This window comes from Cherax quadricarinatus, chromosome 81 (genome assembly GCF_038502225.1).
Source record: "Cherax quadricarinatus isolate ZL_2023a chromosome 81, ASM3850222v1, whole genome shotgun sequence".
In the NCBI taxonomy this organism is placed as follows: domain Eukaryota; kingdom Metazoa; phylum Arthropoda; class Malacostraca; order Decapoda; family Parastacidae; genus Cherax; species Cherax quadricarinatus.
In genome coordinates, this window is record NC_091372.1 from 15,810,970 (window position 1) to 15,883,058 (window position 72,089).

Genomic DNA, 72,089 nt, shown 5'->3' on the forward strand with positions numbered 1-72,089 from the left:
TCTGCACAGCAGACTTTAGGCGAGAACACAGGTATCGTCTGCACAGCAGACTTTCGGCGAGAACACAGGTATCGTCTGCACAGCAGACTTTAGGCGAGAACACAGGTATCGTCTGCACAGCAGACTTTAGGCGAGGACACAGGTATCGTCTGCACAGCAGACTTTAGGAGAGAACACAGGTATCGTCTGCACAGCAGACTTTAGGCGAGAACACAGGTATCGTCTGCACAGCAGACTTTAGGCGAGAACACAGGTATCGTCTGCACAGCAGACTTTAGGCGAGGACACAGGTATCGTCTGCACAGCAGACTTTAGGAGAGAACACAGGTATCGTCTGCACAGCAGACTTTAGGCGAGAACACAGGTATCGTCTGCACAGCAGACTTTAGGCGAGGACACAGGTATCGTCTGCACAGCAGACTTTAGGAGAGAACACAGGTATAGTCTGCACAGCAGACTTTAGGCGAGAACACAGGTATCGTCTGCACAGCAGACTTTAGGCGAGAACACAGGTATCGTCTGCACAGCAGACTTTAGGCGAGAAAACAGGTATCGTCTGCACAGCAGACTTTAGGCGAGGACACAGGTATCGTCTGCACAGCAGACTTTAGGAGAGAACACAGGTATAGTCTGCACAGCAGACTTTAGGCGAGAACACAGGTATCGTCTGCACAGCAGACTTTAGGCGAGAACACAGGTATCGTCTGCACAGCAGACTTTAGGCGAGAACACAGGTATCGTCTGCACAGCAGACTTTAGGCGAGAACACAGGTATCGTCTGCACAGCAGACTTTAGGCGAGAACACAGGTATCGTCTGCACAGCAGACTTTAGGCGAGAACACATGTATCGTCTGCACAGCAGACTTTAGGCGAGGACACAGGTATCGTCTGCACAGCAGACTTTAGGAGAGAACACAGGTATCGTCTGCACAGCAGACTTTAGGCGAGGACACAGGTATCGTTGGCACAGCAGACTTTAGGCGAGGACACAGGTATCGTCTGCACAGCAGACTTTAGGCGAGGACACAGGTATCGTCTGCACAGCAGACTTTAGGCGAGGACACAGGTATCGTCTGCACAGCAGACTTTAGGAGAGAACACAGGTATCGTCTGCACAGCAGACTTTAGGCGATAACACAGGTATCGTCTGCACAGCAGACTTTAGGCGAGGACACAGGTATCGTCTGCACAGCAGACTTTAGGAGAGAACACAGGTATCGTCTGCACAGCAGACTTTAGGCGAGAACACAGGTATCGTCTGCACAGCAGACTTTAGGCGAGAACACAGGTATCGTCTGCACAGCAGACTTTAGGCGAGGACACAGGTATCGTCTGCACAGCAGACTTTAGGAGAGAACACAGGTATCGTCTGCACAGCAGACTTTAGGCGAGAACACAGGTATCGTCTGCACAGCAGACTTTAGGCGAGAACACAGGTATCGTCTGCACAGCAGACTTTAGGCGAGGACACAGGTATCGTTTGCACAGCAGACTTTAGGAGAGAACACAGGTATCGTCTGCACAGCAGACTTTAGGCGAGAACACAGGTACCGTCTGCACAGCAGACTTTAGGCGAGGACACAGGTATCGTCTGCACAGCAGACTTTAGGAGAGAACACAGGTATAGTCTGCACAGCAGACTTTAGGCGAGAACACAGGTATCGTCTGCACAGCAGACTTTAGGCGAGAACACAGGTATCGTCTGCACAGCAGACTTTAGGCGAGAACACAGGTATCGTCTGCACAGCAGACTTTAGGCGAGGACACAGGTATCGTCTGCACAGCAGACTTTAGGAGAGAACACAGGTATCGTCTGCACAGCAGACTTTAGGCGAGAACACAGGTATCGTCTGCACAGCAGACTTTAGGCGAGAACACAGGTATCGTCTGCACAGCAGACTTTAGGCGAGGACACAGGTATCGTCTGCACAGCAGACTTTAGGAGAGAACACAGGTATCGTCTGCACAGCAGACTTTAGGCGAGAACACAGGTATCGTCTGCACAGCAGACTTTAGGCGAGGACACAGGTATCGTCTGCACAGCAGACTTTAGGAGAGAACACAGGTATAGTCTGCACAGCAGACTTTAGGCGAGAACACAGGTATCGTCTGCACAGCAGACTTTCGGCGAGAACACAGGTATCGTCTGCACAGCAGACTTTAGGCGAGAACACAGGTATCGTCTGCACAGCAGACTTTAGGCGAGGACACAGGTATCGTCTGCACAGCAGACTTTAGGAGAGAACACAGGTATCGTCTGCACAGCAGACTTTAGGCGAGAACACAGGTATCGTCTGCACAGCAGACTTTAGGCGAGAACACAGGTATCGTCTGCACAGCAGACTTTAGGCGAGGACACAGGTATCGTCTGCACAGCAGACTTTAGGAGAGAACACAGGTATCGTCTGCACAGCAGACTTTAGGCGAGAACACAGGTATCGTCTGCACAGCAGACTTTAGGCGAGGACACAGGTATCGTCTGCACAGCAGACTTTAGGAGAGAACACAGGTATAGTCTGCACAGCAGACTTTAGGCGAGAACACAGGTATCGTCTGCACAGCAGACTTTAGGCGAGAACACAGGTATCGTCTGCACAGCAGACTTTAGGCGAGAACACAGCAGAACCAGTCGAGATGTGAAGACAATGTGATCAGTGGTTCTGGAAGTGGGTTGTGGTGGTCGAGGTGGGTTGTGGAGGTGGGTTGTGGTGGTGGAGATGGGTTGTAGAGGTGGGATGTGGTGGTACAGGTGGGTTGGGGTGGTGGAGGTGGGTTGTAGAGGTGGGTTGTGGTGGTGTAGGTTGGTTGTGGAGGTGGGTTGTGGTGGTGGAGGTGGGTTGTAGAGGTGGGTTGTAGTGGTGGAGGTGTGTTGTGGAGGTGGGTTGTGGTGGTGGAGGTGGGTTGTAGAGGTGGGTTGTGGTGGTGGAGGTGGGTTGTAGAGGTGGGTTGTGGTGTTGTAGGTGGGTTGTAGAGGTGGGTTGTAGTGGTGGAGGTGGGTTGTGGAGGTGGGTTGTGGTGGTGGAGGTGGGTTGTGGAGGTGGGTTGTGGTGGTGTAGGTTGGTTGTAGAGGTGGGTTGTGGTGGTGGAGGTGGGTTGTAGAGGTGGGTTGTGGTGGTACAGGTGGGTTGTGGAGGTGGGTTGTGGTGGTGGAGGTGGATTGTGGAGGTGAGTTGTGGTGGTGGAGGTGGGTTGTGGTGGTACAGGTGGGTTGTGGTGGTACAGGTGGGTTGTAGTGGTGGAGGTGGGTTGTGGAGGTGGGTTGTAGAGGTGGTGGGTTGTGGTGGCAAAGGTGGGTTGTGGTGGTGGAGGTGGGTTGTAGAGGTGGGTTGTGGTGGTGGAGGTGGGTTGTGGAGGTGGGTTGTGGTGGTGGAGGTGGGTTGTGGAGGTGGGTTGTGGTGGTGGAGGTGGGTTGTGGTGGTAAAGGTGGGTTGTAGAGGTGGGTTGTGGTGGTACAGGTGGGTTGTGGTGGTGGAGGTGGGTTGTAGAGGTGGGATGTGGTGCTACAGGTGGGTTGTGGTGGGTTGTAGAGGTGGGATGCAGAGGCGGTGGGTTGTGGTGGTACAGGTGGGTTGTAGAGGTGGGTTGTGGTGGTACAGGTGAGTTGTGGTGGTGGAGGAGGGTTGTAGAAGTGGGTTGTGGTGGTACAGGTGGGTTGTGGTGGTGGAGGTGGGTTGTAGAAGTGGGTTGTGGTGGTACAGGTGGGTTGTGGAGGTGGGTTGTAGAGGTGGTGGGTTGTGGTGGTAAAGGTGGGTTGTGGTGGTGGAGGTGGGTTGTAGAGGTGGGTTGTGGTGGAGGAGATGGGTTGTAGAGGTGGGATGTGGTGGTACAGGTGGGTTGTGGAGGTGAGTTGTAGAGGTGGTGGGTTGTGGTGGTAAAGGTGGGTTGTGGTGGTGGAGGTGGGTTGTAGAGGTGGGTTGTGGTGGAGGAGATGGGTTGTAGAGGTGGGATGTGGTGGTACAGGTGGGTTGTGGTGGTGGAGGTGGGTTGTAGAGGTGGGATGTAGTGGTACAGGTGGGTTGTGGTGGGTTGTGGAGGTGGGATGTAGAGGCGATGGGTTGTGGTGGTACAGGTGGGTTGTGGTGGTGGGTTGTAGAGGTGGTGGGTTGTAGAGGTGGTGGGTTGTGGTGGTACAGGTGGGTTGTTGTGGTGGAGGTGGGTTGTAGAGGTGGTAGGTTGTAGTGGTGGGTTGTGGTGGTGGAGGTGGGTTGTAGAGGTGGGTTGTGGTGGTGCAGGTGGATTGTGGAGGTGGTGGGTTGTGGTGGTACAGGTGGGTTGTGGTGGTGGAGGTGGGTTGTAGAGGTGTGATGTGATGGTACAGGTGTGTTGTGGAGGTAGGTTGTAGAGGTGGGATGTGGTGGTACAGGTGGTTTGTGATGGTGGAGATGGGTTGTAGAGGTGGGATGTGGTGGTACAGGTGGGTTGTGGTGGTGGAGGTGGGTTGTAGAGGTGGGATGTGGTGGTACATGTGGGTTGTGGTGGGTTGTGGAGGTGGGATGTAGAGGCGGTGGGTTGTGGTGGTACAGGTGGGTTGTGGTGGCACAGGTGGGTTGTGGTGGCACAGGTGGGTTGTGGAGGTGGGTTGTTGAGGTGAGCTGTGGAGGTTGGTTGTGGAGGTGGGATGTGGTGGCACAGGTGGGTTGTGGAGGTGGGTTGTAGAGGTGGTGGGTTGTGGTGGTAAAGGTGGGTTGTGGTGGTGGAGGTGGGTTGTAGAGGTGGGTTGTGGTAGCAGAGGTGGGTTGTGGTGGGGGAGGTGGGTTGTGGTGGCGGAGGTGGGTTGTGGTGGGGGGTTGTGGTGGGGGAGGTTTGTTGTGGTAGCAGAGGTGGGTTGTGGTGGCAGAGGTGGGTTGTGGTGGGGAGGTGGGTTGTGGTGGCGGAGGTGGGTTGTAGAGGTGGGTTGTGGTGGTACAGGTGGGTTGTGGTGGTGGAGGTGGGTTGTAGAGGTGGGATGTGGTGGTACAGGTGGGTTGTGGTGGGTTGTAGAGGTGGGATGCAGAGGCGGTGGGTTGTGGTGGTACAGGTGGGTTGTAGAGGTGGGTTGTGGTGGTACAGGTGAGTTGTGGTGGTGGAGGTGGGTTGTAGAAGTGGGTTGTGGTGGTACAGGTGGGTTGTGGAGGTGGGTTGTAGAGGTGGTGGGTTGTGGTGGTACAGATGGGTTGTGGTGGTGGAGGTGGATTGTGGTGGTGGAGGTGGGTTGTAGAGGTGGGTTGTGGTGGAGGAGATGGGTTGTAGAGGTGGGATGTGGTGGTACAGGTGGGTTGTGGAGGTGAGTTGTAGAGGTTGTGGGTTGTGGTGGTAAAGGTGGGTTGTGGTGGTGGAGGTGGGTTGTAGAGGTGGGTTGTGGTGGAGGAGATGGGTTGTAGAGGTGGGATGTGGTGGTACAGGTGGGTTGTGGTGGTGGAGGTGGGTTGTAGAGGTGGGATGTGGTGGTACAGGTGGGTTGTGGTGGGTTGTGGAGGTGGGATGTAGAGGCGATGGGTTGTGGTGGTACAGGTGGGTTGTGGTGGTGGGTTGTAGAGGTGGTGGGTTGTGGTGGTACAGGTGGGTTGTGGTGGTGGAGGTGGGTTGTAGAGGTGGTAGGTTGTAGTGGTGGGTTGTGGTGGTGGAGGTGGGTTGTAGAGGTGGGTTGTGGTGGTGCAGGTGGATTGTGGATGTGGTGGGTTGTGGTGGTACAGGTGGGTTGTGGTGGTGGAGGTGGGTTGTAGAGGTTTGATGTGATGGTACAGGTGGGTTGTGGAGGTGGGTTGTAGAGGTGGGATGTGGTGGTACAGGTGGGTTGTGATGGTGGAGATGGGTTGTAGAGGTGGGATGTGGTGGTACAGGTGGGTTGTGGTGGTGGAGGTGGGTTGTAGAGGTGGGATGTGGTGGTACATGTGGGTTGTGGTGGGTTGTGGAGGTGGGATGTAGAGGCGGTGGGTTGTGGTGGTACAAGTGGGTTGTGGTTGCACAGGTGGGTTGTGGTGGCACAGGTGGGTTGTGGAGGTGGGTTGTTGAGGTGAGATGTGGAGGTTGGTTGTGGAGGTGGGATGTGGTGGCACAGGTGGGTTGTGGAGGTGGGTTGTAGAGGTGGTGGGTTGTGGTGATAAAGGTGGGTTGTGGTGGTGGAGGTGGGTTGTAGTGGTGGGTTGTGGTAGCAGAGGTGGGTTGTGGTGGGGGAGGTGGGTTGTGGTGGCGGAGGTGGGTTGTGGTGGGGGGTTGTGTTGGTGGAGGTGGGTTGTGGTAGCAGAGGTGGGTTGTGGTGGCAGAGGTGGGTTGTGGTGGGGAGGTGGGTTGTGGTGGCGGAGGTGGGTTGTGGTGGCGGTGGTGGGTTGTGGCCGGGGAGGTGGTGTAGGTGGGTTGTGGTAGCATGGGTGGGATGTGGTGGCGGAGGTGGGTTGTGGTGGCGGTGGTGGGTTGTGGTGGGGGAGGTAGGTTGTGGTGGCAGAGGTGGGTTGTGGTGGCAGAGGTGGGTTGTTGTGGGGGAGGTGGATTGTGGTGGTGGAGGTGGGTTGTGGTAGCAGAGGTGGGTTGTGGTGGCAGAGGTGGGTTGTGGTGGGGGAGGTGGGTTGTGGTGGCGGAGGTGGATTGTGGTGGGGGGGTTGTGGTGGCAGAGGTGGGTTGTGGTGGCAGAGGTGGGTTGTGGTGGCAGATTTGGGTTGTGGTGGCGGTGGTGGGTTGTGGTGGGGGAGGTGGGTTGTGGTGGCGGTGGTGGGTTGTGGTGGGGGAGGTGGGTGTGGTGGGGGAGGTGGGTTGTGGTGGGGGAGGTGGGTTGTGGTGGCGGAGGTGGGTTGTGGTGGCGGTGGTGGGTTGTGGTGGCGGTGGTGGGTTGTGGTGGCGGAGGTGGGTTGTGGTGGTGGTGGTGGGTTGTGGTGGCGGAGGTGGGTTGTGGTGGCAGAGGTGGGTTGTGGTGGGGGAGGTGGATTGTGGTGGCGGAGGTGGATTGTGGTGGGGGGGTTGTGGTGGCAGAGGTGGGTTGTGGTGGCAGAGGTGGGTTGTGGTGACAGAGGTGGGTTGTGGTGGCAGTGGTGGGTTGTGGGGGGGGAGGTGGGTTGTGGTGGCGGTGGTGGGTTGTGGTGGGGGAGGTGGGTGTGGTGGGGGAGGTGGGTTGTGGTGGGGGAGGTGGGTTGTGGTGGCGGAGGTGGGTTGTGGTGGCGGTGGCGGGTTGTGGTGGCTGTGGTGGGTTGTGGTGGGTGAGGTGGGTTGAGGTGGGGGAGGTGGGTTGTGGTGGCGGAGGTGGATTGTGGTGGCAGAGGTGGGTTGTGGTGGTGGTGGTGGGTTGTGGTGGCGGAGGTGGGTTGTGGTGGCTGTGGTGGGTTGTGGTGGGGGAGGTGGCGGAGGTGGGTTGTGGTAGCAGGGGTGGGTTTTGGTGGGGGAGGTGGGTTGTGGTGGCGGAGGTGGGTTGTGGTGGCAGAGGTGGGTTGTGGTGGCAGAGGTGGGTTGTGGTGGGGGTGGTGGGTTGTGGTGGCGGAGGTGGGTTGTGGTGGGGGTGGTGGGTTGTGGTGGGGGAGGTGGGTTGTGGTGGGGGAGGTGGGTTGTGGTGGGGGAGGTGGGTTGTGCTGGGGGAGGTGGGTTGTGGTGGCGGAGGTGGGTTGTGGTGGCGGTGGTGGGTTGTGGTGGGGGAGGTGGGTTGTGGAGATAGTGGTAGCAGAGGCTGGTAGAGCAGTTCAGTCTGGCAGGAGGGAGAGTCAAGAGAGGATGCTGTGGCACTGCTCTCCCTGGCACTGCTCTCCCTGGCACTGTGCATCCCTCACTACCACCATCCTTGTGACTCAGTAACCATCGACAAGTCACTCTGCCTCCACAACATCCTGATACACACACCAACTTAATCTAAATTAAATTATCAAGAAAAGAACTTAGGTATAACTTCTAAACTGAACAGATCCTTAAAAACTGTTAGTGCGACATTGACAGTGTTGATGGTGGTACAGTGTCCTCGGGATAGTGTTCACAGGCCGCGTAATGACTCACGGTAATAGCGCACATAACAACACGATTGTAACCAAACCACGGAACGGATGGGGTTTGAACCCATGAGTCGTAAAACTTCCTGACTTTGGTTAATGAACTACAACAGCTAATGGGAATTGTAACAGGGAAGTGAATGTTTTTTTTTTTTTATGATTCTGGTCTCTCTTGTCAGGTGAAGACGGTATATGCAAATGAGCCATTGAACTCCATGCAACTGAGTCAAGTTGTTGTTGCTATGATCCCAGACACTGTTGCATGACCCTACCTCCTTCACTCTCCACATTTCTCCAACACTTGCGCCACCAGCAACATGGACAACCAGAGGTTAGCAGACTTCAGCAGCAATGTGTCTGAGAGCAATTTCCTGCTGGTGAACAAGACTTGTGGGAGCGGCAACGCTACTGACTTCCTCAATGTTAGTAATCTGTATCCTCTGGACCTGGCTATGCCACTCTATGGGTACGCTATGCCAGTGTTGCTACTGGTGACTACTGTGGCCAACACTATCATCGTGGCTGTTTTATGGCAGCATCACATGCGATCTCCAACAAATGCGGTGCTCATGGCTATGGCGCTCTCAGACATGCTCACTGTGCTCTTCCCAGAGCCCGTGTTCTTCTACATGTACACTCTGAACAACCACGCTAAGCCCCTCTATCCCCAGGCTGCTTGCTACGCCTGGGGCTTCTTGCACGAGGACATCCCTAACTTGTTCCACACGGCTTCCATCTGGCTGACGGTGGCCCTGGCGGTACAGCGGTACATCTACGTGTGTCACCCTCCTGTGGCTCGCACCTGGTGCACGCTACCCCGTGTTATCAAGGCTATCATCTGGATCTTCATCTTTGCCACCATCCACCAGGCGCCAAAATTCTTCGACACAGTGTACGATTCCACAGAAGTTGAATGGCAGGGCGAGTGTGTGTGTGTTTGTAGCGAGAGATTCAGTGACTGGGTGACGCAGATCACTCCAAACATCTACTTTCCGATCTACTTCTGGTTCCGGGTGGTGTTTGTGCACCTTGGTCCGTGTACACTGCTCGTAGTGCTTAACCTTCTCCTTTTTAGCGCTTTAAAAGAGGCGCAGAAGCGCAGGAAGAAACTTCTACACGACAAGAACTCAAAGAGGGAGTGCAAGAAACTGAGCGACTCCAACTGTACCACACTGATGTTGATAGCTGTGGTGTCAGTGTTCCTGGTGACAGAGATTCCCCTGGCAGTAATCACACTCCTTCACATCATCTCCAACATGGGCATCGTTATATTCTCCAACGATTCCTACTACATGCTCATGTATTTCTTCATCATCTCCAATTCCTTCATCATATTCTCCTACCCCATCAACTTTGCCATCTACTGCGGCATGTCGCGACAGTTCAGAGAAACGTTCCACGATCTCTTCTTTCACGGACGCGGTACACCGCGAAGGAGAGATTCAACGCGCTACTCGACTATCAACAGTCGCCCACGAACCAACCGTTCATGTGCCTCGGAAACTGTCATATGAGGCACAGCAATACCAGCTGAAGGCACTGAATCAGCCCGACCTTCATCTGGTTGCCATCTGTTACCCAAGGTATCTAATACAACTCTTCTCCACAACGACACCTCTGTGGGTAGCGTCTTAGCTCCGGCAGCCGAGAAGCCGCCACAGGAGCACCAGAAAGACATATCCAAGAAGATGGAACTCATGGGCGACTCCACGGAAGATAATTATCCTCTTGAGACCTTAGTGACTGGAAAACCAACGGAGAAAATATTACATAATACCGAACTCAAGAACGAAGACAAGAGCACAACGAAGGTAGACGGTGGTCGCAGCTTGGCCTCCGGCCTCAGAGTTCACTTCGAGAGTCCACCGCTCAGTAGCAGCCACAACAACAGCGCTCCAATGTTCAACGAGACAGTGTTGTAAACATCAGCCATCGCTTAATACAACACTCCAGATAACCGAACACTTGTAATGGTGAGGAAGCCTGTTTGTTTTTTAGTGATTTATGAAGGACAATGCTGACAAGTTACATTATTAAATAACTCATAAAGTCGTAATAACACCACTGCAAGCAAACCAGGGAACGAGTGTGGGTTTGAAACCATGGCAAGTGAGTCGTAACACTCACAGGCCAGTGCGTTAACCACTGGACCAGCTGGCTCTTATTAAAGCCAGCTGGCCAAGTGGTTAACGCACTGGCCTGTGAGTTTCACGACTCATCATGGTTTCGAACCCCACTCGTTCCAAGATTTATTGTATAGAAGATTTTGGAAAGCAGTAACGCAGCTACGTAACAACAATTCCATCCGCAGTAAACTACAACACTACAAGATCTGGACAGGAACTGAGTTAAAAGCCTTCACTACTTGGCTAGTGACTGCCAGTGAAGGATTGTAGAAAATGGCAGATATTACACATACTATATTACACAGGTGTTTTAATGGAACAAACCATAAGACAAGCAGGTGTTTATATTGCATGATATTACAACCCAGGGACAATAAACCCTGTTATCCTGGGTGTAAAGGGGAGCAGAACACACAGCTAAATAACTTTCAAATATATTTTCCTTCACAAATAGCAATGTGGATATTTACAGGTATGTACACTATATACAGCTGGAAATGTGTATAACACGGTTTAGGCCAAGACAGTCTGGAGACAGAATGGACAAGCGTGCTCAACCAGCTCTAGTATGGAAATGACAAGGGTAGACAGGCGGGTGGTGACCACAACACTTCTACGATTGCCAGAACCATCTTGTCACTGGCTGAACCTGAGTACTGATCAAACGATGGGGCCCCATCGATCGACCCTTAGTACTGGTTTGCTGGTTGGGGGAGATTACCTTTCAATGAGGATGTGTACTTGCGCCGAATAAAGGTTACGTACTCTCTGCATGCCACACATGACAAATATCTGCAGGATTTCTAAGATTTTATGAAGTAATCAAAAATATCCGAGAGCTGCAGATATTTCAGTGGAAGGAACAGGTGTTTGGAGTGACGGAGATACAGTGGGATGTTACTACTAGTAGTACTACTCTTCTACGACTGCTACTATTGTAACTAGTAGTGCAGCGACTACTACAACTGCTACTACAACTATTTAACTACTGCTACTACTACTACTACTACTGCTACTGCTACTACAACTACTACTACTGGTACCACTATTCCTACCACCACTTCTACTATTACTTATAATACTGTTGCTGCTATTACTATTACAACTACTACTACTGCTACTACTACTACTACTACTACTACTGCTACTACTACTACTACTACTACTACTGCTACTACTACTACTACTACTACTACTGCTACTACTACTACTACTACTACTGCTACTACTACTACTATTACAACTACTACTACAACTACTACTGCTACTACTACTACAACTACTACTACTACAACTACTACTACTACAATTACTACTACTACTACTACTACTGCTACTGCTACTACTACTACTACTACTGCTACTACTACAACTGCTACTACTACTGCTACTGCTACTACTACTACTGCTACTGCTACTACTACTACTACTACTACTGCTACTACTACTACTACTGCTACTGCTTTTACTACTACTAAATAATTAACAGAAATAATCAAATAACGATTCGTATATTTCTATCTTACTTTTATCATTAATTATAATTTTTATTAATTATAATTATCATTAATTACAATTATCAATAACTATAATTATCATTAATTACAATTATCAATAACTATAATTATCATTAATTACAATTATCAATAACTATAATTATCATTAATTACTATTATCAATAACTATAATTATCATTAATTACAATTATCAATAACTATAATTATCATTAATTACTATTATCAATAACTATAATTATCATTAATTACAATTATCAATAAGTATAATTATCATTAAGCAGAAATTTCACAGTTTCTCTTATCCATCATAATGGGTAGACCAGCTGCATCGTGTGTACTCACCTAATTGTGGTTGGAGGGGTCGATTCACAGCTCCTGGCCCCGCCTCATCACTGGTCGCTACAAGGTTTACTCTCTCCCTGCTCCATGAGCTTTATTATACCTCTTCTTAAAGCTATGTATGGATCCTGCCTCCACTACATCACTCTCCAGATTATTTCACTTTCTGTCAACTCTATGGCTGAAGAAGTACTTCCTAACATCCCTATGACTCATCAGAATTTTAAATTTCCAGTTGTGACCCCTTGTTGTTGTGTCACAACTCTGGAACACTGTCTCTATCCATCTTGTCAATTCCTCTCAGAATTTTATATGTCGTTATCATGTCTCCCCCGTCCCTTCTGTCCTCCAGTGCCATCAGGTCGATTTCCCTTAACCTCTCCTCAGCCCTGGGACTAATTTTGTCGCCAACCTTGGCGGTTTCTTTAATTTCTTGACGTGTTTGACCAGGTGTGGGTTCCATGCTGGTGCTGCGTACTCCATACTCGTGAATGATCTCTTACTCAGGTGTCGAAACGTTATGCTTAAGTATGCTAGACACCCATATGCTGCAGCAGTTATTTGGTTGATGTGCGCCTCAGGAGATGTGTTCGACATTATACTCATTCCAAGATCATTTTCCTAGACTTAAGTTCGTAGTCTCTAATCCACTAGACTGTACTCCGTCTGAAGTCTTCTTTGTCCTTCCTCAATCTTCAAAACAAGTTGTATTTGGTGGTTTTAAACTCCAGGAGTCAGTTGTTGGACCAGGCTTGCAGCCTGTTCAGATCCTCTTGTGGTGCCCCTGATCCTCATCCACTTGAAATCTCAGCATTAGCTTCACATCGTCTACAACCAGCGACGCCTCTGAATGTGTCACTTCCGTTATATTATTTATATATACCAGAAACAGCACCGTCCCTAGGATTGATCCTTGTGGAACCCCGCTCATCACAGGCGCCCACTTTGACACATCGTCACGTACAATCACTGTTTTCTTCCTGTCAGGTAATCTCCGATACATTGCGGTGCCTTTCCTGTTATTCTTGCCTGCTGCTCCAACTTTTGCGCTAATCTCTTGTGCGGAGCTGCGTCGAAAGCCTTCTTACAGTCGAAGAATATGCCGTCTACCCACCTCTCTCTTCTTCTCTCGCTCTCTCTTTCTCTCTCTCTCTCTCTCTCTCTCTCGTCTTCTGTTACCTTGTTGTGAAACTCCAGTAGGTTTGTGAAGCATGTTTTCGTCTCCCTGAAACCGTCCTGATTATCATGTATAGTTTCACTCTTTTCTCGGTGCTGCACCAGTCTTTTCCTGATAATCTTCTCCATGACTTTGTATACTATACATGTCAGTGACACTTGTCTGTAGTTTAATGCTTCATGTCTGTCTCCTTTCTTAGAGACTGGGACTACATTTGCGGTCTTCCATTCCTCAGGTAGTCGCCCTGTTTCGATAGATGTGTTGGAGATTGTTGTTAGTGGCACACACAGTGTTTCTGCTCCCTCTCTCAGGACCCATGGAGAGATGTTGTCCGGTCCCATCACCTTTGAGGTATCTAGCTCACTTAGAAGCATCTTCATCTCCTCCTCTGTTGTATGTAGTGTGTCCAACACTTGCTGGTGCACCCTTCCATCCCAGTTTGCTGGAAACCATTCTGTTTCCACTGAAAAAAACTTCAATGAATCTCGTGTTAAGCTCCTCACGAACATCTCTGTCGTTTCTCGTGACCTCGTCTCCTTTCTTCCTCAGCCTGATTACCGGATCTTTGACTGTTATTTTCCTCCTGATGTGGCTGTACAACAGCTTTTGGTAAATTCTGGCCTTCGATGCTATATTCTCCTATTGCCGCTGGGCCTCCCTCCTTATCCATTGGTATTCATGTTTGGCTCTTCGACTAATCTCATTTTCCTGTGTCCTTCTATACTTCTTCCATTCTCTGTTGCACTTAGTTTTGGTCTCTCTACACCTCTGAGTGAACCATAAGGCACGTCCTGGCCTTCCTATTGTTGCTGCTGCTCTTGGGTACGTGTATGTGTGTGTGTGTGTGTGTGTGTGTGTGTGTGTGTGTGTGTGTGTGTGTGTGTGTGTGGATGAGGTCAATAACCCCAGGAAGTCAGCCGCAGGAGACAAAGCAGTCACACACACACACACACACACACACACACACACACACACACACACACACACACACACACACAGTCTAGGGGGCCAGAGACTACAAACATCACTCAAGGAAAAAGATCTTGGGGTGAGTATAACACCAGGCACATCTCCTGAAGCGCACATCAACCAAATAACTGCCGCAGCATATGGGCGCCTGACAAACCTCAGAACAGCATTCCGACATCTTAATAAGGAATCATTCAGGACCCTGTACACCGTGTACGTTAGGTCCATATTGGAGTATGCGACACCAGTTTGGAACCCACACCTAGCCAAGCACGTAAAGAAACTAGAGAAAGTGCAAAGGTTTGCAACAAGACTAGTCCCAGAGCTAAGAGGTATGCCCTACGAGGAGAGGTTAAGGGAAATCAACCTGACGACACTGGAGGACAGGAGAGATAGGGAAGACATGATAACGGCATACAAAATACTGAGAGGAATTGACAAGGTGGACAAAGACAGGATGTTCCAGAGACTGGACACAGCAACAAGGGGACACAGTTGGAAGCTGAAGACACAGATGAATCACAGGTATGTTAGGAAGTATTTCTTCAGCCACAGAGTAGTCAGCAAGTGGAATAGTTTGGGAAGCGATGTAGTGGAGGCAGGATCCATACATAGCTTTAAGCAGAGGTATGATAAAGCTCAAGGTTCAGGGAGAGTGACCTAGTAGCGACCAGTGAAGAGGCGGGGCCAGGAGCTTGGACTCGACCCCTGCAACCTCAACTAGGTGAGTACACACACAGATGGTGTGAAGTTAATGAAAATAATTAAATCTGTGGAGGATCAGGCAGGACTACAAAGAGATCTGGACAGGCTACAAGCCTGGTCCAGCAACTGGCTCCTTGAATTTAACCCTGCCAAACGCAGTCATGAAGATCGGGGAAGGGCAAAGAAGACCGCAGACACAATATAGTTTAGATGGCCAAAGACTGCAAACCTCACTCAAGGAAAAAGATCTGGGGGTGAGTATAACACCGAGCACATCTCCTGAGGCGCACATCAATCAGATAACTGCTGCAGCATACGGGCGCCTGGCAAACCTACGGATAGCGTTCCGATACCTCAGTAAGGAATCATTCAAGACTCTGCACACCATTTACGTCAGGCCCATACTGGAGTATGCAGCACCAGTTTGGAACCCACAAATGGTCAAGCACGTCAAGAAATTAGAGAAAGTGACGTAGTGGAGGCAGGAACCATACATAGTTTTAAGATGAGGTATGATTAAGCTCATGGAGCAGGGAGAGAGAGGACCTAGTAGCAAACAATGAACAAGCGGGCCAGGAGCAAAAATCGACCCATGCAACCATAAATAGGTGAGTACACACAAGCACAAACAAGCAGGGGATGATGTAGACAGATACAAGCAGGGGATGCTGTAGACAGATACAAGCAGGGGATGCTGTAGACAGATACAAGCAGGGGATGCTGTAGACAGATACAAGCAGGGGATGCTGTAGACAGATACAAGCAGGGGATGCTGTAGACAGATACAAGCAGGGGATGCTGTAGACAGATACAAGCAGGGGATGCTGTAGACAGATACAAGCAGGGGATGATGCAGACATACACACAAGCAGGGGATGCTGTAGACAGATACAAGCAGGTTATGTAGACAGATACAAGCAGGGGATGTAGACAGATACAAGCAGGGGATGCTGTAGACAGATACAAGCAGGTGATGTAGACAGATACAAGCAGGGGATGCTGTAGACAGATACAAGCAGGTGATGTAGACAGATGCAAGCAGGGAATGTAGACAGATACAAGCAAGGAATGCTGTAGACAGATACAAGAAGGGGATGCTGTAGACAGATACAAGAAGGGGATGTTGTAGACAGATACAAGAAGGGGATGCTGTAGACAGATACAAGCAGGGGATGCTGTAGACAGATACAAGAAGGGGATGCTGTAGACAGATACAAGCAGGGGATGCTGTTAATAGTACATGTCAGAGAAGTGGTGTTAGTCACAGTAGTCACAGTAGTAGTACTGTTAGTACATGTCACAGTAGTACTGTTAGTACATGTCACAGTAGTGGTGTTAGTACATGTCACAGTAGTGGTGTTAGTACATGTCACAGTAGTACTGTTAGTACATGTCACAGTAGTGGTGTTAGTACATGTCACAGTAGTGGTGTTAGTACATGTCACAGTAGTGGTGTTAGTACATGTCACAGTAGTACTGTTAGTACATGTCACAGTAGTACTGTTAGTACATGTCACAGTAGTACTGTTAGTACATGTCACAGTAGTGGTGTTAGTACATGTCACAGTAGTACTGTTAGTACATGTCACAGTAGTACTGTTAGTACATGTCACAGTAGTACTGTTAGTACATGTCACAGTAGTACTGTTAGTACATGTCACAGTAGTGGTGTTAGTACATGTCACAGTAGTGGTGTTAGTACATGTCACAGTAGTGGTGTTAGTACATGTCACAGTAGTGGTGTTAGTACATGTCACAGTAGTACTGTTAGTACATGTCACAGTAGTGGTGTTAGTACATGTCACAGTAGTGGTGTTAGTACATGTCACAGTAGTGGTGTTAGTACATGTCACAGTAGTGGTGTTAGTACATGTCACAGTAGTGGTGTTAGTACATGTCACAGTAGTGGTGTTAGTACATGTCACAGTAGTACTGTTAGTACATGTCACAGTAGTACTGTTAGTACATGTCACAGTAGTGGTGTTAGTACATGTCACAGTAGTACTGTTAGTACATGTCACAGTAGTGGTGTTAGTACATGTCACAGTAGTGGTGTTAGTACATGTCACAGTAGTACTGTTAGTACATGTCACAGTAGTGGTGTTAGTACATGTCACAGTAGTACTGTTAGTACATGTCACAGTAGTGGTGTTAGTACATGTCACAGTAGTACTGTTAGTACATGTCACAGTAGTGGTGTTAGTACATGTCACAGTAGTACTGTTAGTACATGTCACAGTAGTGGTGTTAGTACATGTCACAGTAGTGGTGTTAGTACATGTCATGTCACAGTAGTTAGTACTGTTAGTACATGTCACAGTAGTACTGTTATTACATGTCACAGTAGTGGTGTTAGTACATGTCACAGTAGTGGTGTTAGTACATGTCACAGTAGTGGTGTTAGTACACGTCACTGTAGTGGTGTTAGTACATGTCATAGTAGTGGTGTTAGTACATGACACAGTAGTGGTGTTAGTACATGTCACAGTAGTGGTGTTAGTACATGTCACAGTAGTGGTGTTAGTACATGTCACAGTAGTACTGTTAGTACATGTCACAGTAGTGGTGTTAGTACATGTCACAGTAGTGGTGTTAGTACATGTCACAGTAGTACTGTTAGTACATGTCACAGTAGTGGTGTTAGTACATGTCACACTGTTAGTACATGTCACTGTTAGTACATGTCACAGTAGTTGTGTTAGTACATGTCACAGTGTTAGTACATGTCACAGTAGTGGTGTTAGTACATGTCACACTGTTAGTACATGTAGTACATGTCACAGTAGTACATGTCACAGTAGTGGTGTTAGTTCATGTCACAGTAGTGGTGTTAGTACATGTCACAGTAATACTGTTAGTACATGTCACAGTAGTGGTGTTAGTACATGTCACAGTAGTGGCTGTTAGTACATGTCACAGTAGTGTTAGTACATGTCACAGTACAGTACAGTCACAGTAGTGGTGTTAGTACATGTCACAGTAGTACTGTTAGTACATGTCACAGTAGTACTGTTAGTACATGTCACATGTCACAGTGGTGTTAGTACATGTCACAGTAGTACTGTTAGTACATGTCACAGTAGTGGTGTTAGTACAGTAGTCACAGTAGTAGTGTGTTAGTACATGTCACAGTAGTGCTGTTAGCACATGTCACAGTAGTGCTGTTAGTACATGTCACAGTAGTGGTGTTAGTTCATGTCACAGTAGTGGTGTTAGTACATGTCACAGTAGTGCTGTTAATACATGTCACAGTAGTGGTGTTAGTACATGTCACAGTAGTACTGTTAGTACATGTCACAGTAGTACTGTTAGTACATGTCACAGTAGTGGTGTTAGTACATGTCACAGTAGTGGTGTTAGTACATGTCACAGTAGTACTGTTAGTACATGTCACAGTAGTACTGTTAGTACATGTCACAGTAGTACTGTTAGTACATGTCACAGTAGTACTGTTAGTACATGTCACAGTAGTACATGTCACAGTAGTACTGTTAGTACATGTCACAGTAGTGGTGTTAGTACATGTCACAATAGTACTGTTAGTACATGTCACAGTAGTACTGTTAGTACATGTCACAATAGTACTGTTAGTACATGTCACAATAGTACTGTTAGTACATGTCACAGTAGTGGTGTTAGTACACGTCACAGTAGTACTGTTAGTACATGTCACAGTAGTACTGTTAGTACATGTCACAGTAGTGGTGTTAGTACATGTCACAGTAGTACTGTTAGTACATGTCACAGTAGTACTGTTAGTACATGTCACAGTAGTGGTGTTAGTACATGTCACAGTAGTACTGTTAGTACATGTCACAGTAGTACTGTTAGTACATGTCACAGTAGTGGTGTTAGTACATGTCACAGTAGTACTGTTAGTACATGTCACAGTAGTACTGTTAGTACATGTCACAGTAGTACTGTTAGTACATGTCACAGTAGTGGTGTTAGTACATGTCACAGTAGTACTGTTAGTACATGTCACAGTAGTAGTACTTGTGCAGTCTGACAAAATACTGTGTACTGTGATACAGTGAAAGTAAGATGGAAGAAACACAGGAAATTTCTAGTATTTTACAATAGGCTGAAAAAAACGACTAGGCCTAAAGAACCTAAGCGAGTAAAAATAACGTGAACGAAACACAGATAACTGGTACATATTAGACAGAAACTGACCAAGACGTTTCGGTCCTCCTCGTACCATTAACTAATGGGACCCAAACGTTGTGATGATTGTGTAAGTTGTCATGTACTTGTGGAAATAAAGATTATTATTATTAATTGTAATTATTATTAATTATAAGTCTTATTAATTAATATTAATTATAATTTTGTATTAATCATTAATTATTATTATTGGTGGTCCTCGCTTTGCCTTTTCCTTCTTTCGCAGTCTGGGATTATTAATACTTTTAAATATTACATTATTCTTTGCCTCTGGAATAGACTGTGTCGCGTCTTTGGCCTCTACCAGAGGTTTTAAGCCGGGGGGGGGCCGGCGCCCCCGTGTAACCTGAGTAACTGGTAGCAATAGGGGGCGCTAACCCGGGGCGAAAATAAGTGATGGTGTCAACATATGTTCGTAAGTCCTCAGTTGTGTGTTTACGAGGTACAAAATGGAGGGAGAGGGGGGGCGTGAGGGTATCTGGCTGTCCTTGGATCGAATAGGTAAGTACTGGTTTTCATAGGTAAGTACTGGTTTTCTAGGTAAGTACTTGTTTTCTAGGTAAGTACTGGTTTTTTTAGGTAAGTACTGGTTTTCTAACAGAGTTGTAGATGCGTGGAACAGTCTTCCCAGTGAGGTGATAGAGGCTAGGACCTTGGGTAGCTTTAAGAAGAGACTGGACAAATATATGAGTGGGAGGGGCTGGGTTTGATTGGTGTCAAGGGGTACGGGAGTTATTTCTTGAATAGCTTTAGGTAGATGTCGTTTTGATGAGGACCTGCCTCGTATGGGCCAGTAGGCCTTCTGCAGTGTTCCTACATTCTTATGTTCTTATGTTCTTAAAACTGGTAACTACGTGGGTCAGAATACCGTCAAGCGTCAAGGTAGAGGGCTTCTGGCGATGTTTTGCTCCACGTATCTTCAAGATGCGCTTTCTGCGCTGGTCACTGTCGCTACCAAACACACGACACTGAAGAAGACTTATGTTCTGGCTCCTGTCTACGTATACCAGAACATCAGACAGGAGGAACACTGCAGTAGGCATGTTGACCCATACAAGGCAAGTCCTTCCAGGAACCTGGAAAAGCAGTTTAAATCTATCTTCTCGCTTTATTTAGTGTGTTTTTGAGATTTGCTCCGTATACAGACTTTTGGATTATTAAAATAAAGTTGAGAATATTAGTGTCACTCTTTTCATATTTATATAAAGATGATTTTTTGTACTTTTTACATTTAGAATTGTATACGAGGGAAGGATAGTGGAAATGAGGGCCAACTGTGCCAGGGGGCGCCGCCCAAAATAGATTAGCCACTGGCCTGTACAAAGACGTCTTGATTTAATGTTACTGAGTTAAGCTAGCAGATACCTCTGTTCTATTTTAGGTTCACCACCTTCCTCTTTCTCTCTCTCTTTCTCTCTCTTTCGTTAGAGTTCTTTCAATCTCACTTCCTTGCTATTCTAGCCTCTCGTGTGGTTGTTGGCAGTGAGGCTGGGCTACGCTGGTGACCAAGTTGATCTCAGATCCAAGGCGAGTGTCTTGTCGCCTTCGTCTCATCGCTGACACTTGAGGTTATCGAGTGTTTATTCAGTGGTCAAACACAACTCACGTAAGTGCAGCCCCTAAGATGCCTGACGTCTTTATGAGAGACCTTCTTTCGTCTATATAATGTTCAAACAAACCTTGGGATTGAATATTTTGTTTATCCCAACTACCATATTCAGTGACAACATCCAGACGCCCATACTAAGACCGGCGTCAGGAAATAGCTATCATGTTGATGAGACAGACATGTGTAACAGTCAGGTATCTTTATTCCGAAACGTTTCGCCTACACAGTATTCTTCCTCATTCGAATACAGAGGAGGAAGCGGAAGCCGTAGAGATGTAAAGACGGTTGAGTCAGCCCATCGCCCTCAGAGGCTTAGTTGTGAGATGGTAAGTTCCTCAGCCTGGAGAAGAGTTCAGCTCCATGGTCTGGAACAAGGTGGTCAGTCCCTCAGCCTGGAGAAGAGTTCAGCTCCATGGTCTGGAACAAGGTGGTCAGTCCCTCAGCCTGGAGAAGAGTTCAGCTCCATGGTCTGGAACAAGGTGGTCAGTCCCTCAGCCTGGAGAAGAGTTCAGCTCCATGGTCTGGAACAAGGTGGTCAGTCCCTCAGCCTGGAGAAGAGTTCAGCTCCAAGGTCTGGAACAATATACGTTTCAACATTCAATCGATCAACCTTTCAACCAGGCGAGACGTTTCGCCAATTAACATTATTAATAGTGCACATGTACCTCACTAATCAACTATCTTCGTTAGCTACCAATCCCTTGTGCGTTACTAGTCACTGCCAAGTTCCAATCTTCTACTGTTATACCCGAGTTGGGTGAGCCAGGCGCGCAAGATTACCTCCAGAGGCGGTATCTAGCAAGATATTGGTGACAGTCTGGGGGCCCGTAATGATGGTCACAGCCTGTGGGCCCGTAATCCTGGTGACGGCTTGTGGGCCCGTAACGTTGGTGACAGTCTGTGTGCCCGCAATATTGGTCACGGCTCGCGGGCCCGTATCTTTATAGACGTTACCCCAACCAGTGGCTGAGGGACTGATTGCCTCCACTGTCACTGTATATTTTGTAGATATTTCTCCACTGGTTGGCTAAATGTCTACAAAATAGACACCCAGATGATGCACATGTGTCTAATTCATATTATCGGTGTTGTACACCATATATTACACTGTGGGAAACGCCTTGCATAGGCCTATGCGCTAAGAAAAGAATCATTCAACTTCCTCCTAGGCCCATTGCTTTCAACGCGTCAGTACTACTAAAGTGGTAGGTAGAGGCAGCAGTGGTAGGTAGGGGCAGGAGGGGTAGGTAGGGGCAGCAGTGGTAGGTAGGGGCAGCAGTGGTAGGTAGAGGCAGCAGTGGTAGGTAGGGGCAGCAGTGGTAGGTAGGGGCAGCAGTGGTAGGTAGAGGCAGCAGTGGTAGGTAGAGGCAGCAGTGGTAGGTAGAGGCAGCAGTGGTAGGTAGAGGCAGCAGTGGTAGGTAGAGGCAGCAGTGGTAGGTAGAGGCAGCAGTGGTAGGTAGAGGCAGCAGTGGTAGGTAGGGGCAGCAGTGGTAGGTAGAGGCAGCAGTGGTAGGTAGAGGCAGCAGTGGTAGGTAGAGGCAGCAGTGGTAGGTAGAGGCAGCAGTGGTAGGTAGAGGCAGCAGTGGTAGGTAGAGGCAGCAGTGGTAGGTAGAGGCAGCAGTGGTAGGTAGAGGCAGCAGTGGTAGGTAGAGGCAGCAGTGGTAGGTAGAGGCAGCAGTGGTAGGTAGAGGCAGCAGTGGTAGGTAGAGGCAGCAGTGGTAGGTAGAGGCAGCAGTGGTAGGTAGAGGCAGCAGTGGTAGGTAGAGGCAGCAGTGGTAGGTAGAGGCAGCAGTGGTAGGTAGAGGCAGCAGTGGTAGGTAGAGGCAGCAGTGGTAGGTAGAGGCAGCAGTGGTAGGTAGAGGCAGCAGTGGTAGGTAGAGGCAGCAGTGGTAGGTAGAGGCAGCAGTGGTAGGTAGAGGCAGCAGTGGTAGGTAGCGGCAGCAGTGGTAGGTAGAGGCAGCAGTGGTAGGTAGAGGCAGCAGTGGTAGGTAGAGGCAGCAGTGGTAGGTAGGAGGCAGCAGTGGTAGGTAGAGGCAGCAGTGGTAGGTAGAGGCAGGCAGCAGTGGTAGGTAGAGGCAGCAGTGGTAGGTAGGGGCAGCAGTGGTAGGTAGAGGCAGCAGTGGTAGGTAGAGGCAGCAGTGGTAGGTAGAGGCAGCAGTGGTAGGTAGAGGCAGCAGTGGTAGGTAGAGGCAGCAGTGGTAGGTAGAGGCAGCAGTGGTAGGTAGAGGCAGCAGTGGTAGGTAGAGGCAGCAGTGGTAGGTAGAGGCAGCAGTGGTAGGTAGAGGCAGCAGTGGTAGGTAGAGGCAGCAGTGGTAGGTAGAGGCAGCAGTGGTAGGTAGAGGCAGCAGTGGTAGGTAGAGGCAGCAGTGGTAGGTAGGGGCAGCAGTGGTAGGTAGAGGCAGCAGTGGTAGGTAGAGGCAGCAGTGGTAGGTAGAGGCAGCAGTGGTAGGTAGAGGCAGCAGTGGTAGGTAGAGGCAGCAGTGGTAGGTAGAGGCAGCAGTGGTAGGTAGGGGCAGCAGTGGTAGGTAGAGGCAGCAGTGGTAGGTAGAGGCAGCAGTGGTAGGTAGAGGCAGCAGTGGTAGGTAGGGGCAGCAGTGGTAGGTAGAGGCAGCAGTGGTAGGTAGAGGCAGCAGTGGTAGGTAGAGGCAGCAGTGGTAGGTAGAGGCAGCAGTGGTAGGTAGAGGCAGCAGTGGTAGGTAGAGGCAGCAGTGGTAGGTAGAGGCAGCAGTGGTAGGTAGAGGCAGCAGTGGTAGGTAGAGGCAGCAGTGGTAGGTAGAGGCAGCAGTGGTAGGTAGAGGCAGCAGTGGTAGGTAGAGGCAGCAGTGGTAGGTAGAGGCAGCAGTGGTAGGTAGAGGCAGCAGTGGTAGGTAGAGGCAGCACTGGTAGGAGGCTGCAGTGGTCGGTAGAGGCAGCAGTGTTAGGTAGAGGCAGCAGTGGTAGGTAGAGGCAGTAGTGGTAGGTAGAGGCAGCAGTGGTAGGTAGGCAGCAGTGATAGCTAGAGGCAGCAGTGGTAGGTAGAGGCAACAGTGGTAGGTAGGGGCAGCAGTGGTAGGTAGAGGCAGCAGTGGGAGGTAGAGGCAGCAGGTAGAGGCAGCAGTAGGTAGAGGCAGCAGTGGTAGGTAGAGGCAGCAGTGGTAGGTAGAGGCAGCAGTGGTAGGTAGAGGCAGCAGTGGTAGGTAGAGGCAGCAGTGGTAGGTAGAGGCAGCAGTGGTAGGTAGAGGCAGCAGTGGTAGGTAGAGGCAGCAGTGGTAGGTAGAGGCAGCAGTGGTAGGTAGAGGCAGCAGTGGTAGGTAGGGGCAGCAGTGGTAGGTAGAGGCAGTAGTGGTAGGTAGGGGCAGCAGTGGTAGGTAGAGACAGCAGTGGTAGGTAGAGGCAGCAGTGGTAGGTAGAGGCAGCAGTGGTAGGTAGAGGCAGCAGTGGTAGGTAGGGGCAGCAGTGGTAGGTAGAGGCAGCAGTGGGAGGTAGAGGCAGCAGTGGTAGGTAGAGGCAGCAGTGGTAGAGGCAGCAGGTAGAGGCAGCAGTGGTAGGTAGAGGCAGCAGTGGTAGGTAGAGGCAGTAGTGGCAGCAGTGGTAGGGGGCAGCAGTGGTAGCTAGCGTCAGCAGTGGTAGGTAGAGGCAGCAGTGGTAGGTAGAGGCAGCAGTGGTAGGTAGAGGCAGCAGTGGTAGGTAGAGGCAGCAGTGGTAGGTAGAGGCAGCAGTGGTAGGTAGAGGCAGCAGTGGTAGGTAGAGGCAGCAGTGGTAGGTAGAGGCAGCAGTGGTAGGTAGAGGCAGCAGTGGTAGGTAGAGGCAGCAGTGGTAGGTAGAGGCAGCAGTGGTAGGTAGAGGCAGCAGTGGTAGGTAGAGGCAGCAGTGGTAGGTAGAGGCAGCAGTGGTAGGTAGAGGCAGCAGTGGTAGGTAGAGGCAGCAGTGGTAGGTAGAGGCAGCAGTGGTAGGTAGAGGCAGCAGTGGTAGGTAGAGGCAGTAGTGGTAGGTAGAGGCAGCAGTGGTAGGTAGAGGCAGTAGTGGTAGGTAGAGGCAGCAGTGGTAGGTAGAGGCAGCAGTGGTAGGTAGAGGCAGTAGTGGTAGGTCGAGGCAGCAGTGGTAGGTAGGTAGGTAGAGGCAGCAGTAGGTAGGTAGGTAGAGGCAGCAGTGGTAGGTAGAGGCAGCAGTGGTAGGTAGAGGCAGCAGTGGTAGGTAGAGGCAGCAGGTAGAGGCAGCAGTGGTAGGTAGAGGCAGCAGTGGTAGGTAGTATAATGGTAGTAGTGGTAGGTAGAGGCAGTAGTGGTAGGTAGAGGCAGCAGTGGTAGGTAGAGGCAGCAGTGGTAGGTAGAGGCAGCAGTGGTAGGTAGAGGCAGCAGTGGTAGGTAGAGGCAGCAGTGGTAGGTAGAGGCAGCAGTGGTAGGTAGAGGCAGCAGTGGTAGGTAGAGGCAGCAGTGGTAGGTAGAGGCAGCAGTGGTAGGTAGAGGCAGCAGTGGTAGGTAGAGGCAGCAGTGGTAGGTAGAGGCAGCAGTGGTAGGTAGAGGCAGCAGTGGTAGGTAGAGGCAGCAGTGGTAGGTAGAGGCAGCAGTGGTAGGTAGAGGCAGCAGTGGTAGGTAGAGGCAGCAGTAGGTAGGTGGTAGGTAGGGCAGCAGTGGTAGGTAGAGGCGGCAGTGGTAGGTAGAGGCAGCAGTGGTAGGTAGAGGCAGCAGTGGTAGGTAGAGGCAGCAGTGGTAGGTAGAGGCAGCAGTGGTAGGTAGAGGCAGCAGTGGTAGGTAGAGGCAGCAGTGGTAGGTAGAGGCAGCAGTGGTAGGTAGAGGCAGCAGTGGTTGGTAGTAGAGGCAGCAGTGGTAGGTAGAGGCAGCAGTGGTAGGTAGGGGCAGCAGTGGTAGGTAGAGGCAGCAGTGGTAGGTAGAGGCAGCAGTGGTAGGTAGAGACAGCAGTGGTAGGTAGGGGCAGCAGTGGTAGGTAGAGGCAGTAGTGGTAGGTAGAGGGAGCAGTGGTAGGTAGAGGCAGCAGTGGTAGGTAGAGGCAGCAGTGGTAGGTAGGGGCAGCAGTGGTAGGTAGAGGCAGCAGTGGTAGGTAGAGGCAGCAGTGGTAGGTAGAGGCAGCAGTGGTAGGTAGAGGCAGCAGTGGTAGGTAGAGGCAGCAGTGGTAGGTAGAGGCAGCAGTGGTAGGTAGAGGCAGCAGTGGTAGGTAGAGGCAGCAGTGGTAGGTAGAGGCAGCAGTGGTAGGTAGAGGCAGCAGAGGCAGCAGTGGTAGGTAGAGGCAGCAGTGGTAGGTAGAGGCAGCAGTGGTAGGTAGAGGCAGCAGTGGTAGGTAGAGGCAGCAGTGGTAGGTAGAGGCAGCAGTGGTAGGTAGAGGCAGCAGTGGTAGGTAGAGGCAGCAGTGGTAGGTAGGGGCAGCAGTGGTAGGCAGCAGCAGTGGTAGGTAGAGGCAGGCAGCAGTGGTAGGTAGAGGCAGTAGTGGTAGGTAGAGGCAGCAGTGGTGGTAGGTAGAGGCAGCAGTGGTAGGTAGAGGCAGCAGTGGTAGGTAGAGGCAGCAGTGGTAGGTAGAGGCAGCAGTGGTGGTAGGTAGTAGGCAGCAGTGGTAGGTAGAGGCAGCAGTGGTAGGTAGAGGCAGCAGTGGTAGGTAGAGGCAGCAGTGGTAGGTAGAGGCAGCAGTGGTAGGTGGTAGGTAGAGGCAGCAGTGGTAGGTAGAGGCAGCAGTGGTAGGTAGAGACAGCAGTGGTAGGTAGAGGCAGCAGTGGGAGGTAGAGGCAGCAGGTAGAGGCAGCAGTGGTAGGTAGAGGCAGCAGTGGTAGGTAGAGGCAGCAGTGGTAGGTAGAGGCAGCAGTGGTAGGTAGAGGCAGCAGTGGTAGGTAGAGGCAGCAGTGGTAGGTAGAGGCAGCAGTGGTAGGTAGAGGCAGCAGTGGTAGGTAGGGGCAGCAGTGGTAGGTAGAGGCAGCAGTGGTAGGTAGAGGCAGCAGTGGTAGGTAGAGGCAGCAGTGGTAGGTAGGGGCAGCAGTGGTAGGTAGAGACAGCAGTGGTAGGTAGGGGCAGCAGTGGTAGGTAGAGGCAGCAGTGGTAGGTAGAGGCAGCAGTGGTAGGTAGAGGCAGCAGTGGTAGGTAGAGGCAGCAGTGGTAGGTAGAGGCAGCAGTGGTAGGTAGAGGGGCAGCAGTGGTAGGTAGAGCAGTAGTGGTAGGTAGGGCAGCAGTGGTAGGTAGAGGCAGCAGTGGTAGGTAGGGGCAGCAGGTAGTGGTAGGAGGCAGCAGTAGGTAGAGGCAGCAGTGGTAGGTAGGCAGCAGTGGTAGGTAGAGGCAGCAGTGGTAGGTAGGTAGGGGCAGCAGTGGTAGGTAGAGGCAGCAGCAGTGGTAGGTAGAGGCAGCAGTGGTAGGTAGAGGGCAGCAGTGGTAGGTAGAGGGCAGCAGTGGTAGGTAGAGGCAGCAGTGGTAGGTAGAGGCAGCAGTGGTAGGTAGAGGCAGCAGTGGTAGGTAGAGGCAGCAGTGGTAGGTAGAGGCAGCAGTGGTAGGTAGAGGCAGCAGTGGTAGGTAGAGGCAGCAGTGGTAGGTAGAGGCAGCAGTGGTAGGTAGAGGCAGCAGTGGTAGGTAGAGGCAGCAGTGGTAGGTAGAGGCAGCAGTGGTAGGTAGAGGCAGCAGTGGTAGGTAGAGGCAGCAGTGGTAGGTAGAGGCAGCAGTGGTAGGTAGAGGCAGCAGTGGTAGGTAGGGGCAGCAGTGGTAGGTAGAGGCAGCAGTGGTAGGTAGAGGCAGCAGTGGTAGGTAGAGGCAGCAGTGGTAGGTAGAGGCAGCAGTGGTAGGTAGAGGCAGCAGTGGTAGGTAGAGGCAGCAGTGGTAGGTAGAGGCAGCAGTGGTAGGTAGAGGCAGCAGTGGTAGGTAGAGGCAGCAGTGGTAGGTAGAGGCAGCAGTGGTAGGTAGAGGCAGCAGTGGTAGGTAGAGGCAGCAGTGGTAGGTAGAGGCAGCAGTGGTAGGTAGAGGCAGCAGTGGTAGGTAGAGGCAGCAGTGGTAGGTAGAGGCAGCAGTGGTAGGTAGAGGCAGCAGTGGTAGGTAGAGGCAGCAGTGGTAGGTAGAGGCAGCAGTGGTAGGTAGGGGCAGCAGTGGTAGGTAGAGGCAGCAGTGGTAGGTAGAGGCAGCAGTGGTAGGTAGGGGCAGCAGTGGTAGGTAGAGGCAGTAGTGGTAGGTAGAGGCAGTAGTGGTAGGTAGAGGCAGCAGTGGTAGGTAGGGGCAGCAGTGGTAGGTAGGGGCAGCAGTGGTAGGTAGAGGCAGCAGTGGTAGGTAGAGGCAGCAGTGGTAGGTAGAGGCAGCAGTGGTAGGTAGAGGCAGCAGTGGTAGGTAGAGGCAGCAGTGGTAGGTAGAGGCAGCAGTGGTAGGTAGAGGCAGCAGTGGTAGGTAGAGGCAGCAGTGGTAGGTAGATGCAGCAGTGGGTAGAGGCAGCAGGTAGAGGCAGCAGTGGTAGGTAGAGGCAGAGTGGTAGGTAGAGGCAGCAGTGGTAGGTAGAGACAGCAGTGGTAGGTAGAGGCAGCAGTGGTAGGTAGGGGCAGCAGTGGTAGGTAGAGGCAGGTAGTGGTAGGCAGCAGTGGTAGGTAGGGGCAGCAGTGGTAGGTAGAGGCAGCAGTGGTAGGTAGAGGCAGCAGTGGTAGGTAGAGACAGCAGTGGTAGGTAGGGGCAGCAGTGGTAGGTAGAGGCAGCAGTGGGAGGTAGAGGCAGCAGTGGTAGGTAGGGGCAGCAGTGGTAGGTAGAGACAGCAGTGGTAGGTAGGGGCAGCAGTGGTAGGTAGAGGCAGCAGTGGTAGGTAGAGGCAGCAGTGGTAGGTAGAGGCAGCAGTGGTAGGTAGGGGCAGCAGTGGTAGGTAGAGGCAGCAGTGGTAGGTAGAGGCAGCAGTGGTAGGTAGAGGCAGCAGTGGTAGGTAGGGGCAGCAGTGGTAGGTAGAGGCAGCAGTGGTAGGTAGAGGCAGCAGTGGTAGGTAGAGGCAGCAGTGGTAGGTAGGGGCAGCAGTGGTAGGTAGAGGCAGCAGTGGTAGGTAGAGGCAGCAGTGGTAGGTAGAGGCAGCAGTGGTAGGTAGAGGCAGCAGTGGTAGGTAGAGGCAGCAGTGGTAGGTAGGGGCAGGAGTGGTAGGTAGGGGCAGCAGTGGTAGGTAGAGGCAGCAGTGGTAGGTAGGGGCAGCAGTGGTAGGTAGAGGCAGCAGTGGTAGGTAGAGGCAGCAGTGGTAGGTAGGGGCAGCAGTGGTAGGTAGAGGCAGCAGTGGTAGGTAGAGGCAGCAGTGGTAGGTAGAGGCAGCAGTGGTAGGTAGAGGCAGCAGTGGTAGGTAGAGGCAGCAGTGGTAGGTAGAGGCAGCAGTGGGAGGTAGAGGCAGCAGTGGTAGGTAGTGGTAGGTAGTGGCAGCAGTGGTAGGTAGAGGCAGCAGTGGTAGGTAGAGGCAGCAGTGGTAGGTAGAGGCAGCAGTGGTAGGTAGAGGCAGCAGTGGTAGGTAGAGGCAGCAGTGGTAGGTAGAGGCAGCAGTGGTAGGTAGAGGCAGCAGTGGTAGGTAGAGGCAGCAGTGGTAGGTAGAGGCAGCAGTGGTAGGTAGAGGCAGCAGTGGGTAGAGGCAGCAGTGGTAGGTAGAGGCAGCAGTGGTAGGTAGAGGCAGCAGTGGTAGGTAGAGGCAGCAGTGGTAGGTAGAGGCAGCAGTGGTAGGTAGAGGCAGCAGTGGTAGGTAGAGGCAGCAGTGGTAGGTAGAGGCAGCAGTGGTAGGTAGAGGCAGCAGTGGTAGGTAGAGGCAGCAGTGGTAGGTAGAGGCAGCAGTGGTAGGTAGAGGCAGCAGTGGTAGGTAGAGGCAGCAGTGGTAGGTAGAGGCAGCAGTGGTAGGTAGAGGCAGCAGTGGTAGGTAGAGGCAGCAGTGGTAGGTAGAGGCAGCAGTGGTAGGTAGAGGCAGCAGTGGTAGGTAGGGGCAGCAGTGGTAGGTAGAGGCAGCAGTGGTAGGTAGAGGCAGCAGTGGTAGGTAGAGGCAGCAGTGGTAGGTAGAGGCAGCAGTGGTAGGTAGGGGCAGCAGTGGTAGGTAGAGGCAGCAGTGGTAGGTAGGGGCAGCAGTGGTAGGTAGAGGCAGCAGTGGTAGGTAGAGGCAGCAGTGGTAGGTAGAGGCAGCAGTGGTAGGTAGAGGCAGCAGTGGTAGGTAGAGGCAGCAGTGGTAGGTAGAGGCAGCAGTGGTAGGGGTAGAGGCAGCAGTGGTAGGTAGAGGCAGCAGTGGTAGGTAGAGGCAGCAGTGGTAGGTAGAGGCAGCAGTGGTAGGTAGAGGCAGCAGTGGTAGGTAGAGGCAGCAGTGGTAGGTAGAGGCAGCAGTGGTAGGTAGAGGCAGCAGTGGTAGGTAGAGGCAGCAGTGGTAGGTAGAGGCAGCAGTGGTAGGTAGAGGCAGCAGTGGTAGGTAGAGGCAGCAGTGGTAGGTAGAGGCAGCAGTGGTAGGGGTAGAGGCAGCAGTGGTAGGTAGAGGCAGCAGTGGTAGGTAGAGGCAGCAGTGGTAGGTAGAGGCAGCAGTGGTAGGTAGAGGCAGCAGTGGTAGGTAGAGGCAGCAGTGGTAGGTAGAGGCAGCAGTGGTAGGTAGAGGCAGCAGTGGTAGGTAGAGGCAGCAGTGGTAGGTAGAGGGCAGCAGTGGTAGGTAGAGGCAGCAGTGGTAGGTAGAGACGCAGCAGTGGTAGGTAGAGGCAGCAGTGGTAGGTACAGGCAGCAGTGGTAGGTAGAGGCAGCAGTGGTAGGTAGAGGCAGCAGTGGTAGGTAGAGGCAGCAGTGGTAGGTAGAGGCAGCAGTGGTAGGTAGAGGCAGTAGTGGCAGGTAGGGGCAGCAGTGGTAGGTAGAGGCAGCAGTGGTAGGTAGAGGCAGCAGTGGTAGGTAGAGGAAGCAGTGGTAGGTAGAGGCAGCAGTGGTAGGAAAAGGCAGCAGTGGTAGGTAGAGGCAGCAGTGGTAGGTAGAGGCAGCAGTGGTAGGTAGAGGCAGCAGTGGTAGGTAGAGGCAGTAGTGGTAGGTAGGGGCAGCAGTGGTAGGTAGAGGCAGCAGTGGTAGGTAGAGGCAGCAGTGGTAGGTAGAGGCAGCAGTGGTAGGTAGAGGCAGCAGTGGTAGGTAGAGGCAGCAGTGGTAGGTAGAGGCAGCAGTGGTAGGTAGAGGCAGCAGTGGTAGGTAGAGGCAGCAGTGGTAGGTAGAGGCAGCAGTGGTAGGTAGAGGCAGCAGTGGTAGGTAGAGGCAGCAGTGGTAGGTAGAGGCAGTGGTAGGTAGAGGCAGCAGTGGTAGGTAGAGGCAGCAGTGGTAGGTAGAGGCAGCAGTGGTAGGTAGAGGCAGCAGTGGTAGGTAGAGGCAGCAGTGGTAGGTAGAGGCAGCAGTGGTAGGTAGAGGCAGCAGTGGTAGGTAGAGGCAGCAGTGGTAGGTAGAGGCAGCCATGGTAGGTAGAGGCAGCAGTGGTAGGTAGAGGCAGCAGTGGTAGGTAGAGGCAGCAGTGGTAGGTAGAGGCAGCAGTGGTAGGTAGAGGCAGCAGTGGTAGGTAGAGGCAGCAGTGGTAGGTAGAGGCAGCAGTGGTAGGTAGAGGCAGCAGTGGTAGGTAGAGGCAGCAGTGGTAGGTAGAGGCAGCAGTGGTAGGTAGAGGCAGCAGTGGTAGGTAGAGGCAGCAGTGGTAGGTAGAGGCAGCAGTGGTAGGTAGAGGCAGCAGTGGTAGGTAGAGGCAGCAGTGGTAGGTAGAGGCAGCCATGGTAGGTAGAGGCAGCAGTGGTAGGTAGAGGCAGCAGTGGTAGGTAGAGGCAGCAGTGGTAGGTAGAGGCAGCAGTGGTAGGTAGAGGCAGCAGTGGTAGGTAGAGGCAGCAGTGGTAGGTAGAGGCAGCAGTGGTAGGTAGAGACAGCAGTGATGGTAGTTTGTGGCAGCAGTGGTAGGTAGAGGCAGCAGTGGTAGGTAGAGGCAGCAGTGGTAGGTAGAGGCAGCAGTGGTAGGTAGAGGCAGCAGTGGTAGGTAGAGGCAGCAGTGGTAGGTAGAGGCAGCAGTGGTAGGTAGAGGCAGCAGTGGTAGGTAGAGGCAGCAGTGGTAGGTAGAGGCAGCAGTGGTAGGTAGAGGCAGCAGTGGTAGGTAGAGGCAGCAGTGGTAGGTAGGGGCAGCAGTGGTAGGTAGAGGCAGCAGTGGTAGGTAGAGGCAGCCATGGTAGGTAGAGGCAGCAGTGGTAGGTAGAGGCAGCAGTGGTAGGTAGAGGCAGCAGTGGTAGGTAGAGGCAGCAGTGGTAGGTAGGGGCAGCAGTGGTAGGTAGAGGCAGCAGTGGTAGGTAGGGGCAGCAGTGGTAGGTAGAGGCAGCCATGGTAGGTAGAGGCAGCCATGGTAGGTAGGGGCAGCAGTGGTAGGTAGAGGCAGCCATGGTAGGTAGAGGCAGCAGTGGTAGGTAGAGGCAGCCATGGTAGGTAGAGGCAGCCATGGTAGGTAGAGGCAGCAGTGGTAGGTAGAGGCAGCCATGGTAGGTAGGGGCAGCAGTGGTAGGTAGAGGCAGCCATGGTAGGTAGAGGCAGCCATGGTAGGTAGAGGCAGCAGTGGTAGGTAGAGGCAGCAGTGGTAGGTAGGGGCAGCAGTGGTAGGTAGAGGCAGCAGTGGTAGGTAGAGGCAGCAGTGGTAGGTAGAGGCAGCAGTGGTAGGTAGAGGCAGCAGTGGTAGGTAGAGGCAGCAGTGGTAGGTAGAGGCAGCAGTGGTAGGTAGAGGCAGCAGTGGTAGGTAGAGGCAGCAGTGGTAGGTAGAGGCAGCCATGGTAGGTAGAGGCAGCCATGGTAGGTAGGGGCAGCAGCGGGTGTGGTGGTGAGGATGTTATCAGTCCCTCAACTTCTGGGATTCTCTTCTGGGATCCTCTTCTGGGATCCTCTTCTGTGATCCCCTTCTGGGATCCTCTTCTGTGATCCCCTTCTGGGATCCACTTCTGGGATCACCTTCTGGGATCACCTTCTGGGATTGCCTTCTGGGATCCCCTTCTGGGTTCACCTTCTGGGATCCCCTTCTGAAATCCTCTTCTGGGATACCCTTCTGTGATCCCCTTCTGGGATCCCCTTCTATTATCCCCTTCTGAAATCCTCTTCTGGGATACCCTTCTGGGATCCCCTTCTGGGATCCCCTACTGGGATCCCCTTCTGGGATCCCCTACTGGGATCCCCTTCTGAGATCTTTTGGGATCCTCTTCTGGGACCTCCTTCTGTATTAGAAACTAAATGACACGAAATCGTAACAACACGATTACAAACTCACTTGGCGTGAGTTCGATCCCCACCCGTACCATAGCGTGAGTTCGAGCCCCGCCCGTACCATAGCGTGAGTTCGAGCCCCACTCATACCAGAGCGTGAGTTCGAGCCCCACCCGTACCAGAGCGTGAGGTCGAGCCCCGCCCGAACCATAGTTAGAGACTAAAGTGTGACTAGCTAGTTAGTTTTCCGGGTAACTAGAAGCTAGTTCCTAACATGCATTACGGGATATGCAGTATTCAAGCCGGCACCGTAGTCACAGTTACTGTTTCACGGGTGTAATTGTCACCGTACTTGGTCCGTGACAGTCTGGTGACACCTGGTGTCTACCTGGAGGATATTCCGGGGATCAACGCCCCTTCGGCCAGGTCCACGACCAGGCCTTCCGGTGGATCAGTGCCTGATCAACCAAGCTGCTACTGCTGGCCGCACGTAGTCCAACGTACCAACCACAGCCCGGCTGATCCGGCACTGACATTATCTGTCCAACTCCCACTTGAAGGCAGCTAGAGGCCTATTGGTAATTCCCTTCATGCGTAGTGGGAGGCAGTTGAACAGTCTTGGGGCCCGGACACTTGTGTTTTTCTTAGTGTACCAATGGTGCCCCTCCTCTTGAGGGTATTTTGCACCTCCTGCCCAGTCTCTTACCTCCGCAAGGAGTAATTTCTGTCTGCAGATTAGGAACCTCACACTTAATCTGCTTGTAGGCTAACATGACTCTATAATTTCAATCATTAATCAAACGCGGCTCCACCACCAGCGTTTTACGCTGATAAACTTTGATACGACGCAGCCAAACGTTTAATAACACACTAGTATTTAATCAGTACTGGAATATGCGGTTAATACAGCTGAGTAGCTCCATGATCACTTAATAACGAAGTTAAAAATTGTTATGGCAGATCAAATTAACTTCTGGGAAAATATGAACTTCGTCTGGTCGCTGCTAATTAATAACTAGTTCAGATGATATTGTCACGTTGTCATGACAACATCTAATGTCACGTTGTCATGACAACATCTAATGTCACGTTGTCATGACAACATCTATTGTCACGTTGTCATGACAACATCTAATGTCACGTTGTCATGACAACATCTAATGTCACGTTGTCATGACAACATCTATTGTCACGTTGTCATGACAACATCTATTGTCACGTTGTCATGACAACATCTAATGTCACGTTGTCATGACAACATCTAATGTCACGTTGTCATGACAACATCTAATGTCACGTTGTCATGACAACATCTAATGTCACGTTGTCATGACAACATCTAATGTCACGTTGTCATGACAACATCTAATGTCACGTTGTCATGACAACATCTAATGTCACGTTGTCATGACAACATTTATTGTCACGTTGTCATGACAACATCTAATGTCACGTTGTCATGACAACATCTATTGTCACGTTGTCATGACAACATCATGACAACAATTGTCACGTTGTCATGTCACGTTGTCATGACAACATCTAATGTCACGTTGTCATGACAACATCTAATATCACGTTGTCATGACAACATCTAATGTCACGTTGTCATGACAACATCTAATGTCACGTTGTCATGACAACATCTAATGTCACGTTGTCATGACAACATCTAATGTCACGTTGTCATGACAACATCTAATGATAATCAATAATTATGTTACTGTACCGACTTACTGTTGTATATAAAGGATTTACGCTAAACTTGCTGCTGGATATCGATCGCATAGACAACAGGCTTCTTCAGTCAAGTATAAAGGGAACAGTAGTAAGGAAATAGAGATGTAATCAGTCCGTCAACCTAGGAGAAAAAGTATTTAAAGCGGTTAGTCCCTCAGCCTGGAGGAGAGTTTAGTTCCATGGTCTGGAACAAGGTGGTCAGTCCCTCAGCCTGGAGGAGAGTTCAGCTCCATGGTCTGGAACAAGGTGGTCAGTCCCTCAGCCTGGAGGAGAGTTTAGTTCCATGGTCTGGAACAAGGTGGTCAGTCCCTCAGCCTGGAGGAGAGTTCAGCTCCATGGTCTGGAACAAGGTGGTCAGTCCCTCAGCCTGGAGGAGAGTTTAGTTCCAGGGTCTGGAACAAGGTGGTCAGTCCCTCAGCCTGGAGAAGAGTTCAGCTCCATGGTCTGGAACAAGGTGGTCGGTTCCTCAGCCTGGAGAAGAGTTCAGCTCCATGGTCTGGAACAAGGTGGTCGGTCCCTCAGCCTGGAGAAGAGTTCAGCTCCATGGTCTGGAACAAGGTGGTCGGTTCCTCAGCCTGGAGAAGAGTTCAGCTCCATGGTCTGGAACAAGGTGGTCAGTCCCTCAGCCTGGAGGAGAGTTTAGCTCCATGGTCTGGAACAAGACGGTCAGTCCCTCAGCCTGGAGGAGAGTTTTGCTCCATGGTCTGGAACAAGGTGGTCAGTCCCTCAGCCTGGAGGAGAGTTTAGCTCCATGGTCTGGAACAAGGTGGTCAGTCCCTCAGCCTGGAGGAGAGTTTAGCTCCATAGTCTGGAACAAGGTGGTCAGTCCCTCAGCCTGGAGAAGAGTTCAGCTCCATGGTCTGGAACAAGGTGGTCAGTCCCTCAGCCTGGAGGAGAGTTCAGCTCCATGGTCTGGAACAAGGTGGTCAGTCCCTCAGCCTGGAGGAGAGTTTAGCTCCATGGTCTGGAACAAGGTGGTCAGTCCCTCAGCCTGGAGGAGAGTTTAGCTCCATGGTCTGGAACAAGGTGGTCAGTCCCTCAGCCTGGAGGAGAGTTTAGCTCCATGGTCTGGAACAAGGTGGTCAGTCCCTCAGCCTGGAGAAGAGTTCAGCTCCATGGTCTGGAACAAGGTGGTCAGTCCCTCAGCCTGGAGGAGAGTTCAGCTCCATGGTCTGGAACAAGGTGGTCAGTCCCTCAGCCTGGAGGAGAGTTTAGCTCCATGGTCTGGAACAAGGTGGTCAGTCCCTCAGCCTGGAGGAGAGTTTAGCTCCATGGTCTGGAACAAGGTGGTCAGTCCCTCAGCCTGGAGGAGAGTTTAGCTCCATGGTCTGGAACAAGGTGGTCAGTCCCTCAGCCTGGAGAAGAGTTCAGCTCCATGGTCTGGAACAAGGTGGTCAGTCCCTCAGCCTGGAGGAGAGTTCAGCTCCATGGTCTGGAACAAGGTGGTCAGTCACTCAGCCTGGAGGAGAGTTTAGCTCCATGGTCTGGAACAAGGTGGTCAGTCCCTCAGCCTGGAGAAGAGTTCAGCTCCATGGTCTGGAACAAGGTGGTCAGTCCCTCAGCCTGGAGGAGAGTTTAGCTCCATGGTCTGGAACAAGGTGGTCAGTCCCTCAGCCTGGAGAAGAGTTCAGCTCCATGGTCTGGAACAAGGTGGTCAGTCCCTCAGCCTGGAGGAGAGTTCAGCTCCATGGTCTGGAACAAGGTGGTCAGTCCCTCAGCCTGGAGGAGAGTTTAGCTCAATGGTCTGAAACAAGGTGGTCAGTCCCTCAGCCTGGAGAAGAGTTCAGCTCCATGGTCTGGAACAAGGTGGTCAGTCCCTCAGCCTGGAGGAGAGTTCAGCTTCATGGTCTGGAACAAGGTGGTCAGTCCCTCAGCCTGGAGGAGAGTTTAGCTCCATGGTCTGGAACAAGGTTGTTAGTCCCTCAGCCTGGAGAAGAGTTCAGCTCCATGGTCTGGAACAAGGTGGTCAGTCCCTTAGCCTGGACGAGAGTTCAGCTCCATGGTCTGGAACAAGGTGGTCAGTCCCTCAGCCTGGAGAAGGGTTCAGCTCCATGGTCTGGAACAAGGTGGTCAGTCTCTCAGCCTGGAGAAGAGTTCAGCTCCATGGTCTGGAACAAGGTGGTCAGTCCCTCAGCCTGGAGAAGAGTTCAGCTCCATGGACTGGAACAAGGTGGTCAGTCCCTCAGCCTGGAGAAGAGTTCAGCTCCATGGTCTGGAACAAGGTGGTCAGTCTCTCAGCCTGGAGAAGAGTTCAGCTCCATGGTCTGGAACAAGGTGGTCAGTCCCTCAGCCTGGAGAAGAGTTCAGCTCGATGGTCTGGAACAAGGTGGTCAGTCCCTCAGCCTGGAGAAGAGTTCAGCTCCATGGTCTGGAACAAGGTGGTCAGTCCCTCAGCCTGGAGAAGAGTTCAGCTCCATGGTCTGGAACAAGGTGGTCAGTCCCTCAGCCTGGAGAAGAGTTCAGCTCCATGGTCTGGAACAAGGTGGTCAGTCCCTCAGCCTGGAGAAGAGTTCAGCTCCATGGTCTGGAACAAGGTGGTCAGTCCCTCAGCCTGGAGAAGAGTTCAGCTCCATGGTCTGGAACAAGGTGGTCAGTCCCTCAGCCTGGAGAAGAGTTCAGGCCCATGGTCTGGAACAAGGTGGTCAGTCCCTCAGCCTGGAGAAGAGTTCAGCTCCATGGTCTGGAACAAGGTGGTCAGTCCCTCAGCCTGGAGAAGAGTTCAGCTCCATGGTCTGGAACAAGGTGGTCAGTCCCTCAGCCTGGAGAAGAGTTCAGCTCCATGGTCTGGAACAAGGTGGTCAGTCCCTCAGCCTGGAGAAGAGTTCAGCTCCATGGTCTGGAACAAGGTGGTCAGTCTCTCAGCCTGGAGAAGAGTTCAGCTCCATGGTCTGGAACAAGGTGGTCAGTCCCTCAGCCTGGAGAAGAGTTCAGCTCCATGGTCTGGAACAAGGTGGTCAGTCCCTCAGCCTGGAGAAGAGTTCAGCTCCATGGTCTGGAACAAGGTGGTCAGTCCCTCAGCCTGGAGAAGAGTTCAGCTCCATGGTCTGGAACAAGGTGGTCAGTCCCTCAGCCTGGAGAAGAGTTCAGCTCCATGGTCTGGAACAAGGTGGTCAGTCCCTCAGCCTGGAGAAGAGTTCAGCTCCATGGTCTGGAACAAGGTGGTCAGTCCCTCAGCCTGGAGAAGAGTTCAGCTCCATGGTCTGGAACAAGGTGGTCAGTCCCTCAGCCTGGAGAAGAGTTCACGCCCATGGTCTGGAACAAGGTGGTCAGTCCCTCAGCCTGGAGAAGAGTTCAGCTCCATGGTCTGGAACAAGGTGGTCAGTCCCTCAGCCTGGAGAGGAGTTCAGCTCCATGGTCTGGAACAAGGTGGTCAGTCCCTCAGCCTGGAGAAGAGTTCAGCTCCATGGTCTGGAACAAGGTGGTCAGTCCCTCAGCCTGGAGAAGAGTTCAGCTCCATGGTCTGGAACAAGGTGGTCAGTCTCTCAGCCTGGAGAAGAGTTCAGCTCCATGGTCTGGAACAAGGTGGTCAGTCCCTCAGCCTGGAGAAGAGTTCAGCTCGATGGTCTGGAACAAGGTGGTCAGTCCCTCAGCCTGGAGAAGAGTTCAGCTCCATGGTCTGGAACAAGGTGGTCAGTCCCTCAGCCTGGAGAAGAGTTCAGCTCCATGGTCTGGAACAAGGTGGTCAGTCCCTCAGCCTGGAGAAGAGTTCAGCTCCATGGTCTGGAACAAAGTGGTCAGTCCCTCAGCCTGGAGAAGAGTTCAGCTCCATGGTCTGGAACAAGGTGGTCAGTCCCTCAGCCTGGAGAAGAGTTCAGCTCCTTGGTCTGGAACAAGGTGGTCAGTCCCTCAGCCTGGAGAAGAGCTCAGACCCATGGTCTGGAACAAGGTGGTCAGTCCCTCAGCCTGGAGAAGAGCTCAGACCCATGGTCTGGAACAAGGTGGTCAGTCCCTCAGCCTGGAGAAGAGCTCAGACCCATGGTCTGGAACAAGGTGGTCAGTCCCTCAGCCTGGAGAAGAGCTCAGACCCATGGTCTGGAGCAAGGTGGTCAGTCCCTCAGCCTGGAGAAGAGCTCAGACCCATGGTCTGGAACAAGGTGGTCAGTCCCTCAGCCTGGAGGAGAGTTCAGGCCCATGGTCTGGAACAAGGTGGTCAGTCCCTCAGCCTGGAGGAGAGCTCAGACCCATGGTCTGGAACAAGGTGGTCAGTCCCTCAGCCTGGAGGAGAGTTCAGGCCCATGGTCTGGAACAAGGTGGTCAGTCCCTCAGCCTGGAGGAGAGTTCAGGCCCATGGTCTGGAACAAGGTGGTCAGTCCCTCAGCCTGGAGAAGAGCTCAGCCCTAGCTGGCATCAAAGACATATCACTATATAGAAAGCCCCTTGTTATGCAGAGCATTTCGGGTAAGTTAGGCCTATTTTGTCCCAGGATGCAACCTACATCGGTCCACTAACACCCAGGTACCTATTTTACTGATGGGTGAACAGGGACAGCAGGTGTAAGAAACACGCCCAATGTTTCCACCCTTGTCGGGAATCGAACCACGGACCTGGGCGTGTGAAGTGACAGCTTTGCCACCAGGCCACGGACCACCCTTGGCGAAACATCTACGTATTAAAGATACGCCGATGTTACACAAGTGTTTAAGTCATTATCTTGTCATATTACCCACCACGGATTTTCAGCTCAATGATTTTAACAAGCTGAAGCACTCAGTGTTGCATGCTTGGTGCTCAGAAAGGGACATCCTCAAACCATACCACAGGCGGGGTTAGAACCCGCGATCAGTGTGTCTCAAAACTCCAAACCGACGCTGGCCCAGTGGCTAACGCGTCGGTCTGGAGTTTTGTGACTCTCTGACCGCGGGTTCTAAGTTACTGTGACAAAACCAAATCTGAGAATTTAATAAAATTAGCCATGGGGCGCCTTCGTATACCAGTAGTTGCACTTGATTTTTCTTCTGGTTACAGCGCACCAACACTATAAATCTGTAGCCGATCGGATGCGGCATTCGCAAGTTACCTGTGTAATGGGTTTAGACACAATGAACAATGAACATCCTGGGTTTAGACACAATGAACATCCTGGGTTTAGACACAATAAACAATGAACATCCTGGGTTTAGACACAATGAACAATGAACATCCTGGGTTTAGACACAATGAACATCCTGGGTTTAGACACAATAAACAATGAACATCCTGGGTTTAGACACAATGAACAATGAACATCCTGGGTTTAGACACAATAAACAATGAACATCCTGGGTTTAGACACAATAAACAATGAACATCCTGGGTTTAGACACAATAAACAATGAACATCCTGGGTTTAGACACAATAAACAATGAACATCCTGGGTTTAGACACAATAAACAATGAACATCCTGGGTTTAGACAAAATAAACAATGAACATCCTGGGTTTAGACAAAATAAACAATGAACATCCTGGGTTTAGACACAATGAACAATGAACATCCTGGGTTTAGACACAATAAACAATGAACATCCTGGGTTTAGACACAATAAACAATGAACATCCTGGGTTTAGACACAATGAACAATGAACATCCTGGGTTTAGACACAATGAACATCCTGCATCACAAGACATAACATCCAGTATACACAAGGATAACAAGAACATCACTGTACTCTGTATCACAACAGTCAGGAAATTCACGTGAAGTTCTCACTCCAGTCAGAACATTGATACAATAACAGTCTACAGTATTCCTTACTTTGTTCTTGCTTTGATATAAATGAGAACGTAAGGAATTTAGAGTACATACTAAACTTACAGAATACAATTCAGGATGTAGAATGGATACAACACGTAATACATAATACAAGGCAGCAAAAACTGACATGTCGTAAACTGGAAACAGATTATTGACCAAGAAAGCAATAGGCCTAGACGGAGGTGTCTTGAGTCTGCCACCAGACGTCTGACCAACATCACTCAACATTTTCTCTAAACCCACAGCAATGTTAATTATAGTTCAGCTTATTAAACACAATTTTAACACCTGGCCTTTGTGTCTCGCCTCCATAGGCACCATTTGACCTCAGGTAAATGTCAGGAGAGATTACCTGTCCTGTTCAGGTGACCTCTTCTGACAGTGCTTAACCTGACCTGACATCACCTAACATGTAAGTTCTAAACAGTGCTGTTTTGTGCTTGTCTCCTCTCCCAGTGGGTGAAACGTCGTATTAATCAAAGATGCCTTTGCCTCAATACCTTTTCTTGAAACTATGTATAAATTATGCCTCTATTTCCTCCCAGTTATTCCACTTCCTGCCTGAAGCTGAAGAATTAATTCGTATAATCTCTGTGAAGCTTCTATGGTTTTCCCTTCATCCTGTGTACTTGAAGCCTTGAATTATTGGGATTATAAACACGGGACAAATAATTTGATAATTCATTTGCAGTTCTCTCTGAAACATGTAGACTGATGTTGATCAGCCCTCACTGATACATTCCCCTGGCCACACACAGGACGCCGCTACGTCCATACAGCCAGCGGACACTGTAGTTACATGTGGTAACTTACCAGGCGTAACCTGTATTGTTATATCAAGTTCTTAATAGAAGGTAGAGTATGTAAACTTGGTCATGGCACGAGCCGGGGGGCGTTGACCCCCAGGCACGAGCCGGGGGGCGTTGACCCCCAGGCAAGAGCCGGGGGCGTTGACCCCCAGGAACACCTTCAACGTATACTCCAGGCACCCGCCATGTATACTCCAGGCACCCTCCATACTCCAGGCACCCGCCAGGTGTACTCCAGGCACCCGCCATGTATACTCCAGGCACCCGCCATGTATACTCCAGGCACCCGCCAGGTGTACTCCAGGTACCCGCCAGGTGTACTCCAGGCGCCCTCCAGGTATACTCCAGGCACCCTCCGGTTACCCTCCAGGCACCCTCCAGGTGTACTCCAGGCACCCGCCAGTTGTACTCCAGGTACCCGCCAGGTATACTCCAGGCGCCCTCCAGGTATACTCCAGGCACCCTCCGGTTACCCTCCAGGCACCCTCCAGGTGTACTCCAGGCACCCGCCAGTTGTACTCCAGGTACCCGCCAGGTATACTCCAGGCACCCTCCAGGTGTACTCCAGGCACCCTCCAGGTGTACTCCAGGCACCCGCCAGGTATACTCCAGGCACCCGCCAGTTGTACTCCAGGTACCCGCCAGGTATACTCCAGGCACCCGCCAGGTATACTCCAGGCACCCTCCAGGTGTACTCCAGGCACCCTCCAGGTGTACTCCAGGCACCCGCCAGTTGTACTCCAGGTACCCGCCAGGTATACTCCAGGCACCCGCCAGGTATACTCCAGGCACCCGCCAGGTACACTCCAGGCACCCGCCAGTTACACTCCAGGCACCCGCCATGTATACTCCAGGCACCCTCCATACTCCAGGCACCCTCCATACTCCAGGCACCCTCCATACTCCAGGCACCCTCCATACTCCAGGCACCCTCCATACTCCAGGCACCCTCCGGTTACACTACAGGCACCCGTCAGGTATACTCCAGGCAACCTCCAGGTATACTCCAGGCAACCTCCAGGTATACTCCAGGCACCCGCCAGGTACGCTCCAGGCACCCGCCAGGTATACTCCAGGCACCCGCCAGGTATACTCCAGGCACCCGCCGGTTACACTCCACTCACCCTCCAGGTATACTCCAGGCACCCGCCAGGTATACTCCAGGCACCCGCCAGGTATACTCCAGGCACCCGCCAGGTATACTCCAGGCACCCGCCAGGTATACTCCAGGCACCCGCCAGGTATACTCCAGGCACCCGCCAGGTATACTCCAGGCACCCGCCAGGTATACTCCAGGCACCCGCCAGGTATACTCCAGGCACCCGCCGGTTACACTCCAGGCACCCTCCAGGTATACTCCAGGCACCCGCCAGGTATACTCCAGGCACCAGCCAGGTATACTCCAGGCACCAGCCAGGTATACTCCAGGCACCAGCCAGGTATACTCCAGGCACCCGCCGGTTACACTCTAGGCACCCTCCAGGTATACTCCAGGCACCAGCCAGGTATACTCCAGGCACCCGCCGGTTAAACTCCAGGCACCCCCAGGTATAATCCAGGAACCCGCCAGGTATACTCCAGGCACCCGCCAAGTATACTCCAGGCACCCTCCAGGTATACTCCAGGCACCCTCCAGGTATACTCCAGGCACCCGCCAGGTATACTCCAGGCACCCGCCAGGTATACTCCAGGCACCCGCCAGGTATACTCCAGGCACCCGCCGGTTACACTCCAGGCACTCTCCAGGTATACTCCAGGCACCCGCCAGGTATACTCCAGGCACCCGCCAGGTATACTCCAGGCACCCGCCGGTTAGACTACAGGCACCCTCCAGGTATACTCCAGGCACCCGCCAGGTATACTCCAGGCACCAGCCAGGTATACTCCAGGCACCAGCCAGGTATACTCCAGGCACCCGCCGGTTACACTCTAGGCACCCTCCAGGTATACTCCAGGCACCAGCCAGGTATACTCCAGGCACCCGCCGGTTAAACTCCAGGCACCCCCAGGTATACTCCAGGAACCCGCCAGGTGTACTCCAGGCACCCGCCAAGTATACTCCAGGCCCCCTCCAGGTATACTCCAGGTACCCTCCAGGTATACTCCAGGCACCCGCCAGGTACGCTCCAGGCACCCGCCAGGTATACTCCAGGCACCCGCCAGGTATACTCCAGGCACCCGCCAGGTATACTCCAGGCACCCTCCAGGTATACTCCAGGCACCCCCAGGTACACTCCAGGCACCCTCCAGGTATACTCCAGGTGTACTCCAGGTATACTCCAGGTACACTCCTGACACCCGCCAGGTATACTCCAGGCACCCTCCGGTTACACTTCAGACACCCGCCGGGTATACTCCAGGCACCTTCCGGTTACACTCCAGGCACCCGCAAAGTATACTCCAGGCACCGTCCGGTTACACTCCAGGCACCCGCAAAGTATACTCCAGGCACCAGCCACGTATACTCCAGGCACCCTCCAGGTACACTCCTGGCACCCTCCAGGTATGCTCCAGGCACCGTCCAGGTACACTCCAGGCACTCTCCAGGTACACTCCTGGTACACTCCAAGCACCCTCCAGGTATACTCCAAACACCCTCCAGGTATACTCCAAGCACCCTTCAGGTATACTCCAGGCACCCTCCAGGTACACTCCAGGCACTCTCCAGGTATACTCCATGTATACTCCAGGCACCCTCCAGATATACTCCAGGTATACTCCAGGCACCCTCCAGGTATACTCCAGGTATACTCCAGGCACCCTCCAGATACACTCCAGGCACCCTCCAGGTACACTCCAGGCACTCTCCAGGTATACTCCATGTATACTCCAGGCACCCTCCAGGTATACTCCATGTATACTCCAGGCACCCTCCAGGTATACTCCAGGTACACTCCAGGCACCCTCCAGGTACACTCCAGGCACCCTCCAGGTACACTCCAGGTACACTCCAGGCACCCTCCAGGTACACTCCAGGCAACCTCCAGGTACACTCCAGGCACCCTCCAGGTACACTCCAGGCACCCTCCAGGTACACTCCAGGCACCCTCCAGGTACACTCCAGGCACCCTCCAGGTACACTCCAGGCACCCTCCAGGTACACTCCAGGCACACTCCAGGTATACTCCAGGCACACTCCAGGTACACTCCAGGCACCCTCCAGGTATACTCTAGGTACACTCCAGGTATACTCCAGGCACCCTCCAGGTATACTCCAAGCACCCTTCAGGTACACTCCAGGTATACTCAAGGCACCCTCCAGGTACACTCCAGGCACCCTCCAGGTATACTCCAGGTATACTCCAGGTATATATTACAAAATGATCAGTAGACTCAGTAACGTTAACTGTTATATACACATTAACTCTCACACAGCAAAAAGAGACGGTGACCACAACATTCTGGTCTCGGACCATTTACAAAGTCAGTGTGACTGTAAATGGTCCAAGACAGACCGAAACATCGTGGTCAGCTGCTGTGTCCTAAGTGCGAGTTATCTATATAGTGATCCAGCTACCGTAACTGTCGTGGTGAGTGTCGAAGATCCTGGATACCTGATCCTTCCTGATCCTTCCTGATCCTTCCTGATCCTTCCTGATCCTTCCTGATCCTTCCTGATCCTTCCTGATCCTTCCTGATCCTTCCTGATCCTCCCTGATCCTTCCTGATCCTTCCTGATCCTCCATGATCCTTCCTGATCCTTCCTGATCCTTCCTGATCCTTCCTGATCCTCCCTGATCCTTCCTGATTCTCCCTGATCCTCCATGATCCTCCCTGATCCTTCCTGATCCTTCCTGATCCTTCCTGATCCTTCCTGATCCTTCCTGATCCTTCCTGATCCTCCCTGATCCTTCCTGATCCTTCCTGATCCTCCCTGATCCTCCCTGATCCTTCCTGATCCTTCCTGATCCTCCCTGATCCTTCCTGATCCTTCCTGATCCTTCCTGATCCTTCCTGATCCTTTCTGATCCTCCCTGATCCTCCATGATCCTCCCTGATCCTCCCTGATCCTTCCTGATCCTCCCTGATCCTTCCTGGTCTTTCCTGATCCTCCCTGATCCTTCTTGATCCTCCCTGATCCTCCCTGATCCTTCCTGATCCTTCCTGATCCTCCCTGATCCTTCCTGATCCTCCCTGATCCTCCCTGATCCTTCCTGATTCTTTCTGATCCTTCCTGATCCTCCCTGATCCTTCCTGATCCTTCCTGATCCTTCCTGATCCTCCCAGATCCTTCCTGGTCTTTCCTGATCCTCCCTGATCCTTCCTGATCCTTCCTGATCCTTCCTGATCCTTCCTGGTTCTCCCTGATCCTTCCTGATCCTCCCTGACCTTCCTGATCCTCCCTGATCCTCCCTGATCCTTCCTGATCCTTCCTGATTCTTCCTGATCCTCCCTGATCCTTCCTGATCCTTCCTGATCCTCCCTGATCCTCCCTGATCCTTCCTGATCCTCCCTGATCCTTCCTGATCCTCCCTGATCCTTCCTGATCCTTCCTGATCCTCCATGATCCTCCCTGATCCTTCCTGATCCTTCCTGATCCTTCCTGATCCTCCATGATCCTCCCTGATCCTTCCTGATCCTTCCTGATCCTTCCTGATCCTCCATGATCCTCCCTGATCCTTCCTGATCCTTCCTGATCCTTCCTGATCCTGATCCTCCATGATCCTCCCTGATCCTTCCTGATCCTTCCTGATCCTTCCTGATCCTCCTGATCCTTCCTGATCCTACCTGATCCTTCCTGATCCTACCTGATTCTTCCTGATCCTTCCTGATCCTTCCTGATCCTCCCTGATCCTTCCTGATCCTTCCTGATCCTCCATGATCCTTCCTGATCCTTCCTGATCCTCCCTGATCCTTCCTGATCCTTCCTGATCCTTCCTGATCCTCCCTGATCCTTCCTGATCCTTCCTGATCCTTCCTGATCCTCCCTGATCCTTCCTGATCCTTCCTGATCCTTCCTGATCCTTCCTGATCCTTCCTGATCCTCTCTGATTCTTCCTGACCCTTTCTAATCCTCCCTGATCCTCCCTGATCCTCCCTGATCCTCCCTAATCCTCTCTGATCCTCCCTGATCCTCCCTGTTCCACCCTGATCCTCCCTGATCCTTCCTAATCCTCCCTGATCCTCCCTAATCCTCCCTGATCTACCCTGATCCTCCCTGATCCTCCCTGATCCTCCCTGATCCTTCCTAATCTTCCCTGATCCTCCCTGATCCTCCCTGATCCTCCCTGATCTTCCCTGATCCTCTCTGATTCCTGATCCTCTCTGATCCTCTCTGATTCCTGATCCTTCCTCTTCCTGATCCTCCCTAATCCTCCCTAATCCTCCCTAATCCTCCCTGATCCTCCCTGATCCTCCCTGATCCTCCCTGATCCTCCCTGATCCTCCCTGATCCTCCCTAATCCTCCTTAATCCTCCCTAATCCTCCCTAATCCTCCCTGATCCTCCCTGATCCTCCCTGATCCTCCCTGATCCTCCCTGTTCCACCCTGATCCTCTCTGATCCTCCCTGATCCTCCCTGATCCTCCCTGATCCTCCCTGATCCTCCCTAATCCTCCCTGATCCTCCCTGATCCTCCCTGATCCTCCCTGATCCTCCCTGATCCTCCCTGATCCTTCCTAATCTTCCCTGATCCTCCCTGATCCTCCCTGATCCTCTCTGATCCTCCCTGATCCTCCCTGATCCTCCCTGATCCTCCCTGTTCCTCCCTGATCCTCCCTGATCCTCCCTGATCCTCCCTGATCCTCCCTGTTTCTCCCTAATCCTTCCTGATCCTCCCTGATCCTCCCTAATCCTCCCTGATCCTCCCTGATCCTCCCTGATCCTCCCTAATCCTCCCTGATCCTCTCTGATCCTCTCTGATCCTCCCAAATCCTCCCTGATCCTCCCTGATCCTCCCTGTTTCTCCCTAATCCTCCCTGATCCTCCCTGATCCTCCCTGATCCTTTCTGATCCTCCCTGATCCTTCATGATCCTCCCTGATCCTTCCCGATCATCCCTGATCCTTCCTGATCCTTCCCGAACCTTCCTGATCCTCCCTGATTCTTCCTGATCCCTCTGATCCTCCCTGATCTTTCCTGATTCTCCCTGATCCTTCGTGATCCTCCCTGATCCTTCATGATCCTTCCTGATCCTTCCTGATCCTTCCTGATCCTCCCTGATCCTTCCTGATCCTCCCTGATCCTACCTGATCCTCCCTGTTCCTCCCTGATCCTCCCTTATCCTCCCTGATCCTCCCTGATCCTTCCTGATCCTTCCTGATCCTTCCTGATCCTTCCTGATCCTTCCTGATCCTCCCTAATCCTCCCTAATCCTCCCTAATCCTCCCTGATCCTCCCTGATCCTCCCTGATCCTCCCTAATCCTCCCTGATCCTCTCTGATCCTCCCTGATCCTCCCTGATCCTCCCTGATCCTCCCTGATCCTCCCTGATCCTCCCTGATCCTCCCTAATCCTCCCTGATCCTCCCTGTTCCTCCCTGATCCTCCCTTATCCTCCCTAATACTCCCTAATCCTCCGTGATCCTCCCTGATCCTCCCTGTTCCTCCCTGATCCTCCCTGATCCTCCCTCATCCTCCCTAATCCTCCCTAATCCTCCCTGTTCCTCCCTGATCCTCCCTGATCCTCCCTAATCCTCCCTAATCCTCCCTGATCCTCCCTGATCCTCCCTGATCCTCCCTGATACTCCCTGATCCTCCCTGATCCTCCCTCATCCTCCCTAATCCTCCCTGATCCTCCCTGTTCCTCCCTGATCCTCCCTTATCCTCCCTAATACTCCCTAATCCTCCGTGATCCTCCCTGATCCTCCCTGTTCCTCCCTGATCCTCGCTGATCCTCCCTGATCCTCCCTGATCCTCCTTGATCCTCCCTGATCCTCCCTCTATTACTAAGCAGAATGACACGCTTCACGACTGTATCACCATATTCTGCTATGTATAATAATCTATGTAACTATTGTATATATACCTGAATAAATTGATTTATTTTCTAATTCCACAAAGGTTTAAGTATCACTAGTCGACCATTCAGATATTAATATCTTCAATAAACGAGGTAAAAGGTTGGGATTAAATTCCCTTTGGCTTCTCTACGCAGCTCGTTAATGATGACTTTCTCAAATATACTCATGTACATAAATGTGTGTATTCGTATACATGGCTAAACTTGTTAACCTGACAGCAGAGTTATGGGTTTGCTCTGTTAACCTCACAGCAGAGTTATGGGTTCACTCTGTTAACCTCACAGCAGAGTTATGGGTTCACTCTGTTAACCTCACAGCAGAGTTATGGGTTCACTCTGTTAACCTCACAGCAGAGTTATGGGTTTACTCTGTTAACCTCACAGCAGAGTTATGGGTTCACTCTGTTAACCTCACAGCAGAGTTATGGGTTCACTCTGTTAACCTCACAGCAGAGTTATGGGTTTACTCCTAACCTCACAGCAGAGTTATGGGTTTGCTCTGTTAACCTCACAGCAGAGTTATGGGTTTACTCTGTTAACCTCACAGCAGAGTTTTGGGTTTGCTCTGTTAACCTCACAGCAGAGTTATGGGTTTGCTCTGTTAACCTCACAGCAGAGTTATGGGTTTACTCTGTTAACCTCACAGCAGAGTTATGGGTTTACTCTGTTAACCTCACAGCAGAGTTATGGGTTTGCTCTGTTAACCTCACAGCAGAGTTATGGGTTACTCCTAACCTCACAGCAGTTATGGGTTCACTCTGTTAACCTCACAGCAGAGTTATGGGTTTACTCTGTTAACCTCACAGCAGAGTTATGGGTTTACTCTGTTAACCTCACAGCAGAGTTATGGGTTTACTCTGTTAACCTCACAGCAGAGTTATGGGTTCACTCTGTTAACCTCACAGCAGAGTTATGGGTTTACTCTGTTAACCTCACAGCAGAGTTATGGGTTTACTCTGTTAACCTCACAGCAGAGTAATGGGTTTACTCTGTTAACCTCACAGCAGAGTTATGGGTTCACTCTGTTAACCTCACAGCAGAGTTATGAGTTTACTCTGTCCTTAGTTAAACCACTTTCTTCTGTTTTCAGATTGACGTATAACCAGAGGCAGGAGGAAGACGTATTCCTGGCGACCACTGCAATAACAACTTGAAGACGCATTATTGACGTTCCCCATACCAGTGTCTGCCGAGTTATGTTCAGCATCAACGTTCACAACTATTATTATTAAAAACTCATTTAAAGGAGCATCAAGGCATAACAAGATAAACACATCTCCTTGAACTAGGGAGGCTGCGCACACCTGTAGGAGCATCAAGGCATAACAAGATAAACACATCTCCTTGAACTAGGGAGGCTGCGCACACCTGTAGGAGCATCAAGGCATAACAAGATAAACACATCTCCTTGGACTAGGGAGGCTGCGCACACCTGTAGGAGCATCAAGGCATAACAAGATAAACACATCTCCTTTGACTAGAGAGGCTGCGCACACCTGTAGGAGCATCAAGGCATAACAAGATAAACACATCTCCTTGGACTAGGGAGGCTGCGCACACCTGTAGGAGCATCAAGGCAAAACAAGCTTGGACTAGGGAACCTGTAGGAGCATCAAGATAAACACATCTCCTTGGACTAGGGAGGCTGCGCACACCTGTAGGAGCATCAAGGCATAACAAGATAAACACATCTCCTTGGACTAGAGAGGCTGCGCACACCTGTAGGAGCATCAAGGCATAACAAGATAAACACATCTCCTTGGACTAGAGAGGCTGCGCACACCTGTAGGAGCATCAAGGCATAACAAGATAAACACATCTCCTTGGACTAGAGAGGCTGCGCACACCTGTAGGAGCATCAAGGCATAACAAGATAAACACATCTCCTTGGCCTAGGGAGGCTGCGCACACCTAGAAAATCCAATATATTGTTCCCGTGCTCTTCCCAGCCGCTAAAAACCTTGGTCAAACTGGTGAGCTCTCTGTACAACCGCTGAGCCCTTCAGTATAGACTGCTAACCAGTTCAAATTTTATATACATCAATAACGAAGTAAATAACATTCGTGATTTAAGCTCTGATATGTCGTCCATGTTGTTCTCCTTCCATTGTAGTTTTTATAGTGAATTTGGTTTTGGAATAAAGTTAATAATTATAGAATATAAGGGAAGGTAGGAGAGGAGAGTACTTAAACAACTCCGGGGATAATCTTGAGTTACTCCTGAAGTATGTTTATTCTCTTTGGAGATGAGGGTCCCCAGTACAGTTCTTCAGCTGCTACCTACTTACCCACCTACCTCCCTACCTAGGTACCCACCTACCTTCCTACCCACCTCTCTCTCCCTCTCTCTCTCTCTCTTTTATTAACACATCGACCGTCTCCCACCAAGGCAGGGTGGCCCAAAAAAGAAAAACTTTCACCATCATTCACTCCATCACTGTCTTGCCAGAAGGGTGCTTTACACTACAGTTTTTAAACGGCAACATTAACACCCCTCCTTCAGAGTGCAGGCACTGTACTTCCCATCTCCAGGACTCAAGTCCGGCCTGCCGGTTTCCCTGAATCCCTCTGTAAATGTTACCTTCCTTACACTCCAACAGCACGTCAAGTATTAAAAACCATTTGTCTCCATTCACTCCTCTCAAATACGCTCATGCACGCTTGCTGGAAGTTCAAGCCCCTCGCACACAAAACCTCCTTTACCCTCTCCCTCCAACCCATCCTAGGCTGACCCCTACCCCGCCTTCCCTCCACCACAGATTTATACACTCTCAATGTCATTCTGTTTCGTTCCATTCTCTCTACATGTCCGAACCACCTCAACAACCCTTCCTCAGCCCTCTGGACAACAGTTTTGGTAATCCCGCACCTCCTCCTAACTTCCAAACAACGAATTCTCTGCATTATATTCACACCACACATTGCCCTCAGACATGACATCTCCACTGCCTCCAGCCTTCTCCTCGCTGCAACATTCATCACCCATGCTTCACACCCATATAAGAGCGTTGGTAAAACTATACTCTCATACATTCCCCTCTTTGCCTCCAAGGACAAAGTTCTGTGTCTCCACAGACTCCTAAGTGCACCGCTCACCCTTTTCCCCTCATCAATTCTATGATTCACCTCATCTTTCATAGACCCATCCGCTGACACGTCCACTCCCAAATATCTGAATACATTCACCTCCTCCATACTCTCTCCCTCCAATCTGATATTCAATCTTTCATCACCTAATCTTTTTGTTATCCCCATAATCTTACTCTTTCCTGTATTCACTTTTAACTTTCTTCTTTTGCACACCCTACCAAATTCATCCACCAATCTCTGCAACTTCTCTTCAGAATCTCCCAAGAGCACAGTGTCATCAGCAAAGAGCAACTGTGACAACTCCCACTTTGTGTGTGATTCTTTATCTTTTAACTCCACGCCTCTTGCCAAGACCCTCGCATTTACTTCTCTTACAACCCCATCTATAAATATATTAAACAACCACGGTGACATCACAGATCCTTGTGTAAGGCCTACTTTTACTGGGAAATAATTTCCCTCTTTCCTACATACTCTAACTTGAGCCTCACTATCCTCATAAAAACTCTTCACTGCTTTCAGTAACCTACCTCCTACACCATACACTTGCAACATCTGCCACATTGCCCCTCTATCCACCCTGTCATACGCCTTTTCCAAATCCATAAATGCCACAAAGACCTCTTTAGCCTTATCTAAATACTGTTCACTTATATGTTTCACTGTAAACACCTGGTCCACACACCCCCTACCTTTCCTAAAGCCTCCTTGTTCATCTGCTATCCTATTCTCCATCTTACTCTTAATTCTTTCAATAATAACTCTACCATACACTTTACCAGGTATACTCAGCAGACTTATCCCCCTATAATTTTTGCACTCTCTTTTATCCCCTTTGCCTTTATACAAAGGAACTATGCATGCTTTCTGCCAATCCCTAGGTACCTTACCCTCTTCCATACATTTATTAAATAATTGCACCAACCACTCCAAAACTATATCCCCACCTGCTTTTAACATTTCTGTCTTTATCCCATCAATCCCGGCTGCCTTACCCCCTTTCATTTTACCTACTGCCTCACGAACTTCCCCCACACTCACAACTGGCTCTTCCTCACTCCTACAAGATGTTATTCCTCCTTGCCCTATACACGAAATCACAGCTTCCCTATCTTCATCAACATTTAACAATTCCTCAAAATATTCCCTCCATCTTCCCAATACCTCTAACTCTCCATTTAATAACTCTCCTCTCCTATTTTTAACTGACAAATCCATTTGTTCCCTAGGCTTCCTCAACTAGTATATGTACACACACAGTGCAGTAACACCATGTGGTTTCTCAAGCCGAAGAGCAGGACAGAGGCGAGAAATGTCTCAGCAAAAACAAGTGTTACCAGATTATCTTTGATGCGAGTACAAGCGAGTGTTACCTGACCTCAGTTACTGTGGACCTCTAGCGTCTGACTGACACTGACCTCCGTTACTGTGGACCTCTAGCGTCTGACTGGCACTGACCTCAGTTACTGTGGACCTCTAGTGTCTGACTGGCACTGACCTCAGTTACTGTGGACCTCTAGTGTCTGACTGGCACTGACCTCCGTTACTGTGGACCTCAAGTGTCTGACTGGCACTGACCTCAGTTACTGTGGACCTCTAGTGTCTGACTGGCACTGACCTCAGTTACTGTGGACCTCTAGTGTCTGACTGGCACTGACCTCCGTTACTGTGAACCTCAAGTGTCTGACTGGCACTGGCCTCAGTTACTGTGGACCTCTAGTGTCTGACTGGCACTGACCTCCGTTACTGTGGACCTCAAGTGTCTGACTGGCACTGACCTCAGTTACTGTGGACCTCAAGTGTCTGACTGGCACTGGCCTCAGTTACTGTGGACCTCTAGTGTCTGACTGGCACTGACCTCCGTTACTGTGAACCTCAAGTGTCTGACTGGCACCTCTAGTGTCCTCAGTTACTGTGGACCTCAAGTGTCTGACTGGCACTGACCTCAGTTACTGTGGACCTCAAGTGTCTGACTGGCACTGGCCTCAGTTACTGTGGACCTCTAGTGTCTGACTGGCACTGACCTCCGTTACTGTGGACCTCAAGTGTCTGACTGGCAATGGCCTCAGTTACTGTGGACCTCTAGTGTCTGACTGGCACTGACCTCCGTTACTGTGGACCTCAAGTGTCTGACTGGCACTGACCTCAGTTACTGTGGACCTCAAGTGTCTCACTGGCACTGGCCTCAGTTACTGTGGACCTCTAGTGTCTGACTGGCACTGACCTCAGTTACTGTGGACCTCTTGTGTCTGACTGGCACTGACCTCAGTTACTGTGGACCTCTAGTGTCTGACTGGCACTGACCTCAGTTACTGTGGACCTCTAGTGTCTGACTGGCACTGGCCTCAGTTACTGTGGACCTCTAGTGTCTGACTGGCACTGACCTCAGTTACTGTGGACCTCTAGTGTCTGACTGGCACTGGCCTCAGTTACTATGGACCTCTAGTGTCTGACTGGCACTGGCCTCAGTTACTGTGGACCTCTAGTGTCTGACTGGCACTGGCCTCAGTTACTGTTGACCTCTAGTGTCTGACTGGCGCTGGCCTCAGTTACTGTGGATCTCAAGTGTCTGACTGGCACTGGCCTCAGTTACTGTGGACCTCAAGTGTCTGACTGGCACTGACCTCAGTTACTGTGGACCTCTAGTGTCTGACTGGCACTGACCTCAGTTACTGTGGACCTCAAGTGTCTGACTGGCACTGTCCTCAGTTACTGTGGACCTCAAGTGTCTGACTGGCACTGTCCTCAGTTACTGTGGACCTCTAGAGTCTGACTGGCACTGACCTCAGTTACTGTGGACCTCAAGTGTCTGACTGGCACTGTCCTCAGTTACTGTGGATCTCAAGTGTCTGACTGGCACTGACCTCAGTTACTGTGGACCTCAAGTATCTGACTGGCAGTGACCTCAGTTACTGTGGACCTCAAGTATCTGACTGGCACTGACCTCAGTTACTGTGGACCTCAAGTGTCTGACTGGCACTGACCTCAGTTACTGTGGACCTCAAATGTCTGACTGGCACTGACCACAGTTACTGTGGACCTCAAATGTCTGACTGGCACTGACCTCAGTTACTGTGGACCTCAAATGTCTGACTGGCACTGACCACAGTTACTGTGGACCTCTAGTGTCTGACTGTCACTGACCACAGTTACTGTGGACCTCAAGTATCTGACTGGCACTGACCACAGTTACTGTGGACCTCAAGTATCTGACTGGCACTGACCACAGTTACTGTGGACCTCAAGCATCTGACTGTCACTGACCACAGTTACTGTGGACCTCAAGCATCTGACTGTCACTGACCACAGTTACTGTGGACCTCTAGTGTCTGACTGTCACTGACCACAGTTACTGTGGACCTCAAGTATCTGACCTGTTACAACTCTACTGTCAAAGATCTAGACGCTTGTCGACTAGGACGTGAGTTGTAGCCTAACAACTTGGTGTCTCTCAGATTTACAGGCTGGAATTTCACACAGATTACAACACCTTTGTAAGTCCCACAAATTACTGGACTTGTGTTGACAGTCCCATAAACACAACACTTATATATATGCTGTTACAACGTCTGAAGTAAGACGGACGTAGGAGTAACGTCATAACTACACTGTACGTGTTACTGTGCTGTAGCAGTTACGGTGATAATTAAGGTTTCTAACACCGTAGCGTCTCGCCCGTCTTCTCTCCTGTCAAGATATCAATTTGTCCCTTTATTTACCTTATCCTGACATTAATTACTTCTTAATAAGACAGTTCATGTCCTTGTTAGATTTGTTAATTAACTTAATTACCCTCATTAACCTTTAAATAATATTATTTGATGTGTATTCACAATTATATTCCCCACGACACCTGTTGTATGACTTTAGATGTGGGGTTCGAACCTTTACTCCATTATCACCTCCATGACACTTTAAATAAGGGGTTCGAACCTTTACTCCATTATCACCTCCATGACACTTTAAATAAGGGGTTCGAACCTTTACTCCATTACCACCTCCATGACACTTTAAATAAGGGGTTCGAACCTTTACTCCATTATCACCTCCATGACACTTTAAATAAGGGGTTCGAACCTTTACTCCATTACCACCTCCATGACACTTTAAATAAGGGGTTCGAACCTTTACTCCATTATCACCTCCATGACACTTTAAATAAGGGGTTCGAACCTTTACTCCATTACCACCTCCATGACACTTTAAATAAGGGGTTCGAACCTTTACTCCATTATCACCTCCATGGCACTTTAAATAAGGGGTTCGAACCTTTACTCCATTACCACCTCCATGACACTTTAAATAAGGGGTTCGAACCTTTACTCCATTATCACCTCCATGACACTTTAAATAAGGGGTTCGAACCTTTACTCCATTACCACCTCCATGACACTTTAAATATGGGGTTCGAACCTTTACTCCATTACCACCTCCATGACACTTTAAATAAGGGGTTCGAACCTTTACTCCATTACCACCTCCATGACACTTTAAATAAGGGGTTCGAACCTTTACTCCATTATCACCTCCATGACACTTTAAATATGGGGTTCGAACCTTTATCAAAGAGACTTTATGGCAGTAGTATCAGATTCCTTTATTAAACTCTGAATAAATTACATTTCCTACAATGTTTCGTCTTTTTTTCTGTCTGGTCAGAAATTCCTTCAAGTAATGTGAAAATGGCAGGCAAGAGCCTTTTAAGTCACTATTATTATTATAGTCAAAACTAGGCGCTAAACCCACAAGGGTCACAGACACCTGTTGAAATCACTAGAGATTATCAGTGCCATATTAGGTAAATAACTAGCATCTCCAACACTGAGAAATATACAGCATCTCCAACACTGAGAAATATACAACATCTCCAACACTGAGAAATATACAGCATCTCCAACACTGAGAAATATACAGCATCTCCAACACTGAGAAATATACAGCATCTCCAACACTGAGAAATATGCAGCATCTCCAACACTTAGAAATATACAGCATCTCCAACACTGAGAAATATACAGCATCTCCAACACTGAGAAATATACAGCATCTCTAATACTGAGAAATATACAGCATCTCCAACACTGAGAAATATACAGCATCTCCAACACTGAGAAATATACAGCATCTCCAACACTGAGAAATATACAGCATCTCCAACACTGAGAAATATACAGCATCTTCAACACTGAGAGATATACAGCATCTCCAACACAGAGAAATATACAGCACCTCCAACACTGAGAAATATACAGCATCTCCAACACTGAGAAATATACAGCATCTCCAACACTGAGAAATATATAGCATCTCCAACACTGAGAAATATATAGCATCTCCAACACTGAGAAATATACATCATCTCCAACACTGAGAAATATACAGCATCTCCAACACTGAGAAATATATAGCATCTCCAACACTGAGAAATATACAGCATCTCCAACACTGAGAAATATACAGCATCTCCAACACTGAGAAATATATAGCATCTCCAACACTGAGAAATATACAGCATCTCCAACACTGAGAAATATACAGCATCTCCAACACTGAGAAATATACAGCATCTCCAACACTGAGAAATATACAGCATCTCCAACACTGAGAAATATATAGCATCTCCAACACTGACTAATATACAGCATCTCCAACACTGAGAAATATACAGCATCTCCAACACTGAGAAATATACAGCATCTCAAACACTGAGAAATATACATCTCCAACACTAATATAAAGCATCTCCAACACTGAGAAATATACAGCATCTCCAACACTAAGAAATATACAGCATCTCCAACACTGGGAAATATACAGCACCTCCAACAGTGAGAAATATACAGCATCTCCAACACTGAGAAATATACAGCACCTTCAACGTTGAGAAATATACAGCACCTCCAACACTGAGAAATATACAGCATCTCCAACACTGGGAAATATACAGCACCTCCAACAGTGAGAAATATACAGCATCTCCAACACTGAGAAATATACAGCACCTTCAACGTTGAGAAATATACAGCACCTCCAACACTGAGAAATATACAGCATCTCAAACACTGAGAAATAAAAAGTACCTCCAACACTGCGAAATATACAGCATCTCCAACACTGAGAAATATACAGCATCTCCAACACTGAGAAATATACAGCATCTCCAACAATGAGAAATATGCAGCATCTCCAACACTGAGAAATATACAGCATCTCCAACACTGAAAAATATAAAGCATCTCCAACACTGAGAAATATACAGCATCTCCAACACTGAGAAATATGCAGCATCTCCAACACTGAGAAATATGCAGCATCTCCAACACTGAGAAATATATAGCATCTCCAACACTAACTAATATACAGCATCTCCAACACTGAGAAATATACAGCACCTCCAACACTGAGAAATATACAGCATCTCAAACACTGACAAATATACATCTCCAACACTAATATAAAGCATCTCCAACACTGAGAAATATACAGCATCTCCAACACTGAGAAATATACAGCATCTCCAAAACTGGGAAATATATAGCACCTCCAACACTGAGAAATATACAGCACCTCCAACACTGAGAAATATACAGCACCTCCAACACTGAGAAATATACAGCACCTCCAACACTGAGAAATATACAGCACCTCCAACACTGAGAAATATACAGCACCTCCAACACTGAGAAATATACAGCACCTCCAACACTGAGAAATATACAGCATCTCCAACACTGAGAAATATGCAGCACCTCCAACACTGAGAAATATACAGCACCTCCAACACCGAGAAATATACAGCACCTCCAACACTGAGAAATATACAGCATCTCAAACACTGAGAAATATACAGCACCTCCAACACTGAGAAATATACAGCATCTCCAACACTGAGAAATATACAGCACCTCCAACACTGAGAAATATGCAGCATCTCCAACACTGAGAAATATACAGCATCTCCAACACATAGAAACATACAGCATCTCCAACACTGAGAAATATACAGCATCTCCAACACTGAGAAATATACAGTATCTCAAACACTGAGAAATATACAGCACCTCCAACACTGAGAAATATGCAGCATCTCCAACACTGAGAAATATACAGCATCTCCAACACGTAGAAACATACAGCATCTCCAACACTGAGAAATATACAGCATCTCCAACACTGAGATATATGCAGCATCTCCAACACTGAGAAATATACAGCACCTCCAGCACTGAGAAATATACAGCACCTCAAACACTGAGAAATATACAGCACCTCCAACACTGAGAAATATACAGCATCTCAAACACTGACAAATATACATCTCCAACACTAATATAAAGCATCTCCAACACTGAGAAATATACAGTATCTCCAACACTGAGAAATATACAGCACCTCCAACACTGAGAAATATACAGCACCTCCAACACTGAGAAATATACAGCACCTCCAACACTGAGAAATATACAGCATCTGCAACACTGAGAAATATGCAGCACCTCCAACACTGAGAAATATACAGCACCTCCAACACTGAGAAATATACAGCACCTCCAACACGTAGAAACATACAGCATCTCCAACACTGAGAAATATACAGCATCTCCAACACTGAGAAATATGCAGCATCTCCAACACTGAGAAATATACAGCATCTCCAACACTGAGAAATGTACAGCATCTCCAACAATGAGAATTATACAGCATCTCCAACACTGAGAAATATACAGCATCTCCAACACTGAGAAATATACAGCACCTCCAACACTGAGAAATATACAGCATCTCCAACACTGAGAAATATATAGCATCTCCAACACTGAGAAATATACAGCATCTCTAACACTGAGAAATATACAGCATCTCCAACACTGAGAAATATGCAGCATCTCCAACTCTGAGAAATATACAGCATCTTCAACACTGAGAAATATACAGCATCTCCAACACTGAGAAATATACAGCATCTCCAACACTGAGAAATATACAGCATCTCCAACACTGAGAAATATATAGCATCTCCAACACTGAGAAATATACAGCATCTCCAACACTGAGAAATATACAGCATCTCCAACACTGTGAAATATACAGCATCTCCAACACTGAGAAATATACAGCATCTCCAACACTGAGAAATATACAGCATCTCCAACACTGAAAAATATACAGCATCTCCAACACTGAGAAATATATAGCATCTCCAACACTGAGAAATATACAGCATCTCCAACACTGAAAAATATACAGCATCTCCAACACTGAGAAATATACAGCATCTCCAACACCGAGAAATATACAGCATCTCCAACACTGAGAAATATATAGCATCTCCAACACTGACTAATATACAGCATCTCCAACACTGAGAAATATACAGCATCTCCAACACTGAGAAATATACAGCATCTCAAACACTGACAAATATACATCTCCAACAATAATATAAAGCATCTCCAACACTGAGAAATATACAGCATCTCCAACACTGGGAAATATACAGCACCTCCAACACTGAGAAATATACAGCACCTCCAACACTGAGAAATATACAGCACCTCCAACAATGAGAAATATACAGCACCTCCAACACTGAGAAATATACAGCACCTCCAACGTTGAGAAATATACAGCACCTCCAACACAGAGAAATATACAGCACCTCAAACACTAAGAAATATACAGCATCTCCAACACTGAGAAATATACAGCATCTCCAACACTGAGAAATATACAGCATCTCCAACACTGAGAAATATACAGCATCTCCAACACATAGAAATATACAGTATCTCCAACACTGAGAAATATACAGCATCTCCAACACTGAGAAATATGCAGCATCTCAAACACTGAGAAATATACAGCACCTCCAACACTGAGAAATATACAGCATCTCCAACACTGAGAAATATACAGCATCTCCAACACATAGAAATATACAGTATCTCCAACACTGAGAAATATACAGCATCTCCAACACTGAGAAATATGCAGCATCTCAAACACTGAGAAATATACAGCATCTCCAACACTGAGAAATATAAAACATCTCCAACACTGAGAAATATACAGCATCTCCAACACTGAGAAATATGCAGCATCTCCAACACTGAGAAATATGCAGCATCTCAAACACTGACAAATATACATCTCCAACACTAATATAAAGCATCTCCAACACTGAGAAATATACAGCATCTCCAACACTGAGAAATATACAGCATCTCCAACACTGGGAAATATACAGCACCTCCAACACTGAGAAATATACAGCACCTCCAACATTGAGAAATATACAGCACCTCCAACACTGAGAAATATACAGCATCTCCAACACTGAGAAATATACAGCATCTCCAACACTGAGAAATATGCAGCATCTCCAACACATAGAAATATACAGCATCTCCAACACTGAGAAATATACAGCATCTCCAACACTGAGAAATATGCAGCATCTCCAACACTGAGAAATATACAGCATCTCCAACACTGAGAAATATACAGCACCTCCAACACTGAGAAATATACAGCACCTCCAACACTGAGAAATATACAGCACCTCCAACACTGAGAAATATACAGCACCTCCAACACTTAGAAATATACAGCATCTCCAACACTGAGAAATATAAAGCATTTCCAACACTGAGAAATATACAGCATCTCCAACACTAAGAAATATGCAGCATCTCCAACACTGAGAAATATAGCATCTCCAACACTGACTAATATACAGCATCTCCAACACTGAGAAATATGCAGCATCTCCAACACTGAGAAATATACAGCATCTCCAACACTGAGAAATATACAGCACCTCCAACACTGAGAAATATACAGCACCTCCAACACTGAGAAATATACAGCACCTCCAACACTGAGAAATATACAGCATCTCCAACACTTAGAAATATACAGCATCTCCAACACTGAGAAATATACAGCACCTCCAACACTGAGAAATATACAGCACCTCCAACACTTAGAAATATACAGCATCTCCAACACTGAGAAATATACAGCATCTCCAACACTGAGAAATATGCAGCATCTCCAACACTGAGAAATATACAGCACCTCCAACACTGAGAAATATAGAGCACCTCCAACACTGAGAAATATACAGCACCTCCAACACTGAGAAATATACAGCACCTCCAACACTGAGAAATATACAGCATCTCCAACACTGGAAAATATACAGCATCTCCAACACAGAAAAATACAGCGTCTCCAACACTGAGAAACATACAGCACCTCCAACACTGAGAAATATACAGCACCTCCAACAGTGAGAAATATACAACACCTCCAACACTGAGAAATATACAGCATCTCCAACACTGAGAAATATACAGCACCTCCAACACTGAGAAATATACAGCACCTCCAACACTGAGAAATATACAGCATCTCCAACACTGAGAAATATACAGCATCTCCAACACTGAGAAATATACAGCATCTCCAACACTGAGAAATATACAGCATCTCCAACACTGAGAAATATACAGCATCTCCAACACTGAGAAATATACAGCACCTCCAGCACTGATAAATATACAGCACCTCCAACACTGAGAAATATACAGCATCTCCAACACTGAGAAATATACAGCACCTTCAACACTGAGAAATATACAGCACCTCCAACACTGAGAAATATACAGCATCTCCAACACTGAGAAATATACAGCACCTCCAACACTGAGAAATATACAGCACCTCCAACACTGAGAAATATACAACACCTCCAACACTGAGAAATATACAGCATCTCCAACACTGAGAAATATACAGCTTCTCAAACACTGAGAAATATACAGCACCTCCAACACTGAGAAATATACAGCACCTCCAACACTGAGAAATATACAGCACCTCCAACACTTAGAAATATACAGCATCTCCAACACTAAGAAATATACAGCACCTCCAACACTGAGAAATATAGAGCACCTCCAACACTGAGAAATATACAGCATCTCCAACAATGAGAAATATACAGCACCTCTAACACTGAGAAATATACAGCACCTCCAACACTGAGAAATATACAGCACCTCCAACACTGAGAAATATACAGCACCTCCAACACTGAGAAATATACAGCACCTCCAACACTGAGAAATATACAGCACCTCCAACACTGAGAAATATACAGCATCTCCAACACTGAGAAATATACAGCACCTCCAACACTGAGAAATATACAGCACCTCCAACACTGAGAAATATACAGCACCTCCAACACTGAGAAATATACAGAACCTCCAACACTGAGAAATATACAGCACCTCCAACACTGAGAAATATACAGCACCTCCAACACTGAGAAATATACAGCACCTCCAACACTGAGAAATATACAGCACCTCCAACACTGAGAAATATACAGCACCTCCAACACTAAGAAATATACAGCACCTCCAACACTGAGAAATATACAGCACCTCCAACACTGAGAAATATACAGCACCTCCAACACTGAGAAATATACAGCACCTCCAACACTGAGAAATATACAGCACGTCCAACACAGAGAAATATACAGCACCTCCAACACTAAGAAATATACAGCACCTCCAACACTGAGAAATATACAGCACCTCCAACACTGAGAAATATACAGCACCTCCAACACTGAGAAATATACAGCACCTCCAACACTAAGAAATATACAGCACCTCCAACACTGAGAAATATACAGCACCTCCAACACTGAGAAATATACAGCACCTCCAACACTGAGAAATATACAGCACCTCCAACACTGAGAAATATACAGCACCTCCAACACTGAGAAATATACAGCACCTCCAACACTGAGAAATATACAACACCTCCAACACTGAGAAATATACAGCACCTCCAACACTGAGAAATATACAGCATCTCCAACACTGGAAAATATACAGCATCTCCAACACAGAAAAATACAGCGTCTCCAACACTGAGAAACATACAGCACCTCCAACACTGAGAAATATACAGCACCTCCAACAGTGAGAAATATACAACACCTCCAACACTGAGAAATATACAGCATCTCCAACACTGAGAAATATACAGCACCTCCAACACTGAGAAATATACAGCACCTCCAACACTGAGAAATATACAGCATCTCCAACACTGAGAAATATACAGCATCTCCAACACTGAGAAATATACAGCATCTCCAACACTGAGAAATATACAGCATCTCCAACACTGAGAAATATACAGCATCTCCAACACTGAGAAATATACAGCACCTCCAGCACTGATAAATATACAGCACCTCCAACACTGAGAAATATACAGCATCTCCAACACTGAGAAATATACAGCACCTTCAACACTGAGAAATATACAGCACCTCCAACACTGAGAAATATACAGCATCTCCAACACTGAGAAATATACAGCACCTCCAACACTGAGAAATATACAGCACCTCCAACACTGAGAAATATACAACACCTCCAACACTGAGAAATATACAGCATCTCCAACACTGAGAAATATACAGCTTCTCAAACACTGAGAAATATACAGCACCTCCAACACTGAGAAATATACAGCACCTCCAACACTGAGAAATATACAGCACCTCCAACACTTAGAAATATACAGCATCTCCAACACTAAGAAATATACAGCACCTCCAACACTGAGAAATATAGAGCACCTCCAACACTGAGAAATATACAGCATCTCCAACAATGAGAAATATACAGCACCTCTAACACTGAGAAATATACAGCACCTCCAACACTGAGAAATATACAGCACCTCCAACACTGAGAAATATACAGCACCTCCAACACTGAGAAATATACAGCACCTCCAACACTGAGAAATATACAGCACCTCCAACACTGAGAAATATACAGCATCTCCAACACTGAGAAATATACAGCACCTCCAACACTGAGAAATATACAGCACCTCCAACACTGAGAAATATACAGCACCTCCAACACTGAGAAATATACAGAACCTCCAACACTGAGAAATATACAGCACCTCCAACACTGAGAAATATACAGCACCTCCAACACTGAGAAATATACAGCACCTCCAACACTGAGAAATATACAGCACCTCCAACACTGAGAAATATACAGCACCTCCAACACTAAGAAATATACAGCACCTCCAACACTGAGAAATATACAGCACCTCCAACACTGAGAAATATACAGCACCTCCAACACTGAGAAATATACAGCACCTCCAACACTGAGAAATATACAGCACGTCCAACACAGAGAAATATACAGCACCTCCAACACTAAGAAATATACAGCACCTCCAACACTGAGAAATATACAGCACCTCCAACACTGAGAAATATACAGCACCTCCAACACTGAGAAATATACAGCACCTCCAACACTAAGAAATATACAGCACCTCCAACACTGAGAAATATACAGCACCTCCAACACTGAGAAATATACAGCACCTCCAACACTGAGAAATATACAGCACCTCCAACACTGAGAAATATACAGCACCTCCAACACTGAGAAATATACAGCACCTCCAACACTGAGAAATATACAGCACGTCCAACACAGAGAAATATACAGCACCTCCAACACTAAGAAATATACAGCACCTCCAACACTGAGAAATATACAGCACCTCCAACACTGAGAAATATACAGCACCTCCAACACTGAGAAATATACAGCACCTCCAACACTAAGAAATATACAGCACCTCCAACACTGAGAAATATACAGCACCTCCAACACTGAGAAATATACAGCACCTCCAACACTGAGAAATATACAGCACCTCCAACACTGAGAAATATACAGCACCTCCAACACTGAGAAATATACAGCACCTCCAACACTGAGAAATATACAACACCTCCAACACTGAGAAATATACAGCACCTCCAACACTGAGAAATATACAATACTAACTAGACAGCAGGGACACTTATTGCAATATACTTTTGGCAATATTAAAGCAACACGATGCTATTCAGTGTTACAATATCGTTACGATTCTTATATATTTCTAGATACAATAACCTGACCTACATATTTATCTAAGGAACTTCGTAATTATATTTAGCATCTGACCCCTGACAAAGTTTCTTACAGTAAATCCGTGTATAACTGATCATCAGAATACAGTTACATAACTACTATAACCCGAATTTCATGAAAAACCAGATGAAAGTCTTGCCTGATAGACATGGGAGTTGTCAACAGATTACAGAGGCGCATAGTGGGTCCAGGAACTGTACCTCAACATTACAGAGGTACATAATGGGTCCAGAGAGTGTACCTCAACATTACAGAGGCACATAATGGGTACAGGGGCTGTACCTCAACATTACAGAGGCACATAATGGGTACAGGGACTGTACCTCAACATTACAAAGGCACATAATGGGTCCAGGAAATGTACCTCAACATTACAGAGGCACATAATGGGTCCACGGACTGTACCTCTAACATTACATGGCACATAATGTGTACAGGGACTGTACCTCAACATTACAGAGGTACATAATGGGTCCAGAGACTGTACCTCTAACATTACAGAGGTACATAATGGGTACAGGGACTGTACCTCAACATTACAAAGGCACATAATGGGTCCAGGAACTGTACCTCAACATTACAGAGGCACATAATGGGTCTAGGAACTGTACCTCAACATTACAGAGGCACATAATGGGTCCAGGGACTGTACCTCAACATTACAGAGGCACATAATGGGTACAGGGACTGTACCTCAACATTACAAAGGCACATAATGAGTCCAGGAAATGTACCTCAACATTACAGAGGCACATAATGGGTCCAGGGGCTGTACCTCAACATTACAGAGGCACATAATGGGTCCAGCGACTGTACCTCAACATTACAGAGGCACGTAATGGGTCCAGGGATTGTACCTCAGTATTACAGAGGCACATAATGGGTACAGGGACTGTACCTCTAACATTACAGACGTACATAATGGGTACAGGGACTGTATCTCAACATTACAGACGTACATAGTGGGTACAGGGACTGTATCTCAACATTACAGAAGCACATAATGGGTCCAGCGACTGTACCTCAACATTACAGAGGCACGTAATGGGTCCAGGGATTGTTCCTCAGTATTACAGAGGCACATAATGGGTCCACGGACTGTACCTCTAACATTACAGACGTACATAATGGGTACAGGGACTGTATCTCAACATTACAGAAGCACATAATGGGTCCAGCGACTGTACCTCAACATTACAGAGGCACATAATGGGTCCAGCGACTGTACCTCAACATTACAGAGGCACGTAATGGGTCCAGGGATTGTACCTCAGTATTACAGAGGCACATAATGGGTCCACGGACTGTACCTCTAACATTACAGACGTACATAATGGGTACAGGGACTGTATCTCAACATTACAGAAGCACATAATGGGTCCAGCGACTGTACCTCAACATTACAGAGGCACATAATGGGTCCAGCGACTGTACCTCAACATTACAGAGGCACGTAATGGGTCCAGGGATTGTACCTCAGTATTACAGAGGCACTTAATGGGTACAGGGACTGTACCAATCAAGATTGTTCCTGGAGGATTCTTCTTCTTGTTCTGACACAGTTGACTGCCAGGAAGGAACCAAGATTGTTCCTGGAGGATTCTTCTTGTTGTCCTGACACAGTTGACTGCCAGGAAGGAACCAAGATTGTTCCTAGAGGATTTTTCTTGTCCTGACACAGTTGACTGCCAGGAAGGAACCAAGATTGTTCCTGGAGGATCCTTCTTGTTTTCCTGACAGAGTTGACTACCAGGAAGGAACCAAGATTGTTCCTGGGAGATCCTTCTTGTTGTCCTGACAAAGTTGACTGCCAGGAAGGAACCAAAATTGTTCCTGGAGGATCCTTCTTGTTGTCCTGACACAGTTGACTTCCAGGAAGGAACCAAGATTGTTCCTGGAGGATCCTTCTTCTTGTCCTGATACAGTTGACTGCCAGGAAGGAACTAAGATTGTTCCTGGAGGATCCTTCTTGCTGTCCAGACACAGTTGACTGCCAGGAAGGAACCAAGATTGTTCCTGGAGGATCCTTCTTCTTGTCCTGACACAGTTGACTGCCAGGAAGAAACCAAGATTGTTCCTGGAGGATCCTTCTTGTTGTTCTGACACAGTTGACTGCCAGGAAGGAACCAAGATTGTTCCTGGAGGATTCTTCTTGTTGTCCTGACACAGTTGACTGCCAGGAAGGAACCAAGATTGTTCCTGGAGGATCCTTCTTGTTGTCCTGACACAGTTGACTGCTAGGAAGGAACCAAGATTGTTCCTGGAGGATCCTTTTTGTTGTCCTGACACAGTTGACTGCCAGGAAGGAACCAAGATTGTTCCTGGGAGATCCTTCTTGTTGTCCTGACACAGTTGACTGCCAGGAAGGAACCAAGATTGTTCCTGGGAGATCCTTCTTGTTGTCCTGACACAGTTGACTGCCAGGAAGGAACCAAGATTGTTCCTGGGAAATCCTTCTTGTTGTCCTGACACAGTTGACTGCCAGGAGGGAACTAAGATTGTTCCTGGAGGATCCTTCTTGCTGTCCAGACACAGTTGACTGCCAGGAAGGAACCAATATTGTTCCTGGAGGATCCTTCTTCTTGTCCTGACACAGTTGACTGCCAGGAAGAAACCAAGATTGTTCCTGGAGGATCCTTCTTGTTGTTCTGACATAGTTGACTGCCAGGAAGGAACCAAGATTGTTCCTGGAAGATTCTTGTTGTTGTCCTGACACAGTTGACTGCCAGGAAGGAACCAAGATTGTTCCTGGAGGATCCTTCTTGTTGTCCTGACACAGTTGACTGCCAGGAAGGAACCAAGATTGTTCCTGGAGGATCCTTCTTGTTGTCCTGACACAGTTGACTGCTAGGAAGGAACCAAGATTGTTCCTGGGAGATCCTTCTTGTTGTCCTGACACAGTTGACTTCCAGGAAGGAACCAAGATTGTTCCTGGAGGATCCTTCTTGTTGTCCTGATACAGTTGACTGCCAGGAAGGAACCAAGATTGTTCCTGGAGGATCCTTCTTGTTGTCCTGACACAGTTGACTGCCAGGAAGAAACCAAGATTGTTCCTGGAGGATCCTTCTTCTTGTCCTGATACAGTTGACTGCCAGGAAGAAACCAAGATTGTTCCTGGAGGATCCTTCTTCTTGTCCTGATACAGTTGACTGCCAGGAAGAAACCAAGATTGTTCCTGGAGGATCCTTCTTCTTGTCCTGACACAGTTGACTGCCAGGAAGAAACCAAGATTGTTCCTGGAGGATCCTTCTTCTTGTCCTGATACAGTTGACTGCCAGGAAGAAACCAAGATTGTTCCTGGAGGATCCTTCTTCTTGTCCTGATACAGTTGACTGCCAGGAAGAAACCAAGATTGTTCCTGGAGGATCCTTCTTCTTGTCCTGATACAGTTGACTGCCAGGAAGAAACCAAGATTGTTCCTGGAGGATCCTTCTTCTTGTCCTGACACAGTTGACTGCCAGGAAGGAACCAAGATTGTTCCTGGAGGATCCTTCTTGTTGTCCTGACACAGTTGACTGCCAAGGGTTATACTGCCACAACTACACAAAAGACAGCAACTATGCTCAAACTATACCATAATATTTTCAAAGATCTGTACAAGTTAGGGAAGCAACAGTGTGGCTGCCAGGAAATTCTACAACATGTGAACGTAGTTTTTCACACTATTGCAGTTACTCCTACAAACTGGACAAGAACCAAGAAAGTCAAGCTGAAGAAATCGCTGATATTTTTGCTTCCAAACATACCAACGTAGGAATCACTGCTATAACTTCTCAGCTTTTTTCAGTCTCTCATTTGAGAGTATGATGGATATATTATACTCTTCCTGCATAGAATCCCTTTTGGGATTCAGGGAAACAGTTCAGCTGGACTTGAGTCCTGGAGGTGGGAGGCACAGTGTCTGCACTCTGAATGATTCCTGGCGGTGGGAAGTACAGTGTCTGCACTCTGAATGATTCCTGGCGGTGGGAAGTACAGTGTCTGCACTCTGAATGATTCCTGGCCGTGGGAAGTACAGTGCCTGCACTCTGAATGATTCCTGGCGGTGGGAAGTACAGTGTCTGCACTCTGAATGATTCCTGGCGGTGGGAAGTACAGTGCCTGCACTCTGAATGATTCCTGGCGGTGGGAAGTACAGTGCCTGCACTCTGAATGATTCCTGGCGGTGGGAAGTACAGTGCCTGCACTCTTTAGCTCCTGGACTAGTCATGATGCAAACCTTTGCTCTTTTACTAATTTCCTGACGTCCCTGACCAAGTGTGTGTTCTAGATTAGTGCTACATACTCCAATATGGGCCTGACATGCACTATGTAAACAGTCTCGAACGATTCCTTACAGAGGTGTCGGAATGCTATTCTTAGGTTTGTCAGGCGCCCACATGCTGCATCAGTTATTTGGGTGATGTGAGCCTCAGTAGATGTGCTCTGTGTTATACTCACCCCGAGATCCTTTTACTTGAGTGAAGTTTGCAGTCTTTGGCCCCTAGACTGTACTCTGCGGTCTTCTTCGCCTTTCCCTTATCTTCATTACTTTGCACTTGGTTGGGTTAAATTCCAGGAGCCAGTTGCTGAACCAGGCTTGCAGCCTGTCCAGATTCCTTTGTAGTCCTGACTGAGCCTCCTATTGAATTCTACTCGATAGCTTCACATCGTCTGTAAACAAGGACCACTTTCGTCATGTCATTCACATATCAGAAATAACACAGGTCCTAAGACTGACCCCTGTGGAACCCCACTCGTCATAGGCGCCCACTCTGACACCTCGTCACGTACCATGACTCATTGTTACCCCTCTGTCAGGAATTCTCTGATTTATTGCAGTGCCTTCCCTATTATACCTGCCTGATCCTCCGGCTTTTGAACTAATCTGTTGTGTGGAAGTGTGTCAAAAGCCTTCTTACAGCCCAAGAGAATGCAATCTGCCCACTTCTCTCCCTCTTGTCTTACTGTTGTTACCCTGTCGTAAAACTCCAGTAGGTTTGTTACACAGGATTTTCCTATCTTGAAACCATGCTGGTTGTTGTGAATAACCTCAATCCTTTCTAGGTGTTCCACCATTCTTCTCATGGTAATCTTGTTCATAATTTGCATATTATACATGTCAGAGACACTGGTCTGTAGTTTAATGCTTCGTGTCTGTCTCCTGTCTGCAACACCTCAGGTAGTCGCCATGTTTCAATAGATGTGTTGAAGATTGTTATTAGTTACACACAGAGCGCCTCTGCTCTCTCTGGACCCATGGAGAGATGTTATCCGTTTATGAACTTCTTTCTCTCTTCCTCGGTTGTATTGTATCCAGCACTTGATGTTGCACCACACCACTCCGGCTTTCTGGTGCCCTTTCTGTCTCCACTGAAAATACTTCTTTGAATCTTATGTTGAGCTCCTCGCATACTTCTCGGTCGTTTCTTGTTATCTCCCCTCCGTCCTTCCTCAGCCTGATTACCTGGTCCTTGACTATTGTTTACCTCCTGATGTGACTGTACAACAGAATCTAAGTCAGACTTGGCTTTCGTTACTAATATCATTTTCTTATTGCCGTTGGGCCTCCCTCCTTACCTGTACATATTAACTTCTGGCTCTTCAACTATCCTTATTTTCCTGGGTCCTTTGTCTTCTACACTTCTTCCATTCTCTTGCACACTTAGTTTTGGCCCCTCTACATCTTTTGGTGAACCACGGGCTCGTCCCGGCCTTCATATTCCATCATTACATTTAGTAACTTCCCAGTTAGTATAACCACCCAATACTCAAACAATTTTTAAGTTAATTTTAAAAAGTCCCGCTGAACTAATCAAAACGAATTTGTTAGTAATCAACGAAATTGGAAAATATTTAATTTTTCCAAAAAAAAAAAAAAAAATAACGGGAGTACTGTATCTGAGGTTTAGTACGACACACCTATGTATCCTTTGTGACACTTTTGTGACACCTTTGTGACACCTTTGTGACACCTTTGTATGACACCTTTGTGGCACCTTTGTGACACCTTTGTGACACCTTTGTGACACCTTTGTGACACCTTTGTGACACCTTTGTACGACACCTTTGTACGACACCTTTGTGACACCTTTGTGACACCTTTGTACGACACCTTTGTGACACCTTTGTGACACCTTTGTGACACCTTTGTACGACACCTTTGTGACACCTTTGTGACACATTTGTACGACACCTTTGTGACACCTTTGTGACACCTTTGTGACACCTTTGTACGACACCTTTGTGACATCTTTGTGACACCTTTGTGACACCTTTGTACGACACCTTTGTACGACACTTTTCTGACACCTTTGTGACACCTTTGTACGACACCTTTGTACGACACCTTTCAGACACCTTTGTGACACCTTTTCACTCTTTGGAATGATTCTGGTGTTTATTTTTCCTCTCTAAAAAAATGCGCCTGCATTGTATTGTACCTTTGTATTGTACCTTTGTCCTACCATCAGGTGAGTGGACGCCATCATTGACGCCTTTCCATTGTCCAACCAACCAAACTCTCGTTGATACACCAATATTTTTTATTATTTCGTTGTTAATAACGCGTTACGAAGCTTCACATACAGTTACGAAGCTTCACATACAGTTACGAAGCTTCACATACAGTTACGAAGCTTCACATACAGTTACGAAGCTTCACATACAGTTACGAAGCTTCACATACAGTTACGAAGCTTCACATACAGTTACGAAGCTTCACATACAGTTACGAAGCTTCACATACAGTTACGAAGCTTCACATACAGTTACGAAGCTTCACATACAATTACAAAGCTTCACATACAGTAACGAAGCTTCACATACAGTTACGAAGCTTCACATACAGTTACGAAGCTTCACATACAGTTACGAAGCTTCACATACACTTACGACACGTTAGAGCAACATTGAAAACCCACTGTCACAATATATTGCAACGTACGTTACGTACAGTCCTTCGTGCCCCGTGACCTGGTGACTACAGCTCTCACTTCACACACGGAGGGCCCGGGTTCGATTCCCGGCAGGGTAGAAACATTTCGATGTGTTTCCTTAT

General features: G+C 48.9%; 1 protein-coding gene across 1 annotated transcript; it reads left to right on the forward strand.

Annotated features, from left to right (window-relative positions):
* Nucleotides 1–7,661: 7,661 nt before the first annotated feature.
* On the forward strand, nt 7,662–49,482 carry LOC128699735 (sex peptide receptor-like). The gene is made up of 2 exons (XM_070102473.1): nt 7,662–9,914; nt 48,994–49,482. The coding sequence occupies exon 1, from the start codon at nt 8,259–8,261 to the stop codon at nt 9,453–9,455; it is 1,197 nt and encodes a 398-aa protein (XP_069958574.1). The 5' UTR covers nt 7,662–8,258; the 3' UTR covers nt 9,456–9,914; nt 48,994–49,482.
* The last annotated feature ends 22,607 nt before the right edge of the window (nt 49,483–72,089 follow it).

Excerpts from the sequence above, each read along its gene's own strand:
- LOC128699735 (XM_070102473.1), top strand. The coding sequence starts at position 8,259 with ATGGACAACCAGAGGTTAGCAGACTTCAGCAGCAATGTGTCTGAGAGC.